The sequence below is a fragment of the Caloenas nicobarica genome, chromosome 1 (genome assembly GCF_036013445.1).
Source record: "Caloenas nicobarica isolate bCalNic1 chromosome 1, bCalNic1.hap1, whole genome shotgun sequence".
Classification (NCBI taxonomy): Eukaryota; Metazoa; Chordata; class Aves; order Columbiformes; family Columbidae; genus Caloenas; species Caloenas nicobarica.
The window spans coordinates 169774312-169845503 of NC_088245.1; the positions used below are offsets into that span (position 1 = coordinate 169774312).

A 71192-nucleotide genomic window follows, 5' to 3' on the forward strand; every position below is an offset into this window, starting at 1 on the left:
AGCACTACAGAATTAAATCTTTTCTATGCCCCTGAAGAGATGGTAACATCATCCCATAAATTTCAACTAAACCGCAGGCGCTGCTAGATCACAAATAATTTTTGAAGTGTTCGTTCACTGACTAGGCATCCAACTTCAGCAGAAATCTGCTAAACAAATAAGTTTAACCTCCTTACACAGAAAATACATTCCTTTTAGCTGCTTATTCAGAAAAAATATGCTCCTCTACAAGCCTTTTGGTTAAGAGAAAATATATTCATCCCAACAGAGCTTGTTCTCTAACAGGTCACTTCCCAGTTACATACACTTTTTGAAGCAGCTGTAGTAATACCTTTGAAAGTTTCCTGCTTTATTACAGATTCAGTTAAGAGTTTCACATATCAACTGTAAGATGCATTTCCTTGCTTTTGATTTATCTTTCATGCATTTACCCTTTCTGCTCTTTGTATTGTCTATTCACATTTTTTCAATAAAAATCAATATTAAAAAAATAAGGAAGATAAGTAACAGGGATTGACTGCATTCTTGTGCAGTTTGCTGGCTGCACAATAAGCACACTCGATGAATTTCAGGCTCCAGTGTTCTCTTTAAAGTTCAAAACCAAATAATTTTACATTTCTCTTGCAAAAAAAATCTCTGAGCACCCTCCTTTTAAAAGCAAGTCAGCCATGCCAGGACTGAAAGCATCTCCTCACAGTGGATGTCCTCTCACTCCAGCTTATTATAATTGACAGTATGTCCATTACATTGCTAATTGGTTCTTTTTTTACTTTATATTAAATTTTTTCTGAAATCTACTAAAAAGCGTTGCATTTTAACACATGAATACTCAATCTTTATCGAATGCACCTTATTCAAGCCTGTCCTTTCCCACCTAAGCATACATTATCATCAAAGCCGCTTGGCCTCATCTACGCTGGAATGTCACCATGGTTTAGTTTGCTCACTTTATTCGCAGAGACTTACCTATATCAAACTGAAATGCCTCCGTGCAACTCTGCTATGTCAGCCTGAGATACTTTCCTTGTTAATCATTGCATCCACAACTTTATGCCTGTTTGAATTAGCTGCTCAGCATTCTAAGCATTTATCACGCAGCGCAACGTTAAATCACTCAGGTCTATAATTTTCACCATGCTGTGGCACGTTTACAAGAAACTACAGGAATCCTGGGGCTGAGGTCAAGCAAGCAGACCCCTAGAAGCCTCCCGTCCTACCAGCACGGCTTCCCAGCAGCTCTCTGGCAGCCCAGAAAGTGCAGCACCAAGGCTCCACAATTTATCATAGAATCCTATCAGCTGGAAGAGACCCTCAGGATCATCGAGTCCAACCATAACCTAACCAAACTCTAGCATTAAACCATGTCCCTAAGAACCTCATTTAAATGCCTTTTAAACACCTCCAGGGATGGTGACTCCATCACTTCCCTGGGCAGCCTGTTCCAATGCCTGATAACCCTTTCCGTGAAGAATTTTTTCCTAATATCCAATCTAAACCTCCCCTGATGCAACTTGAGGCCATTTCTTCTTGTCCTATCACTCACTACTTGGGAAAAGAGACCAACACCCTCCATGCTACAACCTCCTTTCAAGTAGTTGTAGACAGCGATAAAGTCTCCCCTCAGCCTCCTTTTCTCCAGGCTAACCAGCCCCAGTTCCCTCAGCTGCTCCTCATAAGAGAGTTATCGGTGCAAGCCAGGCAGCAAACACAAATTTTCATCCATGGATTTTGCCCCCAGTTTCCAAGGATCAGGACAGATCTTCCATCAGGCATCAACAGGCAAACACCAGCACCCACAGCACTTGCAGGGCTGAGGGCCTTATCACAGTCCTCTTTTCCTTGTTGTCCTCAAAGTCACAGCTGCATGGGCTGTGAAAATGCCACCTGAGCTCACAGGTGATGCTTTGGGCCCAGAAGCAAGAGGTTTTGGCCAAGCTGCCTGCATAAGGGGAGGGCAGCATGGGGTGACGCCAGGTCTGGGCTGCTACAGCAGGATGCAAGGTGGTGGGGATGGGGGAGCACATGCCTCAGAGGTTTCCCCTGGAACCTGTTCCCATTTGCTGTAATGTATTTTGGAGTAGGAAAAAAACAGGAACATAGCAAGAAGCGCAGAAGGTGGCTCAGGGCAATGAGCAGGATTAAAACAGCTGGTTTATTTCACAGAATCACAGAATGTTAGAGATTGGAAGGGACCTCAAAAGATCATCTAGTCCAATCCTCCCGCTGGAGCAGAAACACCTAGATGAGGCTACACAGGAAGGTGTCCAGGCAGGTTTTGAATGTCTCCAGAGAAGGAGAATCCACAACCTCCCTGGGCAGCCTGTTCCAGTGTTCTGTCGCCCTCACTGAGAAGTTGTTTCTTCTCATATTTAAGTGGAACCTCTTGTGTTCCAGTTTGCACCCATTACCACTTGTCTTACCATTGGTTGTCACCGAGAAGAGCCTGGCTCCATCCTTGTGACACTCACCCTTTACATATTTATAAACATTGATGAGGTCACCCCTCAGTCTCATCTTCTCCAAGCTAAAGAGACCCAGCTCCTTCAGTCTCTCCTCATAAGGGTGATGCTCCACTCCCTTCATCATCTTTGTGGCTCTGTGCTGGACTCTCTCCAGCAGTTCCCTGTCCTTCTGGAACTGAGGGGCCCAGAACCGGACACAATATTCCAGATGAGGTCTCACCAGGGCAGAGTAGAGGGGAAGGAGAACCTCTCTCAACCTACTAACCACCCCCCTTTTAATACACCCCAGGATTTGATTGACCGCAACGAAACGTGAGGGAGAGACAGGTTTATAAGGAGAAAGGCGAGCCCTGGTAACCACGTCGGCCTCCTCCTGCAGGGGCCCTTCGCCAAGCGCTCCCCACAGCGCTGTGCCTCCCCTCAGAAAGGCCGCCCGTAGGCCAAAAACTCCGCGGCCCACTCCAGCCACCTCCTCGGGGCCGCGGCCCAGCGTGGCCTGGCCTGGCCTTGCCCCGGCGGAGCCCCCGCCTGCTCCGAGGCCGGCCCTTTTGCAGTGGGCGGCAGCGGGCAGAGCCGTGAGGGGGCCGCGGCTCCCGCCCGCCCTCCAGGGGAGCGCCGCAAAAACGCGCACCGCCTCCCCTCCGCCGGGCGGCGGCTTGGCCTCGCCGGCTTGCCGTAGCGGGGCTGGCGGGGGGCCGCCGCCGTTACCGCCTGTGGGATTTCCGCGCTGGCGGGGCCGCCGCGATGGCGCAGCACGGGCCGAGCGTCACGTTGTCCCTCACGCTGCCCATCACCTGCCACATCTGCCTGGGGAAGGTAACGGCGCCGCCGCTGCCCTTCCCCCCGTCCCCGCGGGTGGTGGGTACGGGGCGGGCGGGGGAGGCTGGGCCGCCCGGCCGGCGGCTGCTCGGGGGGCCCCGCCGTGGGCGCAACCCTGCCCCTGTCGTCTTAAAAAAGCTGCGGCTTCGAGCTGGGAAGAAAATGGGGGGGGGGGGGTGCGCGTTGTGTTTTCTCCAAGGCGGGGGTTCCCCTCGGGGTGGTGGAAGGTCGTGCCTCGGGGTGGAGGCCATGCCGTCCCCAGGGCGGCCGGTCCCGGCTGCGGGCGAGGTTTGTCGGCGGCGGTGCGATGGTGGGAGCCGTGCGCCATCGGCGGGAGCCTCCCGGGGGCTGGGGCCCCGATCCCCCAGGCACCGGTCGCCCCCGCGCCCAACCGTGGGTGTGCGGGTCCTGGGGTGAACGTTTGAGGTTTTTTTTTTTTTCTCCCGGTATCTGCAGCAGCTGGAGTGTTTTAGGTGAATGTGTGATGAATTGAGCGCGGTGCTGCGCCGTGGAGAACAAGCGAAACAAAGAGGGGATGAATAACCGAGCGTATTTAAGAAGTATTGACGAAAACTGCAGCAGTCTGGAGAAGAAAGTTTCTGTTTCTTCTTTTTGACCCTTCCTCAGTCCCTTTCTCTTCTCCCTCGGGAAACAGTCTGGTCTCTGAAAGCCCCAGAGCTAATTTCATAGCTGCCACTAATTGCTTTTCAAATTCTTTGCTCATTCCCCACTGGTCTTTTACTTTCGTTTCCTTGCTCTCCAAAACAAAACAAATCTCTTAATGCACATCAGTAATTACAAGGGAAGAAACAGCCTTTTATGTTTGTACTCTGGCATTTGCTGTCCAGTTTCTTTGTGCCTCACGTGGCCTTTATTCCAAGACCTTTTCTGCTGGAGTGATAACAAAAGAATAGGTGTGTTTGAGGTACAAAGTAGGTGTAGCGCTAGTAGTGAAAACAGTCGGGCATCTCCCTTTTCTCAGCTCTCTGACAGAGAGTGACTGGTTTAGTAACCATGTTTACTCATTTCTTCGCTTTTCTGTAAAAGATGAGCAAGATTGCATGGCTGTCGTCCCGCTACCTCTCCTTTTCTATTTATCTGTTTAATGAAAACAGACGAGAATACAAATTTACTGCATCTGTAATATGAAGTGGATACTCTTGAAAAAGAAGAGAGAGTGAAATCAAGCTGACAATGGCTTTGCTATTTGAATCTGATCCTAGTGAATTTCTAATTAAACACTTCATAGATTTGTTTGGTATTCACGGGTAGTTTGCTGTAAAGCCACTGGGTTATTTCAAGCCACTGTTCCATACTTCTTTTCTGGAGTTGATCAGGAGTTGATGTTCCTGAATTTGTACTGGAAGAGATTTCCACACTCCCTTTTTTTACTTGGTGTCTTGCACTGAGGTAATATATTAACATTATATAAGTGAATCTGGTGGTGGTGTATGTAATAAAGGTATTTGAATGTTTTCCTTTTTAGATGTATGAAGCTGTATAAATTTTGCCAAGTTGACAGCTCTGGCTGTCGTTTTTCCTAATACATATCTTTGTCTCCAGCTTGGAACTTCATTGAAAAACTTCATCATAAAAAGCTCTCCTGTTTTCAAGAGTAAGATTAGAGAAAGAAAAAGTTATTTAGTGTACATCAAGGGAAAAATCTTTCCAGTTTTGTCCTGTCTTGTTGAGGGGAGCAGAAAGTCTCCTGGAGGGTTGAAATATTCTAATACTCCTGTGGTTTGTAGCATAGGCTTCAAATTGAGCAGAAGGCCCACCCTACAGTCAGAATGTACCTCTTGATATATCTGCAAAATTTACAAAGGATTGACTGCAAAATAGAAACTATTCAGTGTGCATAATGGTAATGGGATAAAAGAGATGTTGAAGAGAAACTCATTCAATGATGTCACCCATTTGCTTTTGATGAAGCAGAAGGCTTAAGGGGAGGGGAAGGTTAGCCTGTTCTGTTACTGTGAACACTGTTGTAAAGTGTATTGGCAAGATGTGCAAATAACCACAATTGCTTGGATAAATTTCACCTTTGTTACCTGAACGTTCTTTTAGCACAGTCTGGGCCATCTTCTAACATATTCGTATTCATAATTAGTGAGCAGATTAGAAGCCATCTGCACCAGGCTGTTAGGTTTACTCATCCTAGAATCACTTGAAGGTCCCTTGTGTTGGTTTTGGTGTTGACAGTTTGCTTGTGCTTGGGCACACGATGCTGTGAATGTTGAAACCCTCCAGGATGTCTGGGGACTCGTTCACTGGTATCGGTATGCCTGCTTTTCCACACGCTTGCTCTTCTGTTAATGCTGCTTGAAAGTCCAGAAGTGCCTTCAGCTGACTGTGCTGGTTTTGGCTGGGGTAGAGTTAGTTTTCTTCAGAGTAGCTAGTATGTGCCTATATTTTGGATTTGTGCTGGGAACAGCATTGATAACACCAGGATGTTTTAGCTGTTGCTGAGTGGTGCTTGCACAGAGTCAAGGCCTTTTCTGCTGCTCACGCCACCCCACCAATAAGTAGGCTGGGGGTGCACAAAAAGTTAGAAGGGGACACAGCTGGGACAGCTGACCCCAACTGACCAAGGGGATGTTCCACTCAGTATAAAAAGCTGGGGCAAGAAGAAGGAAAGAGGGGGTGTTCAGAGCAGTGGAGTTTGTCCTCCCAAGTAACTGTTATGTGTGATGGAGCCCCACTTTTCTGGAGATGGCTGAACATCTGCCTGCCGATGGGAAGCAGTGAATGAATTCCATGTTTTGCTTTGCTTGTGTGCATGGCTTTTGCTTTACTTATTAAACTGTATTTATCTCAACCCATGAGTTTTCACACTTTTACCCTTCTGATTCTCTCCCTCATCCAACTGGGAGAGAGTGAGTGAGCGGCTGTGTGGGGGTTAGTTGTTGGCTGGGGTTAAACCATGACAGTGACATAGACGTGTACAGGATTTGATTTTGATCTGCATGGCAGTTGCATTATGTATGGGGTAAAACTAGGAAATTGCTCAAGATCACTTGGCTGATTAAGCCTTCCCACAGAAGCTGTAGTCTTTCTAGACATTATGGTCGATTAAGGAACTGAAACTGTGCTGTAATTCAAGTGAAATGGTTTTTTTTAGTAATGAGTAGCTCGCAATCGCCTACCCCCTGGGCTTGTCATAGCTGGTGGCTCAGGGGCTCAGTGGAGGGCAGCAGCACCCCCAGCCATTGTGTCACATTTCCATAGTGGCTTCTGCTGTTGTTGTGTGGATCCTGAGCCAACAAAAGTATAAACCTCAGCCCTGAAATGAAACTTGGAAAGGTGTGTAAATCAGAAGCGCTGTACCCCAGAGAGTAATCAATGTGACTTACTATTTTGCTGGAGATATGGAGTGATCATTCACTTGCAAGAAGTGCGCTTCCGTGTCAGGTTTGGGGTAACTGAGGGTCTCTTGCTCCCTGTGGAGGAGACCTACACTCCTGAAATGTCTTTCTTGTTTGGATTATTTCATGTTATTCTGCTCTATATTGCTATCCATATAACTATTCTCAGGTTGCTTCTGAGAAAGAAGTATGACCAGAGAAAGAGTTGGTTTTTTGTTTGCTTTTGGTTTGTTTTTTTTCTTCTAGCTGCTGTGGGAAAGCTAGAGAAAGCTCTTTTTGTGCTACAGAAAAGCCGTAAATAACAAGTTGTTTGTTTGTTTGTTTGTTTTAATAATTGAAATTGTCATATTTAAACATTGCCAAAGCATTGGTGTGCTAATGCATGCATTAATCACAAAAAAGACTCCTTCATTAGAGCTGAAAGTGTGCAGACAGAGAAATTGTTTAGTGTGTCTCTGTTCACACCTTCAATAATGTGAATTTGTGTATAGATAAATCCTCTGCTTCCCAGGACTGTCATATTGGAGGTTTTAAAGATACTGTGAATCCTGTAATGTGACAGAGGCATAGACAGTAAATTGGAGAAGAAGCTGACAGATCTGAGCCTTAATTCAGATTCATCTGTATTTCAGTGGTAAAACACTTGGTTTTTAGCTTGTGCAACACTGATTGTATGGGTATGTTCACTACAGGACACATCTAATCTATTTTCCAAAGTAATTTTTGGCTGTCCTTTCCAGTTGCTTGTTTCTCCCTGCCAACATTTCATTTTTCCTTTTTAGTTTGACTACTTTACTAATAAAATGAAAGAGGAAGATCTTGGGGATGATGAGGACTTCTTTTCAAGTTGAAAGTATTCTTTTAAGCTTGGGTTTTAAGTGCAACACAGTAGACTCTAAAGTAATAGATACTGCTGCTTCTATGTCTCAAAACACATTTCTTGGCCAAAGAGAGTGGTGGAGGAAAAATAAATAATTATTTCGAAGACCCCTAACATGGATAGTACTGTTAAGATTTGAGAGTGCGTATTACAGTAAGCCATAACAGAAGCTGTTGTAAGGTATAGATACAGGGGAAAGTCTTTTTCTTCCATATAATATTTGATTCCTCTATGCATATGTACTTCGAAAGAGGGCTCACAGTTAAATGACAAGAATAATGTATTGTCATGAATATTTTCTAAAAGTTTGTTTACCTAACTGTTTTGGAAGGGGAGGGAAAGCTTCTTGAAAGGATCTGTGTCTGATTGGAATATTTAATCCTTCAGTGAGCTGCCCCATTCTTGGGTAATGACTTATTTAGTAGCAATGCATATCTAGCAGGAGGCTTGAATTAGTGATTGCTGGGTCATGTTTCTGCTCTGTGGTTTTGGCTCTTATTCTTTTTAAAGCTGGTTTCCATGAAGCTGATGATGTGCAGGCTGGAGTGAATCTGTAACACTATCCATTTCAGTGACACCTCTTCCAAGGCAAAGTGTTGGTTGTTGCCAGGAGCTAATCCCCCATTCCCGCACTTTTGGAAATCAGTTAATGTGTGTCTTTTGGTCTCCTTTCACCTAGGGAGGCAAATGCATTTCACTGGAGTGGTTGGCTGCAGTTCTTAGAGGTTGTGGGGTGAAGGAAGGGTGCCTGCCACACTGTGTATTAATGAGCTCTTGGGATCAAGAACCTTAGTTTTGCAAAAATAGTTACAGCTTTAGTGCCTACAATAATGGGGAAGTTTGGTATTTTCAGTCAGGAGGACACCCTGTGAAACAGTCTCTCTTTTCTGCAGGACTAGACTTGCACTAAGAGATGGAGTGGTGTATTTTCATATTCTGTTACCTGAAAATGTTCTATTGGATTCATAGTGTCTTTCTGGGGGGGTTTTTCTCCTCTTTTTTTCTTCTAAATACTAAAAGGTCCGTCACCCGGTCATCTGTGTCAACAACCATGTCTTCTGTTCCATTTGTATTGAAGTGTGGCTGAAGAACAATAATCAGTGCCCAGCTTGCAGGATTCCCATCACACCTGAAAATCCTTGCAAGGAAATTATAGGTAAGGACAACTTTAGACTTTGAAATAACTTTCTGGTATTTACTGCTCGAGGAGATTCTTTTGAGTCCAAAGATGCCTGGATATTTTTTCTTCTGTGTTTTTTTTTACCAATGTCTAAGGAAGGTCTGCCTTTAAATCTTTCTGGAAGCATACATAATAGCTACAAGGTAAAAATTCCAAAGATGATATATCTGTTAATGGCTAGATTATTCAAAGGCAGCAAGTACCCCGGAGCTCCAGTTATTGTTTTTAAAATCCTTGTTGGATGCTGCCTTTGACTGGAAAAAATGCATCTTACTTGAAGTACTCTACCTATGCATTGCAACCTGTTGACCTAAGAGAATGGCATTTAGCTGAGAAATAATGTACTTAAATCCAGAATCTTGCATGATTATGTGGTCTTTTTTCTTGTGTTGTTTTTTGTTGTTGTTGTTTTGTTCACCATTTCCTCCCTTTTGCTTTATTTTTAAGAAAATGTCTCTTAGCACAGAAATAAGACAAAGCTAAAACACTTAAATGAGGATCTGAACGTCCCCAGAGCTAGGAAATACTGCAATCTTTATTTGACATAAATTTTAATAAAATAGGATTCTGCCAAGGAAAATATGAAGTTCAAAAATTCAAAAGTTGTCTTCCTGCTGTAAGGCAGGATTTTGACGTCTGAACATCACTAATAGATAGTCCTGTTTAACCTGTTCTGACAATCGAAGGACTTTAAATCTCCCATGGTAGCAGATTGGTCCAACATTAGCTGTATTCGTGGTTGATGATGTGAAAAGCTCTATGAGGCGGATTACTCGTGTTTAATTGACTGAAAAAGAAACAATATTAGTGTTTCTTTCATCCTGTGCTGCTTCAGGAGGAACAAGTGAAAGTGATCCTGTATTTAGTCCGACAGTCAGAAAACACCTACGTAAAACAAGGCTTGAATTGCTCCACAAAGAATATGAGGTAAGGACATGGGCAGTGTTGTGACTTTCCAGATGAACCGCAGCTGTTAAATTACTGCATACAACTGTCCTTTTGCTTTGAGTCCCATTGTTTTTTAATTTGAATAAAGGTTTATATTGGATCTACATGAAACTCAGCTGTCTTAAAATCCCACCTTCTGGCTAAGGTTATGAGACAGCATTTGCTGGTGCTTGAGGTGGTCCTGCTGAAGTCATGGTGATATTCTTTCTACGTTACAGGCAGCCAACTACAGCCAGTTCTAGAGTTTTGTGGGAATTCCACCCCCAGGTGGTATGGGAGGGTTTCCTTTATGCATATTGAGTGTTGCGGCCTTTTTGTTTTGTCTTTGATACAAATGCAAACATTTTAGTTTCCTGTTGCTCAGGGAGACTAAATTCCTTCTTAAAGAATATTGCCCACTGTAACCTTCTGGCATAGGTTAAGTTTTATCATTGTTGCTTTATTGTTTTCTGAAAGTGAGTGAATACTTAAAAGTTTCTCTCTCCTACTGGAAAAATATTCTTTTAGGAACAAGGTGAAAAGGTGTTAATAGGGAATATGCTTAGTTTGTGTTCTCAGCTGTCGTTCCCTTAGTAGCAGCAGTGTGAAGACGTCACATATTTTGCAAGGAAGCCTGTCTCAGGGAGGAGAATGAGAGAAAGGAAATAGACACGGTGTGTATCTTTAACACTGGGGAAGTAAGGGCTGTCTTTTGTGACAAGTTTGCCTGTAGTTCAGCTGCTTTCATCCTCTACAGAAGGTGGCGTCAGGAAAAGGAGGTTCCCTGCCTTTTTATTGAATCAGCTCCAAAATCACACAGATATGCATAGGGTAACATAAATCTCTTCAAAAAACTAAATGCTATATATGGGCCTCCTTTAGTAATCTGACCTTGAGCAACTCAAGTACTGAAGTTGTTGAACAGTGTAGAATACAGGTTTTCAGGATAAATTATTTCTTTTATCCCTTTAACAACAGGCTTTTGAAGGTTTTTTTGCTTCTCTGTGGCTTCAGACCGATACAGCTAAGAGCTTTGTTCTTTGCATTTTGAGTCTTTCCTAAGATGTTGCTACTTTTGTGTAGCTGGAGCAGCCTCTTCCAGGCAGTGTTCTGTCCGTTTTGAATCTTGAGACTTTCAGCATCTGAGCATGTGATGTTTCAGAAAGATACGAGAGAAACATTTTCAAATAACAGCAAATGAGTCAGCAGAGGACGACCTTAAGAACACTCTTGATACAGGAAATCCTCCCACAGAGTGCCCTAATAATAGATTCATGTTGCTGAATGCTTTGAAGCTTTTGTTCTGCCCACCAGTTTGTTCAGGGTCCTTTGTGTAGTCAAGGGATTCCCTTTACTAAAACCTTCTACTGTGCTTGAGTGTGCAAGTTGATTAAAATCCTGCCTAGAGCACAATACATAAGCATACTTAGATATATGTGTAAGTGAGGGCATGCATCTGGGCTTGCCAGAAAACCCATGTTTCTCAAGTGCTGTGGGAACTTGCCAGTATTATTTAATTAATCTCACGCATTATCTTAATCCCTGTGAATTTCTGACACCTTTAGGATGAAATAGAATCCCTGCAAAAAGAAGTGGAAGATCTGAGAGGTAAAAATCTCAGTTTGCAAACACAACTGAAGTCTCTTCTGGATCCTGCGGCATCAGCTTTGTCTTGCCAAAATGAGGAAACTAGCCAGTCAGCAGATGAAGCAGGTACCAGTGGCCCAGAAACCACAGAGGAATGGAGCAAAAAGCTGAAAGCTGCGAATGATATGTATGAAAAAGTAATGGATAATGTGGAAAAGTTAAAAGAGGTAATAAATACATGTCTTCAGCTATCTCGTAGTGTAACCATTTCGTGTTAGTTAGATGGCAGTGAGAGCTAGCATGACCTATGGGTACTTCATAGATCCAGAAGAAAGAGGAAAAAATCGAATTCCACTGACTGTTGGTGTATCATAGTATTTCCATACAGCCTTTGCGAGTGTCAAATGTTATTGCTTGTTCTAGTGAGTCTTGTATGTGACTCTTCTTCAACTCCTCTGTCACTCTATGACTGGGTAATTCGATTATAGTAGCACTTGTCACCAGTATTGATGACCAGATTTTTCAGGCTTGCAATAATCTATATAATATATCTATTTTACAACATTCAGTGGCCAAACACAGTAGAGTTGGCTGAGGCAGATTTTGCACTATTGCCCTTCCTGCTAGCCGATATTTTTGGTGCAATTTGCTGAGACAGAGTAACTTGACCCTTTGACCGAAAATAGACAAGCTTCAGCATTTTATGACCAGAAGATCCTTTACTGGAGACCTGCGGCTTTTTTATACATCTTGAATGTAATAGTAAAGAAAACCTGATACTGCAGAAGGAGGGATGCAAGAGATAGTCATGTGAAAATAGATCTAAATAAAATATCTTGTAAAATCTACCTGCGGGCACAAGGAACACTGAAGAAAAGTTAAATTGGAAGAGTAATTTGAAAGCAAGGTGGAAAGTACTGGACTTTGCATGTATTCCAAATGCTGCCTTTGTTTCTTCTATTAGCAGTCCTGGGTTGCCTCCTGCAGAACTGAAGAGTTATGTCCTTAGGACTTTTGGGTTTTTTTTCCCCTTGTAAGCATTAATAGTGTTTACGCTTTTCCTGTGCTACATACTCAGAGGTCCACATGATACCGTTCTGCCTTTCTGTTGTTGTTAATGGGACACTTCTAGATTTGCCTCTGTGTAGTCTAAAGCAAATTCTGCCCCTGAATGGACTGTGTGATAAATGCTAAAAGGTATAAACTGATTTTCCAAAATTAGCTTTTTCAGTAGCTTAGCTAGACTCAGACTTCAACTTCACAGATGGGGACACATCTTCTGCACTTTTAGTTGGCAAAAATGGATTGACAGCAAGGAGTTCTTGTCTGCCTATTTTTTTTGTATTTTTTTTTTCCATAAAGTTAAGCTATATTGCCTTTTTTTTTTTTTTTGTGGTGGCTAAGATTTTTAACTCTTTCCTTAGGTAAGTAAAAAGAAGAATATAGGACAAACTGAGGGAGGGATGTGTTTGGGTTTTGTGTCAGTATAGCTTCAGCCTTATGAAGAAAAGAGCTTTAAGTTTATGGAGTCTCTGAATTTGGTTAAGGGTTAGATATGAATAGAGGTTTAGATGGGTCGTTGAGACCAAGTATTAAACTGTGATAACAGAATCATTTAGGTTGGAAAAGACCTTTAAGATTACAGAGTCCAACGTTCTCTTCCCATCTGTTCCCTGTTCAACAGCTGCTCAATTCCAGGAGTACCTAAAGTCACTTGGCTCTTTTTTTAGACCTTGTTTCACTCAGTCTGCACAGCAAGACCTCATTCCCACAGACACTCAATCTGGAATCGGAAACCTTCTTATCCCCTACAGTACCTGACCCAGGAGCTTCAACCACCCATCACTTCCCAGTGACACAGCGTCCCTCAGAAAATGTGGTTGCCATCATTTTCTTTTTCAAACCACACTGAGTCACGAAATAGCAGACACCTTTATCATTTAATGTCCTAGAGCAGAGACTGCCAAAGTAGGCATTATTGCTTTGAGTGGAGTCATAACGAGTATGGAAGTGGTGATACAAAGCCAGTAGTAGAAATACTAGGCAAAGTACAGCCATTAATAATGAGGTTACATGAACTCCTTAGTCTAGACCTTGTGCTGCAAGTGGAAATCCCTTGCAGATTACTGGCTTGGAGAGCAGAGCACTGTCTGGAAGAAGGATACCAAAGAGGTTCAGTCCTGCCTTGCCGTGTGCCAGGTAGATGCCATACATACCAACTCTACACAACTCATGAGATTTCCTATTTGATTGTATGGCTGAGGGCCTGTGTCTCTGTAAGGAGAGAAAGGTCTCGGCCATGTCGTCCAATGGTTTGATGCTCCTTTGGAAGAGAGGTGTCCTGAGTTCTTATTCATTGCTTTTGGGGTAGTTTTTTGCGCTTTTATTTTTAAAATACCAAATTATTGACACTCAGGCGCCCAAGCCCTGGGTTCACCCTTCCCATTCCTTCTTTATCGGAAGTCTCTATTTATTCTTTCTACCCATAGGAATATTGTGGTGTTTGGTGGGAGTGGCAGGGTTTTGGGGGTTTTGAGGGGTTTTGGGTTTTTTTGTTTGTTTGGGTTTTGTTTGGTTTGGTTTTGTGTTTGTTTTGTTTTGCGGGGTTTTTCTCCCTTCTCCCTTCTCTCTATACCCCCATTGTCCTAGCCTAACCTGAAGAGGTTGCTGGGGATATTTGTTATAAGCATTTAGAGTTTTCTGCCTCTCTTCTTGAACTGTTCGATGCTTCTGAAAAAGTACATTTCACTCCTGAGCCTGGTTGCATAGCTGCTTCTTTGGATCTAACTCTAGATCATACTTACTTTATTCAGTGGAAGCATCATCTGATTGAGGTTACGAGTTACAAGTTCTGGACTGGTGGTATTGTTTTCAGCAGGAGATTGAGCAAGCTATGTAGTGCAAAGAGTATTTTCTAGTTGTTAGGACGGTGGCATTTGTTGTTCTGAAACACGGCAGCAGGAAAACTTCTCTTTATATGAAGTATCTTGTTAACAAGGGTGTCTGCTGAACTGAGAAGAAGGAATTGACCTCAATTCAAGGAGTAAGAAGGGTTGTGAATCAGGAGTCTTAATCACAACATCCTGGAAGAAAGTGAAGAAAGACTGCAAATAGCTTGTCGTAATGGATTTACATCCATACGATAACTGTGCTTTAAAAACAAGAAGCCAAAAAAACCCAAAGTAATCTTACTCTAATTTGGAATGGAGGAAGCTGTTCGACATTAGTTTTGCTGATACCTGCACATTGTAATGTTAATGTACTTAACGTATTTAGTCATGTGGAAAAAAAAAAACATGGAATTGCCATTAGTACATCTCCTTAATGACTTTCCGTACTAACTAGCATAGCTGTGTTTATTTCCCTAGATAGGACACTTGCGATGTATTTTGGGAATATAAATAAAAAATGTCTGTTCGCTATTCAGTTTTGCAATCCATTTCCCTTGGTGATTTTTAAGTGGTGTCCCTGTCTGAAGGCTATTTCTTGCCTTCACATTTCTAGTTCTGTCTCTTTAAAAGGGAGAAACAGCTTGTCCTATAAATATTAGAAGTCATTTCTGGTTTACTGTATACTTATTTTTTTTTCCTTTTCTTTTCCTTAGGCAAACAAGAAACTGAGCATGGAGAACAATAGCCTTTTAAGAGAGAATTTGCGACTAAAAGCTGAAGTTGATAGTAGATCACCACAAAAGTATGTGAATATTTTAAGAGCTACCATATTTTATTTATGGACTGTTTAACTGTTGTAGGACTTTAACCTAAAACTGTGATGGTGTACATGGTGTTGCATATGTGTCTCCAGGTAGACTTTGGAATTTTTATCCTTGTAGACTTGGGTGACAAATGCAACTTGCAGAATAGCAGCAAGTCTACAGTGAAGGAATATGACATGACTCCAAGTGCCATTCCTTGCATTATCTGGCCAGTATCGAAGGACTGGATTTATTAGTTGAATTTTACAGTTAATTTATTTTTGTTATTGGGAAACTTCTGAATCTGGTATACAGTCAAAGTAGAGCATTGGTTACTGAGTACAGAGGTTCTGGTTGGTTGTATTTGTTTTGTTCTTCCTTTTGCTGCTTTCAGGGTTTGTTCTGTGGACTTAGGCTCCCTATTCAATGAAAGTCTCTGACAGCTCTGTGACTGGGCAAGATATGTAGAATTAAGCTTCTGCAGCATAAGAACATTATTCCAAGATCTGACACCTGTGTTTAATACTCTGTTTTAACCAGTTAAAACATCAGTGACAGTGACCTCAGAAAGCAGAAACTTTGCCATACTGATTACAGCTGTGTGCTAAGGTACCTCTCCTTGGAAGTACTTTGTGAAGCAACTTGTTCATATTTTTAAAGTTGTGTTCCTTCCTTTCATCGGTTTACTACCTTTTTTCTCTCATTGGTTTAAAACTCAGAAAGCTAAGAGCAGCATTGACTGAAGCTTCATACAGTGCTTTGAGGAAGGGGGGTGAGGGATACTTGTGTAATGTGTGATGAGATCTCTCTGGATTTTGTTCTTGTTCACAACTCACTTACTGGAAGATGAAATTCATCCTTATAGAGAGCTTGCTTGCCAGACTGTTTGTGGTTCAAGACCACAGGAAAGAAGATGCATGATCCTTGTGCTATGCCATTAAATGCGTAAAAGTACATTCTGCCCTGAAGTCCCTTAATAAGGGAAATAGAGCCCTGTTTAAGGTCTTGGCAATGGAGAGCACTTTAATGGCGTGGAGTATCTTTTCCCATAACATTCAAGAGTGAGTTGGCAAGTATGGCAAACTTGAAAAGTAAATAGATGTAAATAAATGAGTCCTAGAAAAGAAGAGATGGAAAAGACAAGATCATCTTACTTGATTTTACTTTACTGATGTCAGGTAAACTCCCCCATGGAGAGAATTTCCATTTCTTCCAGCTTGCGCGCGCTTTATCATCTTGTTGGTCAGAAAAATTAGATGTCAGAGAGAGAGGTGTGTGAAGAGCTAATCTTTGTTGCGAGCTGATTGTTTTTCTCATCTTTTGCCAGTGTGGACTAAAACAACAGCCAGTCACTTTCTGCTTTAGAAGCACTGATACAGCCAAATGTTATTAGAAATAGGACAGTGTCGGGGTCTGGTTTGGAACCCAGATGCCAGTATGTTGGCCTGTCTGTGTGCCTACTATTAAATGTTGGGGTGTTTTTAGTCTCCAGAACAAACAGTCACATACTACCTGCCTGTTGGGAATGATTATTAGTCCATGCTAACTCTAGAGCTGTGCATGGGAATCAAGCACATGAATTGAATCAGACTTAAACTGGGCCAGGAATAGTTCAAACACTTCAGAGGTGCAGACAGTTGCATGCCTGTACCCTGCTTCTGCTATCTTCAGCTTTGGTTTTATTTTGAGCCCAGTGGTGCACTACAAGAATTTTAAGTATATGCAAGGGAAAATTTGTCCTGGAAGAAACCCACACCTTAGATTTAGCAATTTTGATTCACCCTACCTATACCCATTCAGTCCTAGTAATGTTTTCTAGACTGAATTTGTGCAATTCTGCTAGGTAAGTGTGACGTAAGAGAAAAAGTAAACTTCTGATTTACTTGGTTTTGCTGTACTCTCAGGGCTCTCCAATGTCTGTGGTTTTCTAAAGCAATAAGGCTTAGAACTGGGTATTAAATTCCAAATGAAGCCTCAGTAACACTAAGTAGAGCAGAAAAACTGTCTTGGGTCTTGCTACAATATCTTATATTGATATCTTGCGATACCCTTTTTGTTGCTTCCTTTTACCTGGCACTTCTAGCTTGAATGGTCAGTACCAATTCTGCTAAATAGCCACTTAGAAAGTTACCTTCCTACCTCATTTTGCATTTGTGCTGCTAATGTCCCCTTCCAAAGTGTGGGACTTCACCCATTTATTTGTTTTCTTCAGGGTGACGTTTTGATGCATGTCAAAACAATTTTGAATTCCAGTCACATCCTTCAGGGTAATAGGAAGTCTCTCCTGTCTTAGTGTTGTTAGCAGATTTTTATAAATTAACTTTCACCCTTGTAGTCATTAGTCTGGTCAATACCTAGACCGGACCTAACATCAAGACATTTTTTTAAAATGTTCTTCTAGCTCTGATGGAAAACTTTGGTAATATCTAAAAGGTCTTTCAACTAGATTTCACATACTGAACAGGGCTTGCAATACCCGTGTTCGTACCTTGCTTATGAAATCAGACTTGAAGCCATAAGCATCAGAGCCTGACAATGTCACTATAATTAAACTTTTCTATGCAGGTACACTGGTTTGCCAGTGTAGTTGTTTCAGTGTACTTTATTCAGAAGGTGATTTTTTTTTTTTTTTTTTTAAAGTTTCTGAATGGCTCTAGTGCAGTTTAAAATGGCTACTGGACTGGATCTTCATAATTTAGTGTCCCCACCATTGTTTCATTTGTCATATATTTCTGAGCCTTCAGATTGTCAGGTATGGATTCGCGCTTAAACAACTGGCTGGGTAACTAACTAAAACTTATATCAAATTATTTTAGAAAGGATTCGTCAGTATTCAGTCCCCTTATCCCAAATGTATTTGATTTTGTGCGTAATGACAATGGAGCTAAATATCACAACCTAAGTTATTTCAGTAGGCTTAGCTTTATAGCAAAGGAAGCATGATGGCAGGTGAATGATCCCTTTGTAACACAAATTCTACCTCTGACATCACAGGAAAAATATAATTAGCCTTCTTTGGTCGTCAATAAAAAAAACTTTCCTTTTATCATAGTCCTGAGTTGTTTTTTCTATGTTCATATCCATTAAAACTTGCTGAAAAATGTCATTTTGTCAATAAAATTGACATTGCAGCCATGTCAGGGATTTTTGCACCATTTTTTAATAGATGATGCTCATTGATTAGATTTTTTTTTTTTCATTAAACATTTTTGAGGATAGACCTTTACCAGAATACCATACCATCATATAGTTGGGACACAGGTCTGAAAAGCAAATAGAGGAAGATTTCTTGCTGTGGTTCTTAGCAGAGCTGTGTTAGTCTCCCATTTCTTGGGCAAATCGGACTGAGTGATTTGGTGATTGTTGCTTGCTCTTCGTTTGCTCTTTCTCCTCAGAAATGTTCAGTCACTTCCATTTTTCTGATACAGAACAGGAAAACTTCTAAAACTTAAGTTTTGCAGGATGGTAAAGCCTCTATTACTTCCAGCTCTACTTAAAATAGAAAAGTGTTAGATCTATTGGCAAGGCACAATGGATCTAAAAGCATTTTTGGCAAAGGGATGTTTGCTTTTTACCTGAAGGAAAATAACTAGCAAGTCCATCTACTCCAGGGTATCGTGTATTTTATGAATGGTTAGATTTAAATTAGCTTGAACCAGACTTCTAGGCTTCCTAGGAGTCTTCTCCCTAAATATTTAATTTCTTCTGCCAGTTAAAATCCCAGTCTGAAAACTATCTGTAACATGCAGAAAATTGTTGCGTTCTGCTGTTTCTCTGGTTTTGAGAGTTGTTTTATTGTTGTTGTTTTGGGGCTTTTTTTCCCCTCTCTCCAGTTTTACTCTTTAGATTTAGTCTAGATTTGTGGTTTTGGGGTACCTGCACACTGAAATCTAAGACTGTTGACTTTTTAGGTCATTGTGTACAACATTCACTTTTAATCTAACTCAAATATTTCCACTCATGCCAGACTGTTTAATTCAGTCTGCATTTCACTGAAGCTACAAATGGGCGTTTAGTAACCTGTGTCCGGAGTGCAGATTAGAAATGCTGTGGTCTTCCTTGATGGAAATCTGGGCTGCTGTCTCGCCTCCCCACAAACTTGTTGTCGCGTAAGAGTCACCACCTTCTAAGACCAGCTGGCTTAAAATAAGAGGAAAATGCTATTTAGTAGCCTTCAAAATAACTCTGAGTTCTTGAGTCATTGCATTAAACCCTGAGGAAACACCTGCTCTAGGCATGAAGATCTAAACCTTAAGCAGATGGGTAAGGACGTTCAGATCTCACTGCTTGGTTTTGTGGGTTTTCCAGTGTTTTTTTCATAGTAGTTCTGCAGTAATCCTTTCTGGTTTATGCTGTTCACCAACCTCAGGTATAATCTGGCTTTCCTACCTGGAGGACGAGTGCTGCTTCACTAAAAGATGTTAAAATGCTTGGAGAGGCTTTGCACATTTGTCTGAACTCACCTAATTCCCTAAGTGAAAGGAGAAGCTCTTTTCAAAGAATGTACCTTGGCTGTTCTTCTTTTCAAATCCTGCTGCTCTACCGTCATCCAACAAACAAAAAAGCTTCGCCTTACTCATGTGATGTGAAGTGGATTTTCTTGATGCTCAGGAGAGATTTCAGGAGGAAAGCCATGTGTCTTCAGATTGGTTTGTACTATGGGAACTGTGCGATGGAGGAGATTTACTGCCCAATATTTGTTTGTGTTGAAAATAACTTGTTCTTCTACAAGCTTAGAAAATCAGCAGTAGCAATCTACTACCTTCAAGGAGCCATTGTACTCTTTCTTCTGTCAGCCAGCCTGCTCTGCAGAATGGAAAGCAGTAGTAGGCTATACCCATGACTTTTTTCAATTGGAACCAAATTCCATTATTGATTTTTTTTTTTTTTTTTCTGCTTCAGATCCTAAATAGAGCAACATGCTTGAGGTATATCTCTTGACTTTTTTTCTTTTTTGCTTGCTTGCTAGGAAAAAGCCCCCGTCTGACAATAACTGTTTTTTCTTCTTAAAACGTGTCTATGCAAATATGATGCACTTCTAAGGCAATTGTATATAACCTGGGATATTGTCAAGATGTTACTGCAGATCACCTTTCATAGTTGATGTAGAGAATGATTATGGAATTCTTTCTTATCCAACTGGTATCACAGAAGGGCTGTAGAAACTAGTAAGGCTTTCAGCTGTTTTGTTCTTGGATTTCCTACCTATTCCCATCTAAGTGCAAAACCCTCATGAAAATATGAATCTAAATGACAAGACTGGGTTTGGTTGTGCACTCTGGCATTGCCTTGATCTCGAACTGTGACAAGCTCTGACTATACATTGTCATTTCCCACTTCTCAACCTTTGTCTCTTTTGGAGGATGGATCATGCTTATGTATCTGAGCCTGCTGGGCAGTCACCAGTCTGGACCTTCAGGTGATTAGAACTGGAGTGTCATCTTCCATGGCATCTTTGCAGCCCCACTCTTCTGTAAATGGTTATACAGGAAAACTGTTGCAGCTGCTTACTATCCCAATAGAGAAATGTTTGTATGAGGTTGTGTGGTTTTAAACTGCATTGATATGAGTTAAGGGCTTAACTAGACAGACCTACTACAGTTGGTGGTCACCGATGTGTGAAACTAAAACCCTGAAGTTGAATTTGCAGAACTGATAGAAAAGAGTAGAAGAAACAACTGAAGAAATTTATTGTGGATAAGAGATTATTAAACTTCCCAGACAGTTTCTAAATGGACAGCTTCAGGAGTACTTGAATGTGACTGAGGGAGTAGTTGTGGAATAATGTGAAAGAGAGTCACTCAAACGTTGTATCTATAACATTAGTTCTTCTGGCTCACTGTAGCTGAGAGCTGACTGTAGCTTTCTGATTGGTGTCAAGTTAGAATAATGGTAGGACAAGAAGAAGGACTCTGAGGAAAGATCCTGAAATATGAGGTTCAAGTGCTCATCAAGACATCTGGTGTCACCTCAGACACTATAACATACCTAGTACACCTGCCTGGGGCTGGCAGCTGTGATACAGGACCTAGAGGAGACCTGTATCCTTCCAGAGTGACAGCTGGAGGCCAGCAGTCATGTAAAAGACCATAGGCCCTCGAAAATGTCACTTGAGAAATCCAAATCCCACCTGAAATGGCTTTCTGTTCACTTTGAGTGACCACTTGTTTCTCTGGGCTTTCAGTTTTCTTGAAACAAATGCAGTGAGATACAAACTCAAAATTTAAGTGATACAACTAAAGAACAAGACCCCGACACTGAAAAGACTTTGTCCATGCATAAGGGTACGAAAAATGCTCTTTACCACATGTATACTGAATACCTTAACTTCTACTAAAGAATGTATCCATTTGTTACCGAGTTGGTTCAATGGTTCAAATACGTCAGGAAAAATAATTTATCTAGAGTGTCGGGCCAAACTTTATTTTCATGTAACTGTACTGCATTCTATTATTATTATCAAACCATATTTTTTTACTGTGGCACAACTCACTGTACATCTGAAGGGAAAAGTAGAGGAGGTCTCTTAAGAGTCTGGTTTGGTTGGGGGAGATGGGGAGTGCTGTGGCTTCTTTAACCAAAATATGCATGTCTTTTAAACTGCCTACTGACTTGCCAGATCAGCCACTAAAACACCTATGTCATGGTCTGGTCTGGAGTAATTGGTTGCAATATGGACATTGTAATATGGCTGTCTTAAAAATCCATATCCTTGAAAATTTGGGAAATAAAGTCTCAAAGCAGGAACAAAAAGCAACTGCAGTTGTGGTGTTTAACTGCAGACATAACTGTTTGTAGGCAGCATGTCAGATGCCCCATTTCTAAAAGCCAAAATTCCCAAGCACATCCCTCTACAACAATTAACATATTAGTGATGCTGTTTGGCTTTGAACAACATACTGTATTTTTTTTTTTAACCTGAGGACACTTGTTATAAAAGTTGCACTTGAGAATATAGTGCTTCCTCCTCATAAGCAAATCTCAGGCTGTCACTAATGCTATTTGCATTAAATAAACATATTACACCATTCTTCCATTAAAAAGGAATTGCCAGGTATGCATATAAATGTAAACATGTTTAATTTTTATGTCAAAATGTCTGTTACAGCAGACCCCAGAAAATCTTGCTTATTTTACATAATAATTTTTTCCCATCTCTCACTTGGCTGTTAAGCTAAATTGTATTTTTTGCATCAGTTTTATATCCTTTATTAAGCAGTGTGGGGTTTGCTCTTGTAAGGCTGTGTGAACAGGTCTGTTAGAGAAAGGCACAATAAATACTTTTGGATCACCCTGGGGAGCAGGAAGGGTCTTGTTTGGGCCCTGCTGTGCTACAGTGGCTCCTTCTGTATCTTAAGCCAAAATATGAGTTCCTTTTACTGAAGGAAAGAATAAGCCAAAATGTGTTGTATGCAAGGATGCTTATTTCATTGTAACCTTCTTCACCTGAAAATGTAACTGAAACACTCCTGAGCTGTCTGTGATTCTGCTTTTATCTAGTTTCATAGGGAAGGAAGGGGGGAAGAAGTCTTGTGCACCTTTTCTCTCATTTCCCTCTTGTGTGCAACCAGAAATGGTGAAACTGCTATAAACAATTGAGAACTTGTTACCCATAGATTAAGCAAATGAAAAATGGTCTGTCTTATGAAGACAAAGATAATTGAGTAGAGGTGAGGTGGGGGTGGTCCTTGCCTCAATAGAATTCCAATCCAGCCAGCTCCTTTTAGGGGAAAAAAATCTTAGTAAGTGAACACTCCTAAATATAAAATTACAACCTTGCCATTTTCTGTCTAAAACACAGTGAATGGCACACACCAAAACTGTGTGGAGCTTAGGCTGATCTGATTTTAAAAGCGGTCTAGTAGCAGTTCTGTGAAAGAAATTATCTAGACTATTGTCTGAATCTTCCCCACCACTGAACTATCTACGCCAAAATGTTCAAAGACCTTTAAATACGCAAAGCAGTTGAACATTGAAATACATCAGATCTGGTTGTTTGAGGATTGTGATACTGCTTATTCCTTTCCCTGACTACTCACTTAACTGTATTGCAGTTGTCAGCACAGAGCAGTTTTCTGTTGCTTTGGGCTCAGGAATAGAAGAAACGAAATACAGTTTAGTTCTTTGCTGGCAATATATGCGTAGATTCATGGATATTTTGCCAGCATAGTCACAGATACACCACCTTCAGACCTCACTGGTCTAAGGGTTGCAGTGGGAGCATTTTGCAAAGGGGTGAGGGAGTGGAATGGGGAAAATGGAATGGGAATTCCCTGAGACTCTGAAAGATGCTCAAGGACGGACAGACAGACAGAAAAACAGGGTGGAAATTCCAGGCAGTGTTTGTGCTGGAAGAGTAGATATAAACTTGGTCTGTAACATGGAGCTGCGAGATGGAAAGCAGAGGTTAGCGTGAGCCCACGTACAAAATTGTAATTTCTTTGTGATATAAACCCTGATGTGTCAGAGTTGTAGGGTGGCTGCAGGTCCTTCCCTCCTTCCCAATAATACCGGAACTTTAGTTGTTTTTTTCTTTCAGTAAATTGAAAGCCTCGGATGGAGCAGGGAATTCCCAGGTGCCCGCCTGTCAGTGACAGGGTAGAATTAGTCAGGGCATATAGCTGAAACCTTCACCTGCCCTCTGGGGAAGGTCAGTCTTGAAAGCTGGTGGAGGATGGGGGGAATGCAAGTCTGTATCTTGGCAGTTGAAAATGTGCTCAAGCTGGAAGCCCTGCGAACACACAACTCTCACAAACCACAAGTGGCAGATTTTTTGTATTGGAGTCGAAGAAGAAATTAGATTGTTCTGGTTGTAAAGCTCAAAAAAGAATTAAAAAAATCAAACAAGCAGCTCTGAAATAAGTGGAAGTACCATCCTCGCAATGGCTGAGAAAAAGCTGTATATCTAATGGGAATGTAATTGAAATGGTCTGTATAAGTATTTAAACCACCTCAAAGGACTATTGCAATTTCTGAATTTCGTATTGGCATTTTATATTTGACAAGGTGACATTGTGTAAGAAATGTATTGTAAAACACTGCTGTACTGTAGGAAAATGATTGAATGTAAATATTTCAAGATGTGGACCACTGTTCAAATGTTATCATAAATCTTTGCCATTGGTTTAGGGGATAATTCTTCATGCATATTTGAGTTGAATTGATAGAACCAGCCTCTGGAAGGCTAATCTGCTTGTTTTTGCCATACTACCACTAATAGTTTAATTTTGGCTTTTCAGGTATTCACCTCCACCTTTACCTTATATATGATGTCTTTTTTTTTTTTCATAACTAGCAGAGTAAAGTTTTGACTTTTGTTTTAAAATTAACACAATGTTTAATAGCTTTGTTCTTTCATGAAATGAGCTTGCAAACCACAGGAATGTCTTTTTCCAGCTTAATATTGTCGTCTTTACTTCTTGCAGGTTTGCTCGGTTTACAGTAGCTGCACTTCAGTCCAAAGTAGAACAAAGCGAACGGGAAATGAACCGTCTGAAAAAGGCACTGGAAAGAAGTGATAAATACATAGAAGAAATGGAATGTCAGCTTTTACAGCTGAAAAATGCAGGCGAAGGAACCCAGACAGTGAATGCTGTTAGTGAGAGAGCGCTTTCTGCAGATGCTAAGGGAGCTGAGAGCAGTGAAGATACAACATGTTTGAAAATCCAAGTTGAGGAGAAAAAAGCCTTGACCACCAGTCAAAGTCCTGACAGTCTTGAACAGCTGACAAGTCGGGGAACTTGTTTAAGCTCTTCTAGTCAAGATGCTTCAAATGGCTCAAATACCCAGTGTGCCCCAAAGAAAGAACTATTTCCAGGCTGTCAGGGGGTTCTCCTGGATGAAAATACTACAAATATGGATGCCTGCTTGGAAGAGCAGTGGAATAAAATTGAAGAATGTACCTCTTATAAGGATGAAGAACTTTATGATCTTCCACCACCATGCACTCCTTTTCTGTCTCTCAGTCGTCTTCAGTTGAACACTCCCGATGGAAAAGAAAATGCAAGGAAACCATCAGCCTTCCTGAGAAAACTGAAGTTCGAAGAGTTTTGTGACACTTCAGATGATGGCAGCAAAGATTCTGCAGAGCACAGCACAAGCAGCTGTAGTAGTGAAAAGAAGCTAACCTGTTTTACTACAGGAAAATCAGGTTTTTGGGGCACCTGCCCAACAAATTTTGCCGAGAACTTAGATTTTGATGAATCAGAGCAAAATTCAGTAGCTGGACAGTCAGACGAGACGTCAGCAAAGTCCAGTGATAAAACAAGTTCTTGCTTACCTAAGAGGTTGCATACCCTCTGCTCTTCCGAAATGAATCGCACACGAACCTCCAGTGAGGCATCTATGGATGCTGCCTACCTCGATAAAATTTCTGAATTGGACTCAATGATGTCCGAATCAGATAACAGCAAGAGTCCGTGCTATAATTTCAAGTCCTCCGATCTTGATAATTCTTCAAAGTCAACAGAGTGCTCTAAGCTGCTGAATGAAACAGAAAAGAAACAGGAAGGGATGAATGAGGAACCAAGTATGAAGTGCCCAGAGACAGCAGTTGACAGAACTGGCTGGAAACCCGCTACGTTTTCCATCCTCTCCCCATCTGAGCTAGATACAGATGACCACTTTCCGCTGTTTACAGGCCAAAATGTAGTGGCTAGTGATATCAAACCTCCAAACTGTTTATTTCATAGAGACTTTTCCCAGAGTTTACTATTCGGTAACTCGCAAAGGTCGTTTGAGGAACAAAAGTTCGGTTCCTGCTTTTTGAAGATGTCATCTGACCTGCACAATCAGCTTAATCCTCCTTGGATGTCTTCCTTTATAGCTGAAAGGAAAACTAAAAATGTCAGTCAGTCAACCAAGAGGAAAATTCAAAGCAGCCTTTCCAGTGCTAGTCCATCGAAAACCACCAAGAACTGACTCTGCTTGGAAATCAAACGTAACTCTTAAGTCGTCAACCTGCGAATGTTTAATATTTACAGGTGAACTTAATTTTTAATGACTTCCATGCAATCTGATCCTGTCTTTTTCGACTATGTGAAAACTGAACGTTCCCTTGCCCATCACAAGCTCTTTCCTAGGGAAGAACCATTCCAGATTCTTTTCTTTGGCTGGGCATTTTGTTTACTTGGTGGTCTTGGGGGTTTGAGTGTTTTCTTTAAGTTTTCAGGTTGCATGATCTTCCAGTTTTGAGCACAGCTAATGGCTCCCTTGAACAGGACACTTTTAAATGGCCTTGTCAAATCAATCATTTATCTAAGAATTTGTTTTAAAGGTTATGTTTCCCATTCCTGAAGATTACATTTTGTGCACGTAAGGCAGCTACTGGCTATATATCCTATGGATTCATGAAACTGCTATAAAACACTGTCAGTTTTGCCATAAAACTTGCCTCCCAGAGGAAATGTTGCTGCTTGGACTGTCTCATAGCACTGTACTGTACTGAAACTCTTGTTTTAGGTGGGTGTAAGGTAGCAGACTCTTTCTTTTCAGGACTATAGCGCTTCAGTTGGAAAACATCTCTTCTGCAAACATGGCTTGTATTTTTTGAAGTTAAGCACAATTTTTAATTTAGTTCCCAAAAAGCATTGTTATTCTAAGTGTGTTCAGTATGCCTGTGTAGACCATAAAAATGGGTTTGTATGCTAATGACTTGTTTACCTAATGTGCACTGAACATTTTACATTAATACTGTACCATTTTACATTAATACTGCATGCTTTTCTATGTGAATTGAATAAAACATGTTATAAGCACTGTAATCCTTGATGTTGCCCAAATATTGAATTAACAAAAAGATAATGGGGAAACTTTTTTTTCGTAATTTGGAAAATATCTAAGTTTTGTTAAACATAAATGTGAGCTTATTCACTAAAAAAAAAATCAAGACTCCCTTCCTCCTCCTTGTTAGACATATTACCATTCTAGCGTCAGCATCGATACAGTTGATGGAAATGGCTTTCAGCCTCTCTGGAGGTGACTCTTCCATAAAGTATTGCATAGGTCAACATAATGTGATGGCCTACTACAGGCAAGAGACCTAATTAAGCAGCAGAGCAAAATTGGTTTCTTTGCATTATTGTGTTTAAAGGGGTTTTTTTAAGGGCATATTTAATTGTAAGATGCAGGTTTTTCTTTCCATATAGGTCTCTGATGGCATTTCTTACAAACAGACATCCTTGCTTCATCAGTACCTATGATATGAAAAATCCATATGCTGCCTTTCATTCCTTTGAAAAGAGGGAAAGCCACTTGGAAAATTTCAATAGACTGTCTCATCTTTTTGTAAAGTTAAGCCCTGTAAGTGGTTTGAACAAGAACTACACTTCACATTGTAATGTGTGCATGCATTCATGCCGTCGGTATGTCCATTCTTTTTTTTTTTTTTTTTAGAAAGAGCTTTACCAAGAAGTCATTATTCAAGCCATATAATGTAAGGACCATTTCCTGGGGACAGGCAGGATGGCATTGTTCTTTTGTATACTGCTTTCGGTATACTGCCTGAATTTTAATCTTCACAGAAGAATCTAGTAATTCAATTTTAACATATTTTTCAGAATTAGGGAGCCAGCAAAACCATCTGGACATGAGCTGCTACTTGATTTGACTAGCTTTACTAATAAGTCAAAAAATGCTGCCTTGATATAACCCTTTAGGAGAAGAGGCAAGGGCTTCTCAAATATGACTCTAATTAATTTTCTTCAAACATCCTTTTATTGCAAAGCAGTCACAAATATGCAGTAAATAAGTGTTAAGGTCATTGTTGTGTTTCATCATGGGTTTAGGGGAAGGTGTGATTATGGGCTTCATTTTATACTGCATTATACTTCAGATACACAAGTGATTTTCAGTGATGGAAACAAAACTGTTATCATACCTGAAATCAAACTAGAATAAAGGAAAATGTTGGGGTTTTTTTCATGCTACTTTCTAGTCTGTTGGACAGGAACACGTCTTATAGGCTTCCTCTTCAGTATGGATATTTTGATTTTACATGTCAAGCAACTTGAAGAGATAAAAAGAGCTGAGCCTAAGATTAAAAAAAAGGCTGAAGGTCAAAGTCACAGACTTCGTACCTTATTCTCAAGCGAGGACAGAGAGTGAGGCATTTCAGGCCAAGCACTGGCTGTTCACTTGGAACGGTCATGGGAGCTCATAGGTCATCGCCTCCCAGCTCTGGGCTGGTAACTTCCTACGTTATGCAAGAAAGTTTTCATAATTATCCACAGTTACTTGATTTCCAACCTGCCTCATACCCTCAGATCTCAACTGCAGATACAATGAGCAGATTGCAATTGCATCCAGTGCTATAAGAAGGAGCATTTTTTGTTTCACAAATTGTAAAGCTGAAACAGATCTGAAGTATTGTATCTTAGCCTTGGGGTTTTTTTGCTAGGGTTTGTTTTGTTTTAGTTGTTGGGTTTTGTTTTGTTTTATTAAGTGCCTTTAAAACAACTACTGCACTCTAGATTCTGCACTTGATTAATGTAGATTGTATTCTTGTTGGCTTAAAGTTTGACAGAGCGGTTGGTGCAATATCAACTTAAAAAATGTAAGCTCCATGTAACAAATGGGCTTTCTTCAGTTATAAATTTGTTGGCCCTACATGGGGTATCAGTTCTCCAGGCTGCATTCTGTCAATGCTGTGCTTGCTCAGTCTCTTGCTGCACTTACCATGCTCTCTGAATAAAAGGCCCTAAATGAGAGTTCGTCACTGTTAATTTTTTATGATAGTTACCTAGTTATGTAGTAATGTAGAATTGGAATATACAAGATCTAAAACTAACTGTTACAATTTTTATTAAGGCAATAGATGTTTCAAAGTGATGTAGAGATGAGATCTGTGATGTCTAATGATATTTAATAGCTCATAAAAATTTTACTTCATCTAATAATACTTACTGCACTAAATATGAGACAACTTGCAGGTTGTAACACAGGAGAACACTTTCCAGGAGTATTGGTAAGATGGGAAAGTGAGATTGCTACCAGCCTCAGTTCATTGCCAGTGAAGTCTGTTGGGTTACACCTGGAAACAAGAACACCAGGGTGAGGTTTTCACTTTGTTGTAAACAATTTTACCTACTCACAGTCTGGCAGATGACCTGGTTCTCCGTGATTCCTTGAAGGCCTTGTGAGAGGCCAGTTCTGCTTGCTGTTGGTTCCTCAGATGAAAGGCTGCTGGAACAGCTCTACCTACCAGCACCAGATAGTGACTTTGGTTTAGAATGTGCTTTATTGTTTCTTTTTAAAATATATTTTAAAAGGGGGCAGCAAGAAGGACAATGCACAGCTTGTATATACAATACAAAGCATGCTGATTTGTGTCTTCCTTCCCCATTCTTCATTGCACAACTGTTGCCCTCTCCAAAGAGTGCCGTTTAGAGGTAGCTTAAGCCAGCTAAGTCTGATCCTAATTCTTGCACAGCATCAAAGCCCTGCCTCTGACTTCCATCAGCCATAGGCTTGAAAAACAGTCTGTACACACCTCTTCCGTGCTGTGGTAATGGTAAATGTTTCGCAAAGTGAGCAGGTGCCACTCCTGCTTTGCTGCTTTTGGCATAGGGCCATCCCATGAGAACAGACCAAGTCTTTGCCATTCTCCCCTCTCAGGTTTGGATGAGAGGAAAAGCAGCTCTGAGGTAACTCGGTGTGGGGGTTCACGGTTGTTCCAAGGGTTGCCTGCAGAAGTGATAAGCAATCCCCTCTGGCTACTAATCCAGGTCTGGCCCTTCCTGTGCCGTAGTCCCTTATAGCAGCCCTGTGGTGAGCCACCAGCTTGTCAGGCCGGGCCTAAAGAGGTGGTCTGTCTGTCCTGCCTTGGTGACCTAACATCGAGCTAGTGCCTCGGTGTCCCTTAGCTCTGACTGGAAAAGCTGCCAGCATCAGCTGAAGAACAGTGGGAGAAGCACAGCGCCTGACTGCGCTTGGCAGTCCTGAGTGCAGTGGGAGATAGCAAGGGAGGGTGAGACCGGGCTGAAAAACAAATGAAGTTTAGTATTCCTGATTTTTTTCAGATTTCTCAGTAGAAAGCACTGTTTCACAGAATCACAGAATGTTAGGGATTGGAAGGGACCTCGAAAGATCATCTAGTCCAATCTCCCTGCCAGAGCAGGCACACCTAGATGAGGTTACACAGGAAGGCGTCCAGGCGGGTTTTGAATGTCTCCAGAGAAGGAGACTCCACAACCTCCCTGGGCAGCTGTTCTGTTTCCTCTCTAGTGCTCTTACACGCTGTGTGGGTGCTGTCTGCTGTTTTTTTAAAGAAGCCAGATAGACGATGTCAAAATCCATCAGGCAGCTACTACACGCACCTGATGCTCATAAACCAGGTTCTGGGGTGCCGGTTTCAAGCCGGCGCGATGTGCCGGAAAAACCCGGGGACTGGGCAGGGATGAGAGGGGTCCCTGCCCCTTTCCCGGGTCGCTCTCCCCTTGAAACACGTCTGAGGGCCGGAGTCGCGGCCGGAGCAGCGGGGACCGGCCGTAGAGCTGGGTGGTTGCAGCTCCGCGGCGGCTTCGTGGCGATCCGGACCTCCCAGAAAAAAAAAAACGGTGTCAGTGACGGTTTTTCTCCCCGTCTGACTTAGACCTGCCTCCAAGTTTGGGGAAGAGAAATGTTCGCGCTGGCTCCCAGCCGCTGGCAGGGCGGCGGCGCTGAGTCCTTATCCCCTGCGCGGAGGGTGGCGAGGGGATGCGCCGGCCATCATCACCCGCCTCCCGGGGCTCCTCGGTACCCGCCTCCACCTGCTCTGCTAGGATTAAGTTAATTAACCAGCCCGGGCACCACCGTCGGCCCGCCCGACCCCAGCTACGAAAAAAAAGCCCGGAGAGGCCGAGGTTTCCCTCCCCCATCGGCTGCGGACTCGCTCCTCCCGCCGGCGCTGCCCTTCCCCGGGCTCCCACGCAAACCCTCGTCGCGGTTTTTTTCCTTCTTTTTTTTTTTTTTCCCCCTCCTCACTGTTAACAAAACCTGGTGATTAAGACGCGAAACTAACAAAGAGTTTTTCTTCCACCTTAACCTTGCACACAATCCTTTAACAAATTAATTAATCCTAATGAATTAACACTTCATTTATTTAAACGCGCTACAGTTCATGAATTAAATTTTCATGCAGTGATTAAAGGCTGTTAAAATATGCATGATTTAGTTAAAATTTTATAATAAATCAGGGCAATGTGTTACATGACAAGGCAACTACTTCCCAGCCCCTCGGAAGGTGCTTTGATTCACGCGGGGGGGGGCGGGAGCAGCCGAGCGCACCGCTCCCGGTTTTGGCAGCCGAGCGCATCCCGGAGCACGGTGAGACTCGACTGACGACCGGACCGACCCCATGTCCTCTCCGAGCCCCTCTTTGGGTCATTCTGAGGGAGCAAGCCAGCGTTTTTCGGTTACCCCATCGAAACGTGACGCCCTGGGAGCGGGAGCGACCGTGGGCGCGGGTGAAAGGCGGCAACCGGTTTGCCCACGGACCCGGCGTGGAAAGCGAGTGTGTCTGGGAGGTGTTTTGCTGGAGGGGCTTCTCGGTGAGCTTTTTAATTCCTCCGCATCACTTAAGAAGGAGAAACTTTACTAGCAACAGGACCTACAGCGTTTTTCACCGGACCTCTGCCTGGCTCCTCCGGTCTCCTTAACTTTCCCGAAAGGGGACGTTGTGAACTACCTTGGGACTTAAATCACCATCAAGCGTTTCAATTTTTAATATGACAACATTCTACACTTTGGCTGCAAAAGCAATTATTGCGGCTTGTACATCAGTAATTAGCAGGTCTTTGCTGATGTAAGGAAAGTCCTCATTAGGACATGGAAATACTTTTTGTGCATTCACCCAAGAGGTTGGTTGGGTGGGGTTTTTTTCTTCTGAAGGTTGATTTTTATCATCTAAAGGGAAAATTGCTTTTACACTAAGTGGGATATTGACTTTCTGTGAACTTCACCAAATAACACACGTACTGTAGGTTTTCTCTCAGTGCTCTTACTGACACTCAGGGTAGGACAAATACCGCGACTAAAAAATGTAAAGCTAACGTTTGGTGAAATAAAAATTTCCAGAACGTTTAGAGTGAGAGGTTCTATAAGCTTCACATTACCTTATTTCTTTTTTTTTAGGTCGGGTTATATGATAAACTATGATCAGGAGTTAATACTTAATATCTCAAGCTTTATTATATTCATCTTTTGGGAATCTTAAAAAGAGAAATCAAATACAATGGGTTACAGTAATTAATTTATAAATCGTTTCACTGCGGGAATAAGGGGTTACTTTATTACTTTCTCGAGATAGGCAGTTCAGTCAATTAAGGAAATCTGCCTATTTCTTGCATTCAAAGCTGGAGAAAACTACGGGAGACAAGTAAATGTATTGTGTATATATATTTGCCTCCATCACTTTATTGAGCATCTTGGGCCATAAAAGTAGGGCTACAGCATGGTCGTATCTCCAATGAACTCGCCCCTCAAAGCCTGTGAGTTTATTGCCATCAGTATTCATGAGATTGGATGTACCCACGAGGAATAGAAATAACAGCGAACATTAAAATGAAATCTATTACCAGGCCCGTCCGATGCTAAACCTAGCTCAAGCCGCGTTCCAGGGGAGACAGCTGCGTGTAGCAGGGAGACGGGGGGGCCGCCGGGGGCCGGTGACAAGGGGGGCTGGTCCCCGGAGAGCCGTGGGGACCCCCCGGGCAGCAGCCCCCGCGCTCGGTGGGGCAGGGGGAGCAGAGGAAGCTGCGCCGCGGACACCGGCTGCAGCACCGCAGCGGGCGTTACGGTCGGGGCAGCATCAGGAGGGGCTGTAATGTAAAGCGTTGCTTTAAAGGTTAGCGCTTCCTCTCTTTCAAAAAAACCCCAACAAAGTGTCCCAAGGACTTCGAAGGAAAGTTTGATAAGCGACAGACCAAACGATGCCTGAAAAAAAAAATCTTCTCTTCTCCCTGGTCTCTACCGTCTACTCCTCGCACCTCTGAGAGATCAGAGGGAAAAGTTGGCTGCGATTTCCTACCGCTGGTTCTGCCTCCGGGGGCAGCAGGAGGGACCAGGCGGGAGCCAGCAGCCCCGCGCCTCCCCGGGACTCGAATGTTGGTGCCCCTGAACCGCACACTGTCACCCCCGGCCCTGGGGCTGCTGCGGTCACCGCGCCCCGGGAGCTTTCAATGAAGGAAGGAGGAGCACCTGGCACGGGGGGTCTCTCCAGCTGGCGGGGCTACTTCACCCCCAACTTGCCAAACGACATCTCAAACGACAGAGACAACGTGCCAACCCACATCCCTGCCTCCAGAAGACACCAGGGAGATGGGACAAAGATGCTTAGAACATCTAGAGGTCTTCGCCTGCTCAACCTACTGCTGGCGCTTGGGGCGGAGGTGGGAGAGTGGCCGAATTTTCTGCGTTTCTGGCTGAAAAAAAAAAAAAAAAGCACGTCAACAGAAGGGGTCGTTTTAAAAGTACTGGAGGAGTCTGATGTTCCTCCGGCCAAGGAGAAGGGTCTCACCCACCGGCGCCTGCCCGAGCCCCTGTCCCAGCTCCCGCCGGCGCGGTGGGGCCGGGGCTGCCGCGCTGCCCGTTCTGCTGCTGCGGGCAGGGCCGGGGGCCGGGCTGCCCGGCCCCGTGTAGCCCCCTTCCCCTGCCAGCCCAGCGCCGAGGAGGTTAGACACCGCGGCCGCAGAGGCAAATCAAACCCGGTAGCATGTGGGGAGGAAGGCAGGTCATCGCTTAACCTATAAATCCACCCCGTCCCCGGTAGCCTTTGTCGCTGCTTGGGCGATTTTCCCTTGCTGTCAGCGTTTCCCTTACGGAAACCTGATGAACTTGGCCTGAAGGCGTCTTGGGGAGCCGGGGCCGCACAGAGACATGCAGACAAGCACCCACGCATCCCAGGCGGAGCAGCCAGAGCCGCCGTCCCACGCCTTCCTCCACTGGGCGTGGAATTGAGCCCGGCTTTCTGCCTCCTTCCCCCGCCGGGATAGGCCAAGGAGCCCCGCGGTGCCTGCTGCTGGCTGGCTTGTCGCTGCTGGCAGGGAAAGGCAGACTCCTTGGGCCTTCCTCCTGCAGCTGGCCGCTCAGCAACTTGGCAAAAAGTGGTTGTGTCTCTCACTTTCCTTTTCCTCTCCATCCCTTCCCCAGGAGGCTTTCTCTTTACAAGGCACGGTAGCTTAGAAATAGCTAGACTAAGTCTCGTGGCTTAAAAAAAATCCATATAAAGTATGATTTGCCTATTCTGATGCAATGATTTCGATAAACAAGGAGAGTTCAACCCAGCTTCTGACCGGTGTCTTTCAAGTTCGCCCCCCTCAGAGATGAAGTTGCATTCCGCCACCCCAGGGGACGCGGTAATGGATGGAGACCTGGCTCCCTTTCACACAAGTAATTGGCAGTATTCCCTCCTTCCTCCCGAACGGGATGAGGAGCTGGGGAAAGGCTTATGAAGACAAATGTGGACTTTACCTGGGGTTGTGGTTTGTGCTGTGTGCGTGTGCCTGCATGTCCTTTCGGCTGTGTTTATGCGCATAAATAAGAGGCATTCAGGAGAAAAAGGGTAATTCCGATGCACTCCGAGGCTGTCACATCTCTAATTCGAACACCCCACTGCCTCTCTCTGCTGCCTGCCTGCCGGCAGCGCTCCTGAAACACACCCGCTAGCAGCTGGTCGGTGACCGAGGGATGGGTCCAGCGTGCCCCAGGGGACAGGATTCACCGCGGGCAGTTCCCTGGGGACTCACACTAATCCCACAGGCACAGTAGCAGATTCACTCCTCGGCAGTTTTTCCTCCAACTTCATAAGCAGCTTAAAGAAAACAAATCTGCTCTAAAACGGGACAGTAACCCCGAATCACTCCTAAAAACGACCATGTGTTATTAACCCTAGTCACTCCTTAACCATTTCATTCAAGTGCAAAACTGTTCAAATGATAAACCACAGAAAAGAGAGAGAAAGAAAAAGGAAGGAAGGAAGGAAGGAAGGAAGGCAGGAAGGAAGGAAGGCAGGAAGGAAGGAAGGAAGGAAGGAAGGAAGGCAGGAAGGAAGGAAGGCAGGAAGGCAGGAAGGAAGGAAGGAAGGAAGGAAGGAAGGAAGGAAGGAAGGAAGGAAGGAAGGAAGGAAGGAAGGAAAAGACAGGAAGGAAGGAAGACAGGAAGACAGGAAGGAAGGAAGGAAGGAAGGAAGGAGAGAAAGAAAGAAAGAAAGAAAGAGAGAGAGAGAGAAAGAAAGAGAGAGAGAAAGAAAGAGAGAGAGAAAGAGAGAAAGAGAGAAAGAGAGAAAGAGAGAAAGAGAGAAAGAGAGAAAGAGAGAAAGAAAGAGAGAAAGAAAGAAAGAGAGAAAGAAAGAAAGAAAGAAAGAAAGAAAGAAAGAAAGAAAGAAAGAAAGAAAGAAAGAAAGAAAGAAAGAAAGAAAGAAAGAAAGAAAGAAAGAAAGAAAGAAAGAAAGAAAGAAAGAAAGAAAGAAAGAAAGAAAGAAAGAAAGAAAGAAAGAAAGAAAGAAAGAAAGAAAGAAAGAAAGAAAGAAAGAAGAAAGGAAGTTCTTAATGTGATGGTTTTCTGCTTCAGACCACGCCAGTGAAACTTGATTTTTCCCACGGGGAGGGAGCGGGGACTGGCTGAGAATCCAGGAGGAAACGCGCAATTTCATCTCGGCACGCGCTCCTCGTGGGGGAAGCGGCTGCCACCAGCGGTGCCTCACACAATAATATTTGCAACAGAACTACATGGGGTGGTGGGGACTGGAATTATGTGGAAATCAGTAGCCTCTGGGCGCTTCAAACAAATGTGGTTCTTCTCAAGGAACCGGCGTATGGTTCTGGAAAGTAGCGGGGTGCGGCCAGAGGATGCCCCTCAACGCGGGGTCCTCAACGCGGCCTCGCCTCTCCCCTCGGCTGCGGCAGGGGCAACGCACCTCTGTATTTCGGTGCCGAGGGCCGGGCAGCGGCGCCCGCCCGCACCCCGCCGGCCCCGCCCCGGGGGCTCCCACGGCCTCCGCGCCCCGCCGCCCATCCCCGCCCCGTCGGGGCGCCTCGGGCCGCGCTGGTGGCCGCGCAGCGCGCACGTGTGGCAGCCACAGGTGCCGCAGCCGCCCGGTGCTCGGCGTCTCTCGCTATAAGAGCGGCCCCGCCGCCGCCGCCCCGGCGAGACGGGCGAGGGCTGCGGGAGATGCAACAAGGCGCGGGGAGGCAGGGACCGGGGGCGGCGGGAGGAAAAGGAGGAGGAGGAGAAAAAGGAGGAGGAGGAAGGGGGGGAGACAGCTGATGCCTGTCAAAGCCGGAGCCGCCGCGCTCTCGCGAGAGCCCGCCCGGCGGTAGCCACGGGATGCGGGGCTCAGGTGCGGGCAGAGCGCAGCGCAGCGCGCCCGGCGCCGGGCAGCGGCAGGCAGCCGAGTGAGACGGCGGGGGCCGGAGGGAGCCTCGCCGCCCGCTCACCCGCCCACCTCAGCCCCGGCCACCGCGGCAGCGGCGGCGGCGGGGGCAGGGTCCGCTGCGGCACCGCCGCCACCGGCTCCGCCACCCGCCGCCGTCCGCGGCTTCCCCCGGCGGGAGGAGAGCGCCCGGAGAGCACTTTTCCCCCGACTTTAGGAGTGTTTGTGGATTTACATGCCAAGCCTTCAAGATGATGTCCATGAACAGCAAACAGCCGCATTTTGCCATGCATCCCACCCTACCTGAGCACAAATACCCCTCTCTACACTCCAGCTCGGAAGCAATAAGAAGAGCATGTCTACCAACTCCACCGGTAAGGGAGAGGCAGCTGCAGCTTTCCTCTTTCTTTCTTTCTCTCTCTCTCTTACACGCACACACTCTTTCTTTCTCTCTCTCTCTCTTTTCTGTATACTGCATGTATGTGTATGTGCATTAATAAAAAAACCGCTGCGAGGCACATTTTGACAAGCGGCGCTTAATGTTTTTTTCATGTCTTCCTCTGCAATCATCTGAGCGCCTGTGATCTTTTTTGAAAGCGGTGTTCACACGAGTCTCCGACTTCATCCACTTTCTGTATTAATTTTTATGACTCGGCCTCTGAAAAGGAATGCGCTTTATGTGCTCTTGTGTTTGACATAATTCCCCAGCTGAGAGTTACAGATCCATTTCTTCTTCTCTTCCCCCTTCTCCTCCTTTCTCTTCTTCTTTCTTTCCTTATTCTTGTTTTATTTTTAATTTGTATCTATTCATTTGTTCCCTTCACGCCCTCGTCCTTTCTTTATTTTTTTTTTTCGGATTCACCCCCGACTGCTTGCCCTTTCTACTCTTCGCTCCTTCTTTTCCTCTTTCACTTCCCCTCCTCGGTTTCTCCCCTATTATTCCACCGAAACCCCTATTTCCCCTCCCATCCCCGTGCTGTCTCCTGCTATACACCGCTTCCCCCATTCACTTGGCTCTCCTCCACCCCGTACCCTTTCATACGCACGTACTGCTTGCCGGCTCCCCCCCACACGGTCACTCCAACTTTGCCCACCTCTCTCTCCCCTCCTGGGCTCCCCTCCTTCGACTTTCCCCCCTTCCCTCCTCACGGCACACCTCATCCTCCTGCAACCCCACGATTCCCCCCACCGTCCCCTTCCCTCTCTGCTCTTTGATTCCTCTCTTTCCCCCTACCCGGCGCCCACCTGCCCTCCTCTCCCCGCACCCCGCTCTGTTTTGTGTCCCTTGCAGCTGCAGAGCAATATCTTCGCCAGCCTGGATGAGACCCTGCTGGCGCGGGCCGAGGCTCTGGCCGCTGTCGACATCGCCGTCTCGCAGGGCAAGAGCCACCCGTTCAAGCCGGATGCCACCTACCACACCATGAACAGCGTGCCCTGCACCTCCACCTCCACCGTGCCCCTGGCGCACCACCACCACCATCACCACCACCACCACCAGGCTCTGGAGCCCGGCGACCTTCTCGACCACATCACCTCCCCCTCCCTGGCGCTCATGCCCGGCGGAGGCGGCGGAGGCGCCGGCGGCGGCGGCCACGACGGGGCGGGCGGCGGCGGCGGCGGGGCCGGCGGCGGCGGGGGCGGCGGCGGCGGCGGCGGGGGCGGCGGCGGCCTCATCTCCACCTCGGCCCACCCGCACTCGCACATGCACGGCCTGGGCCACCTTTCGCACCCGGCCGCCATGAACATGCCGTCGGGGCTGCCGCACCCGGGGCTGGTGGCCGCGCACCACGGGGCCGCGGGGCAGGTGGCCTCGGCGGCGGCGGTGGTGGGGGCGGCCGGCTTGGCCTCCATCTGCGACTCGGACACGGACCCGCGGGAGCTGGAGGCCTTCGCCGAGCGCTTCAAGCAGCGCCGTATCAAGCTGGGGGTGACCCAGGCCGACGTGGGCTCGGCGTTGGCCAACCTGAAGATCCCGGGGGTGGGCTCCCTCAGCCAGAGCACCATTTGCCGCTTCGAGTCCCTCACCCTCTCCCACAACAACATGATCGCCCTCAAACCCATCCTGCAGGCCTGGCTGGAGGAGGCCGAGGGCGCCCAGCGGGAAAAAATGAACAAGCCCGAGCTCTTCAACGGGGGCGAGAAGAAGCGCAAGCGGACTTCCATCGCCGCCCCGGAGAAGCGCTCACTTGAGGCTTACTTTGCCGTCCAGCCCCGGCCCTCGTCCGAGAAGATCGCCGCCATCGCCGAGAAATTGGACCTCAAAAAGAACGTGGTGAGGGTTTGGTTTTGCAACCAGAGACAGAAGCAGAAACGGATGAAATTTTCCGCCACCTACTAGGGGTGGGCGGGAGGGGCGGCCCTGGCACTGGGGGCACCGTGGGCGCAAGGGGGGGCCGGGTCGGGGCCGTGTGGGACGCCCACCCACCACCGCCGTCGCCCGAGACGCCGTGGGAAGCTCCTGGGGACCAAGGGACGATGTAGAAATTAAACGTGAAGTACTCGGGGCGGGGGGGGGGGGCGTGCGGGAGGTGTGCGCTATCAATTATTAAAACAAAAAGACACTGGGACATCAACGAGAAGAAGGAAGAGAGAGGAGGTAAAAACGCTCTAGAACCCCGTGGGGATTGTTTCTGCGGCCCCATCCCGCCCTCTGCCCCCCCACTCCCCGACAGAAAGCGGGAGAAAAAGCAACTTAAAGCGTAAACACACACAGACACACACCAATAAATACCGTGACAGCAACAACCACAAACCGAGAAACCTAAGTCACAACTTTCCGAAGGAAAGCAAAATCGACCAACAAACCCGGAAGGCGAAACTGTCGGTGATGATGCTACGTTTGGTTTGGGTCTCTTTTCATTACTTTCTGGTTTTCTTTCTTTTCCCTGGCTTGGTAATGAATGAGGACGGCGGTGGTTTGGTGTGGGGGGTCTTTTTCTCTGGTTGGCTTGGGTTTGGATTTTTTTTTTTTTTAATTTTTGGTTGCTGTTGTTTGGGGTTTTGTTTTGGTTTTGTTTTGTTTTGTTCTGTTTTTCCTCGAATGCAGTTCTTCGCGAGGCTTTGACGATGGGTCTTGTCTGTGCCGGGAGAGCGGTACGAGTGGGGCCGGGGCCGGTGGCCGCAGCCAGGCGGGGCAGCTGGACCTCCCGAGGCTCGGGAGCGGTCCCTTTCCCCTCCACTGTTGCCTCAATAATCCTAGCTAGCTCAAGGAAAACAAACGAACAAAAAGTTACTCCACAGTCCCTTTCTTTCTCTTCCCTCGCCTGCGTGGTTTGCGTTTCCATCTATGTCTAAAGACAGGTCCCTGTCTCTGCAGAGATGTGTCTGGAGATAGATGCCAAACCTGCCCGAGCAGGGATGCTCTTCGAAAGAGAATGTTCAGATTCATTAAGGTTCGTGGTTAACTATGTCCTCTCCCCTCCCTCTCCTCCCCCCCGCTCCCCACCCCGTGCCTCCCGGCATCCCTGCCAAATCTGCTGGATTTAGGTTAGCAACGGGCTGCGGTGGGGAAAAAGGTCCTGCCTTGGTTTCCCCCGAGGGCTGGGGGTTATTGCACCCAAAAGGCAAAAGAAATCACCAGTGCAGGGTTTGAAATGGCATTTGTTTCTGAGGGGTCTGCATGTTGGGAACAAACACGCAACAAAACCCCATTTGGGCTTAAAAGTCGTTTATTGTCAATAATAAATATTAGGTAGAGGATGACTATTGGGGGTGTGTGGAGGGGTTCGATTTGCACTATCACGGTCTCCCGGATTGGAAGCGATGATGTTATTCCGTAGTAGCGATGCTGGTACTACTACTAATAATCAAGGTGCATTATATATCTCGCGGATTGAAAAAAAAAAAAATCAGAGCTTGTTAGGTAAAAAACGCCAGCTACGTGCAGAAGCCATTGCTGGCTCTGGCTGTTGGCGAAGGACTATTAAGGCTTTCAAGTAATAAGGAATTTCTGAAAAGAAAATACCCTCCCGTTTAAACCAAAACAGACAATAGTCTGAAATTATGCATGACCTAAAAAAAATAATAAAAGAAAAGAAAAGAAGGCATAGAAAGATCCATTATAAAGTCTCGATATTATTTATTTATTTATTTATTTATTTAACTATTTATATTATTACTATTATTATTAATTTATGTATCATTGTTTGCAGCGCAAACATTCTATGCATTTTGAAACTGAGCACTAAATAGACTAGCTTCTGGTAGAATCTTTTGTGGATGGTGTAATTTCACAGTTTAACTGCCTGTTTTCACCGAAAACACAAACATTCTTGTCACGTTCTTGTATTTAGATTTAAAAGAGGAAAAAAAAAAGAAAAAAAAAAGATAAGAAAGACAATTGTAAATATTTTCTTTAATGCACAAAAACAAAAGGTTAAAAACTGCAACCACGCGTGGATCCTGAAATGTCTCACTGAATAATCTACCTGTCCATGTATGTTTGCTGAGCTTTCTCCTTGGTTGTGTCTTTATTACTTTTATTTCTATCAGAAATATTTCTGTACGCCAAAATACAACAGGGAGATGCGTCCCAGCATACTTACAGATAAAACTAATGTGAAAACAGAATAGTTAATATTATTATTATTATTATTGGGTGCATTTAAAAAAATATTTCCAAGACACGGCTGGTAAATTCAAAGTATGGCCGCTAGACGATAAGACTAACTCAACCAAAAAGAAAAAAAATAGTGAGAGATGTATTTTTCTGCTAAATCCAGAAATCATTACTTTGAGATAGGTCTTATGTGAAAATCGGTGCTCTGAATAAAATTAACTATATATTAGCTGCGTCTGTTTCTTGAAGTTTATTCTATAACTGCAGAATATAAATCAAAGTAAAAATTTAAGAAGGACTTCTGAAGTATTTCTTTTCAGTTTGCTGGAAAGGATTATGCACCTACAAAATATGTATAAAGAAGAAAAGCTTGGGTGGTTTCAGGTTTATATGTTGTTCTGACTGGCCTAATTGCACTTAATTATGTAACAAGATACTTTATTTTTATTTTGGGTTAATAAATATGAAAATCGTAAACTGATCTCTCCTGATGTTGTAAATGCAATTGTTCATTAGGAACGTATAGGATGCCACCTACTGCTTCAAGTGATCAAAGAACCTCTTTCTGTCTTCTGATGACCTGTGACTAGATCAGATGCCAAATGTAAAAAGTTACTTAATAGCTGGGATTATTTCTTCTGTAGACATATTTTAGCCAAATCTTTTTAATTTCGCCGGTAAATCTGTGAATCAAGGAAGCGTGATGTTCAGAAAAGAATAATACGTTCAAAAAGCTGTGATTTTAAACAACTGTTGATGTTAAGAAAAAAGCACTAAAGGTATTTTTTAAAAAACCCATAGAACTCGTCCACCAGAAATTGACTTGTTTCTGTTGTTATTAACTTGAAATGTCATCAGAATTTTTAATAAATGCATTTGTAAAAATATTATTTTATAGAAAAGTATTACCGCATATCATTTTTGGAGAGTCAGGAATGAACAAATAAAAACAATAACAAATGTCGGGTTTTTTTCTTCATCTGCCCCAAACGATTAAAATGTTACAAGCGATACCACACTTGTATTATACAGTAATGACCGATGTATGTATTGAAAAGTTAAGGAGTTTGTTTTGTAATAAGTACAATCCTTATCGAGTACAAAGCAAAAATAATATGTTAATAAAACAGATCGTGAAAATAAAAGCTTTGCAGAGTTTCCTATTTTTCATGGTAGGAAACTGTGCAAAACCGGAATGTCCTGCTTTCCGTCGGATGAGATCTGAGTAGTTCATAAAAACACGAAATACTAATGCGACTTTATTAATAAATGCCTCACTAAAAGAAAGAAAGAAAGAAAGAAAGAAAGAGGGTTCATATTCGTGTTTATAAGGTCTAACCTAAAGACTGCTAAAACTTTTGCATCCGAGAAAAAAAGTAAGAGAGAAAAGTCGAAGAGGCAGAACACATATTTGCATTTATTCCCCAACAATATGCAACCTCCTGCATACATGAGTGCAATTCGTGACCATAAAAATAGACATTTTCCGCTCCCGCTTGTGACTCGGGCCGAGGCCGCTGCAGGTGCCACCTCCGATGGCTCCTGCCCTTCAGGCCGTTCAGCATCTGTGACCCTTGCCGAGGACATTTCGGTGCTGCCGTCCCTTCGATGGCGTTTTCTCCACACCTGAGGTATCTCGTCGCTTTCCTGGTGTGTTTTTTCCAGTCCTAAGTCCGCAAGACCCGGGCTGGCTCCTGGAATTTCTGCTTAACAGTTGCTCACCGCTTGCTTTCAACTTAGATTAGGCGATCATAAGTGAATAACAGACACCCACTGCCACGATCGTATTGATTTTTACTCTCCTGTGATATTAAGACTAATTCGGCCCCGCTTCAACAAGTCAAAAAGGCTCCCCAGAAGGGAAATGAAGTGTCCTACAGCACAGACTTTATGGTTTATGTGCCTCCTTTCCCGCCTCCCTGTGTCCACCCTTTCCTCCGAAGAGAGATAGATTTGTAGAAAGATAATTATTTTAACTCTGACGGACTTGAGCGCATAAACCTTGATACCGCCGCTGTTGCCCTGTGTTATTCTGGAATTTCCCAAACGATTTTAGATCCCTTCAGTTATTTATATCTCGCTTTTCAGCCGGCACTATTTTTTTTTTTTTTTAAAAAAAAGCTTTATTATATTTACCTGCTGATTCCAAAGCGGAGAAAAGCTTAATTGATTTTTAAAAGATCGGCAGCAGAATTCCAACCCGCTTGGGAGCCTGTTTCCACCTGCCAGACGAGCGTCTGATTATCGGTAATTACGTTATTTAAAGGTTGATAAAACATCGGAGCCGGCTGCTGCCTGGGCCCCTTCCCCAGCGCGGGCGCGAAGGGGACCCACGCGGGGCGAGTCGCGGCCGCCATCACGTGCGCCGCCGCAAACACAATTACGGAGCCGCCGTTAATAATTCATGGGCTGAGATTTGGAAAATTAATAAAATGAATTATAACAAGAGGCTAATTAAAAACTTTAGTAATTGTTGTCAAGACAGCTTGATGGGAGGCATGCTGCACGAACCTCCGCTCCCCCGCCCCGTTTCCCTTTCCGCTTTTGGAAAGCGTTTTGGTTTTGTTTTGTTTTTTTTTTTTTTCCTCCTTCACAACCCCTTCGCACCTGAAGGAGGCTCGGTTTGGGAGAAAAGCAGTAGATGAATATATAGGTCAGCTGAATATATAGGTCCCAGAGATGGGACCGAGGTGGTAAAACTACAAACAAGTCTCTTTCGCATCACGGCAAGACAGATAGGTAGGCGGGCGGGTGGGTGGCTGCATGGGTGGATGAACGAAACCCTGGGCCCAAAAGTTAATTTAAAATAGGATGTCACACATAAATCTTTGAAGAAACAGCAGTAGAAAGTGTCTCCTGCACCGGCGGGCCCCAGCGGCGGCTGGGGGCAGGCAGGGGCAGGCACAGCCCCGCGGGCAGAGCCGCGCACTTTCCGCTTTTGCTTTCGCACTGCCGACAGCAGCGCCAGTCAGTGGGGGGCCCCCACAGCGCCTCCTGCGCGGGGGCTGCCTCCCCGGGGGGATGCAGAGGGCCGCGGGATGCTCACCGTCCTCATTCCCCCTCACCCCCGGCTTTTCTCTTCCTGGTTTAAGACGCAACTTTAAGGGGGACTCAGCGCGGTGTTTCCGCGGGCGGACGGGGCCGAAGAGCCCGGTCTGCTGTACCCGTGCGGGTTTATTTACAGCCATGTCACCAGCCAAACCCTGCCCGGGAGCGATGGCTGATCGTCCAGGGGCAGCTGCGCATGCAAAATCTGCTTCCCAAATTGGTCTCTGGACTTACGCGGGGTCACAGCCCCTCTGGGAAAGCAGGAGTCCTCTTTTGAACTGCATTTTAACTCCTTCAGCCTGCTCACCTAAGTGTGCCAAAGCATTTCTAATTCTGGGAGGGAAAGTTTTTAAGCACCTCTTTAAAAAACAAACAATCAAACAAAAAAACCCAAACATATCGGGAAGCAAGGGGGTGAATTACTTTAAAAAATCTGATGTCATAAGACGTTAATCACTCTAAGGACTGAAGTGTTTGAAAGGTTTCGTATCAAAATTAAATACCAGAAAAAGACACGCTGCGCTGCTGCGTTGAAGATAAATTGTAACTTGGCACCGATTTTCACAGGCAAGTGATAAAAGTCTCGAAAGAGTCTCCTTCGGCGGGAACGCCGAGCGACCCCCCGGCTCGCCCAGGGTGCAGCATGAAGCGGTTCCCGGTGCGGGGACAAACCGCCCCCAGCCCGGGTCCAGCAGCGGGAGCCTGGACAGACGCCGCGCCGCAGACACACGGCTCATGCTGCGACCGCCGAGGTGCGGGGAGGGATAGAGGCATATGCGCATCCCTCGCTCGGGTGAAAGAGAACAAGTTAAAAGTATAAGCCAAAGCTAAAGCATGTAAAAGCCGTGGGTTTGGGTTATTTATTTATTTATTTATTTTTAATAAATATGTTCCTTGGCAAGAGGATAGCGTGTCAAGATGAATATGTCTCTTTTACAGGCTGCGTGGAAAGAAGACAAGGCGCCGATATACATAGCTTAGTCCTTGATTATGGTCATTATGTAAACCGAATTACTAACAAAAGTTTGTTTGGTAACTAATTATAGATCACTAAATCTCTGCCTCTCTTCACTTCAGCATAATGTATACAAACTTTTGTACACGCGGATCAGAATAAAACAAAGTGTTGACAGCATCCAGCAGTGGAAATTCACTTACACAAGACTTTTTTTTCACTGAAGTGTTGACAATAAACATTTAATGAAGGCAGAGACTTGGATGTCTCCAGACAGTGTCAGAATACTTTAAACAGACCATTAGCATGGCTTCTTCTACTTCAAACAGAGCACACTATACCATAACATTATAAAAATACAAAGTATGAAACAAATAATCTGTTTATACAGATATTTTAAGCTGTTTTCACCAGCTCTGACATCCTCTGTATTTAGTAACAGAAACTTACTCATTTCAGATTACTCGCGCCTAAAAAATGTTAAATACAGTTAATGCAATATTAATCGCCCTTTGGTGATATAAAATGCAATATTTTCAGGCAGCTATCGAGCTTTTCTAGAGGAAGAGCTGATGAAAACAGTCACAGCTGAATAGTGGAGAGAAAAAAGCTCTGTATTTATTGCTTTTGTTTGGCTTTTGGCTACAGAGACAGGAACATTCTAATGGGGTAAGGACATTTATTTTATCTGCAATCTATTGCTGCTAGAGCAGGAGTGGCAGATGGGGTTTGGTGTTATATTCACAGAGTAATTTAGAGCAAATCCTAATAACTAATAATGATTTATGTTAATTTCAATCACTTATGTGACTTTATTAAAGCACTGCTGTAAGAGGACTAGAAAGGGGGGGTGAAGTGGGGGGGTGCAAGAGGAGAGACCGGAGAGAGGCAAGCTGTGTCTGTCTGAAACTGAACCGCATGCTTGGGAGGTTGCTGTGGTCGGCTCCAGCGAAATTCCTGACCTGAGGACCAGCTACCGCGCACGGCTCGCTTTTGAGACTCTGTATCGCCGACGCTAATCTCTTAAAAGAAAAGCCCCGTGTAGAAACCCCGTCCACCTACGAGAGACAAACTAAAACAGAGAAAGAGAGCGCGAGAGAGCGTTCGAGAGAGACTCGTGTTATGCAAAATGTATTGATTGTGTGTGAGGAATCTGCGATGCTGATGTGTTGGGCTCCCGAAAGAGCAGTAGGAGGCTACTGGCAGAATAACTAGAAAGACCCCAAACGTACAGTATGCGAAACTTTTATTCTGGGTTGCTTCAGCGTAGTGGAGGTCTACAGTTCTCTACTCAAGCTGAATCTGCTTTAGTCCTCACCGCAAATCTCTAAGATTCTTTTCCCCATGGGATTTTATATTCTTATTAAGAAAAAAAAAGAAAATGAAAGAAACAAAACCCCCCAAACAAACCACAGCAATTGCGATGAACCTTTCGCATTTCCCCCTATAATCTTCAGTTTCATTAACAACTGATAATTCTTGAGCGCACACATGTAAACACAGGCACACACGTCGTCGTGTGTGCGTTGAAATGAGAGATGTTTGCAAAAGCCAGGAAATCTCATACCAACCAGTGCTGCTCTGCATAGGATCGGTTTGATGTAGGAGAGAGGAGTACTTACAGGATTTTGAAAGGGAGGGTGCTCTTCGCTTCTGGCAATTTACTTTCCCAGCTACCTTTATGCGTTTTTCTGCCTTAAGGCATACAGTCTGAAAATAAAACAACATCAAAGCTCCTTATTAACACTATTTTCCTGAAATCAGAAGGTGAAGCTATCTGAAACGTTTAATCTAGTGTTAGCATTTATTTCCTAACAAAACAGTCAGAACAAAGTTCAAAAGAGCTAGGGCAGTTATCTACAGGAGACTAAAAGGCAAAGTGCAGAGAGTGATTTATGTTTCTGTCAGAAACCTTAAAATGGATTAAATAAACCTTAGATTTTGATGCATTCTCAGCCACTGTATTGTGTACTATAATTCCCGTTTCCAAATAACAGGGCTGGGACTAACACCTCTCCCCCACTGCCAGGTGCTATAGATGCGCGTTTCCTAACTTTTGGGTTATTTGCAGGAAGCTACCGTTTCTGCAAGCTGGTACTGCATTTTAAATGCAGCCGGTTTCCACACAAGGCAATTTTTGTGTTCTCTGTAGTACAGGTTTTATACATAGCAACTACTTTTTTCCTCAGATGAAAAGAAAGGAGAGAGCGAAATCCCTATTTTAGGGACTAGGAGTGGTGTTGCTGTCGCTTGAAAGCAGCTCAGGACTTTTTCAGATCGGTGCGTGCGTGTGTGCCCGCCTGCTTTTTGAACTCCTTTATTTATCACGGCGGGCTTGCGCGCAGGCGGAGCGGCGGGCGGCCGTGGCGCCGCTTCAGCACCACGGAGAGCTCCGGCGGGGCCGGGGCGGGCGGCGCGGAGCGCGGTGCGGGGAGCGGTGCCGGGAGCGATGCGGAGCGCGGTGCGGGGTGCGGAGCGCAGTGTGGGGTGCGGAGCGCGGTGCTGAGCGCGGTGCGGGGCGGGAGGCGGTCGGCGCGGGTGAGGGCTGGCTGTCTGGCTGCACAGAAGCCTGTAATATGTTAATGGCCGTAGGGGATGCCTGAGGTAGCATCTCAAGCTGCTTCGCACACCATATGTCAGGCCGTTAGCCACATGGATCTATTAATCAAAGGGGGAGCTAGGGAAGAGAAGAGAGGCGGAGGAGAGGGTAGGGGGGGGAAAGGAGGCTTTTAATACCCCACCCTGTTTTGCTGTGTACTTTCTCCTTTCATTTCTCTCAGATATAAAGACCCGGAGTACCTCGAACACACAACTGTAATTCTTTTTTGATCCGCTCTTTTATACCCTCGTGTAACCAGCTCAGGTCAGGCGATAGCGAGATTTGAGGGAGGAGAGTGGGAAACGTGTCACTTTTCCCCTGGCAAAGGGTTTGGTTTTAAAGTGCTGCTCAACTTCTGTGACCTAGGCGATCTCTGTCCGCCCTCTCAGCTTTCTTGAGAAGGGTGTCTCTGAGGGCAAGGCTTTTTCTAGCGACCCAGGGACCACTTTCCCTAAATGCAGCCAGACCTCTGACCGTTCATACCGCTTTTACATGTGCCGTTACCTATTGCAGCAACTCATTTCTTCACGGGAGGTTTGTCTCACAGTACCTAAATCCATGGGATCCACAAAATTATCGGGAACAGAGGAAGAAGGAGTCTGTGTAGGAGAGTGGTGTAAAAGCCCTTGTGTACGTGAATTTTTCATGCAGCCCTCAAAACGGGACCGGCGGGCCCATCCAAACCTCTGCTGTTCAGGCAAATAAAGATGTCCTGATGTAGATAACGCCAAGACTTATCGCCCGAGAAGAAGCACAGGCTTTCGAGTCTGGTTTCTGCTCTTTGCTTGTAAGATGGGGTATTTTTGGGGACTTTCTCTTCAGAGTTAGAATGAACATGCTCACAGGGGTTTCTCCTGGACCCTGTTTGCCGGTCGGTAGATGACACGTCAGGGCACAGCCCGGGCAATCAACAGTCCTCTCCTAATTCCGAGACTGCTAGGTTTCTTCCCTTTCTTTTCTTTAATGATGAATGAAGGGAACATTAAAGAAACTGACCTTTGACTGAGGCACATGCCTCATAAAGTTTTGAAATTCTAGATTATTATAAAGTGTTACAGCGGCTCAGAAAAGTTTTTGAGTGGTGGAGAAGGGGGAGGAGAGGAGCACTTCGGTGTGCCAGGACCCTCCAGCAGGGTCCCCTCGTTGGGAGCGTGATAGTGGATCGGACAGATCCCCTACCCCTGATCTCCAGGCCAAGCGGCACCCACGTGTGTGATGGAAATGGTTGAAAAACACCCGGAGAAAGAGAAAGGACATGAGCTAGAATAGGGACACAGAAAAGACAGAGAAACTCTGCTTTTCAGAGGTTTAAATAAAAAGCACAAGATTCTCTAGCCGGACGAAATTCCCTCTGTTGGTACAGAGCATCACAGAGAGGCAAGTTAGAGGGAGGAAGCACTTGAAACAATTTCTACAATTCCAAACACGGGATAGTAACCGTATTTGTTGTGTTGAATATGGCATAGTTTATATAGAAGTCAGTTTTTAAGACAGACCTATTTTCTGACCTTTTTTCCCTTTCGGTGGCTGGAAAAATAATGAGTGCGTTTGTACTTGGACCTAGAGCTGGCACCCATTTTCCAGAACCTTTGCTTTAATACAGATTACATTTAACCTGCAAAAAAGCATGGAAGCCTTTCTAAGCAATACTTTACATCTAGATAGAAGTAAATGCACGGGCTGAGTGTCAGTTGATTCTGCATTTCCACCTAGATAGTGAAAGGCTCTTATTACCTTTAAATTTTGGTGCACACACCACCCATAATTTCCTTCTTCTATTTAAAAGGTAACCCATATATCTGTCGTTTTAGGTTTCCAAAGACTCGTAACTTAATTCCTTCAGGCTATTCATCAGCACAGTAATTAAACTAGCAAATGGATGTAAATAAAGTGAAATTGGTTTCATGACAGATGAGCCGAAGAGGCCTCTGACATGAAACAAGCCAGGACAATAATTATTTCTGCACCGGGCTATATGAGGAACTCCATCTGGATTTATTAGGTGCTGCAAGTTATTTGCTGGGAGCAGGCAAGACAGGAGGACTCACTTTAATTTGACAGGATTTTTTTTTCTTTTTGCATCCTAAGTAGGTTACAGAAATATAAATCTGGAATTAACTTTGCCAACACTCGGAGAAGCCTCTACCCAATGTACAAACTCGGCAGTGAAAATAGGTAGTAGGAGAAAGGCTTGTTAATTCATTCCCAAATGCTAAATAGGAGAAAATCTATGTTAAAGTCCTGCTTTCGAGCTATCCTCTATTAAAAAATAATCTAAATCACCCTGGCAGCCAGTGTATGCTTCTCTTTTCTACAAATATGCATGCGATACAGTGGAGGCAATAGAAAGAAGGCAAATTTGGAGAGCTTGGGAATTCTGAAGAGCTTATCTTTAAAAAAAAAAAAATATATATATATAGTCTCAACTAAATAGTGTCTAGTAAGATTCCCCCGCTCCCTCTTCTCTGTCAGGGAAAAGTTTATACCTGCGGAGAAGAAGGGAGCAGAGAAAGGGGCTGTGAAAGGGAGGGTATGGATTCCGCAAGGCTCAACTGTAATTGGAGCCATCAGGTCCAGCTTGGAGGGGAAGTAATATACAGAATAAATAAAAAAAAGGGCTCTCACAGCAGGTGCAGATTAGTCCCTTTTCCCCTGAAAAGATTAGAAACTGAGTGCTTTATGCTTAAACGTACTCTCAATTATTTAAGCGCCCCTTCGTGATTAGCAAGTAAAAGTAACGCTCCAAAGCGCTGAAGAGATGAAGCAAGAATAACATCGCTTTCCCACAGCTCACGTCGGCTTTGCAGCACATGCCCAGCTCCCCGCCGGCCAGCACCGCTCAGACAAGGGAGTGCTCTCGGATACATACACCTGTGGGGTGGGTGGGGGTTGAAAGGAGAGAAGGAGGGGAGAAAGAGGGAGGGGGCAGGCTCAGCGCTAAAAAATTCCGCTGTCGAGTCTGCGCAGGCTGCAGCCCGAACTTGTTTGACAGGGAACTGGGATGCGTGGAAAGATTTGTCCCAGGAATGCTGGACCCTCAACATTCATTCCACTGGGAGGGGGCGGCGGGGAATCTCACACCAAAATCCCCCCAAAACCCCCCAAACAACCCCCAAACCATCCTCTTTGAATGGGCTGGAAATGAGCCGAGGACGCCTGTGTTTGCATACGGTAGCTTGATCAGGGTTCATATCTTTCCGCAATCAAGTCAGGGGCATTTTGCACCCTTACCCACGGAAGGAGCTGTGATATCTGCAAAGCTAGGGAGAGATCCTAAAGGGACTGAAATCCCCTTATGTCTGAAGCTTTCCCTTTTAACACACACCAGACTAATTATTTAAAAGTTCTTGTAAAATTAGAAGACATAGCCCAGTCCTTTAATTAGAATACACCGTGAATAGGGATAGCAGATGGAGGGGAATGTCAAGAAGAGGGTGCCAGGGGCAGATCCTAGGAAATCTGTATTCATTTCTGCCTCCTATTTGTTCAGTAATCTCTACCATCATAACTAAATCTTGGAGCACTGATGTAGTTCGAGTTGTTGTTGACTCAACGTCAAAATTCAATCACTGGGGGTTTTGCATCAGCCGGACTACTTATTTGTCTAATAAATCCGTCATTTTGTAAGAAAAATATTTGAGCAGCCGTACTTGACCTCTTGGTATCCACAAGCCACATTTATTTCTACCAGTTTACAAATGCAAAATGGAGATGATCATCTTAATGCCTCGAGGTACTGTGTTGATTTCTGATTGGATTTTAGATGGAAATGTCTATTTTAAATACCCCGTGATTAAATCGTACATATAATAGAATTCATGCCTCTCAAATCAAATCGTGATTTGCAAAACCCGATTTTATTTTAAAAGAAATATTATTTAAGCATAAATTGTTTTCTTAAATGATTTGTTAACCCCAGGCTGTAAGATTTTATTATTGCCGGGCATCTTCCTCACTGCAAAAACTTATTTTGACCCTGGACCATGCGTTTCTGATTGAAAGGTGTCAGACAAGGGTGGGATGGATGTACACCCGTTTGAGAGCGCTGTCTAGTCCGTGACATCCCGAGCTGGGGGATTGATTGCTTTTATTTTTATGCATAATTCTTTCGAAAAGAGGGGGGCACGCTGCACAGGTTTAATTGGAGTGGGGCGAAATAACTTCCCCGAGAGCTTTTTGGTTGGGGGGTGGTGGTGGATGGGGTGGAGGATGGGACGCAGGATGGGAAGCAATAAGGTCACTGTCAGGAGAGGAGAGATTTGGGAGACTTCGGGCGGGCGAGAGACCAACTTCAGCCACCAACACAAACCCCAGGGAGCCGAGGCCGGGGGTCCCCACATACTGTGCCCGATCGGGCCCCCCGCGCCCCCGCCGAGCAGCGGGGGTTCCCGCCGGCCCCGGCCCTGCCTGGGGAAGCACCATAGCCCTGGGGCCCTGCGTGGCGGCCACCCTGGGGGAGCGGGGAGCTCCGCCCTGAGCTGCTTCTTTTTTGGACTTGTTTCCTTCAGTAAACACCCCCACTCCCCCTTTTTTTTTTTTGACTCCCATCCCTTGAGTTTTCCCCTCGGGCGGCTGCCGGGGTCTTTCTGTCTCCATGGAAATATAAAAGGTCGCTGTCAGCCCGGGCAGCGGTCATTATTCCCCCATTAAATTCAGCGATCGATCCGTTCCCCTAGCACCCACTCGCGTCGGAACCACGAAGGGCCACGTCTGCCGAGCCGGAGCCCACCGGCTCCGGGGGTTCTTTTCAGGAAGCGTCCCCTTGGCAGCCCATCCCCTGTGAACTCCTTAATGAAGTGCCCGACTCAAGGAAGGGGGAAAAAAGTGAAATGTTTCAGCGTATTGAAAATATTAATGTTGGCTTGTAGGAATTAATGTAATGGGCTATAGTTATTAACAACTTATAAAGGCTTAAATCAATATAAATTAATTTAATTATGATTTCTAATTGCATTATGCATGATCAATTTGAAACACTACATTAAAGATAATTAGAGCAGGGTCCTAGTCACTAATCACTTCCCTAACAGCTTAATGAAAAGGAATGTCATGTATTACCTATGGGTTGGATCCATGAAATAACATAAATGCTTATTTTCCAGTAGAAAATAATCGTACCTTTTAATAGATGTTTTAATTAATTTATTGTAACACGAAATGGATTTGGATGTTTTGTGTGGCCCTGCTTAAATTTTACTGGTGTTGACTGAAGCGCTGATGTATTATGGGTCCGTGTACTGATGACCCAAAGGAAGACTAACTTTTATGTAAAAGTATCATGCTGTCCTTAGAAGCTAGTGCCAAGAGGTCACAGTAGATGGAGGTCCTAGCTTAGCATAATGGGTTTAACATTTCCATGACATCATCAGGGAAACTGAAAAAGAGTCTAAGGATAATCAGAGTGGTCATTCAGAAGCAGAGTAAATATTTTATGAGGATATATAGAAGACAGGAAAGAAGGTGGTCAGAAAGGTGAATCTCTACTTCTTCATGCTCTGTGAAGAAGGTTTTTCACTTGGTACCAATTTTGATTGAAAACTTGTGTATAGTTAATACAAAAAAAGGCAGAGCATGACCCTTGGAGGCGTGAATCTCAATTTGTTTTTAGCAGCGGTCTAAATATATTTATATTCATTGTTGCCCTTATGAGTTACAGCTTTCTCTCTTACTTTGCAGATATAAATACGTCCTTACTTGATTCTTGATTCGCTCTGTCACTTACTCAGGGATCTGTTCCTACTTTAATAAGAAAAGTTAATTTACTGTTAAAATGAAAATAAACCAGCGTAATTGAAGCTTTTCAAATGGATGGTGTGAGGCATATTAATTGAAAATGCTTTCCTTGTTATTATTTTTATATCTTTGCCTAATAACTGAAGCAGTACTTGCAGCATGCATCTTGGTTAGACTCATTAGATAATTCATAGTTTTCAGAGAAGTAGTGTGTACTTGGGGAAACTGAGATTTGAGGAGAACAGTAAAGAACATTAGCATATAATTCCCACATTTGTCACAGCAAGACCTGTTTGAAGAATTATCCTTCTATTAAGGCCCAGTTGAGAACAAAAAGCTTTGGGACTCCTGAAGGTAATACTATCTGAATAAAAGGCAGGAGTGAAAGATAGAGCCTAAATGTCACTCAAGGAGTAAGCCCTTTAAGTCTAAGTTGTTAGAAACATACTGATTTTAGTATTGAACTATGAGAATAGATAAGTCTGTGGATGGAATGATTCCAGGGATACGCAGCTGTTCTATTTTAAAAGACTCCTGTTTAAAAGTGCACAGTAGAATAGTTGTTTTTTTTTCTCCCCATGTCCTGCAGAGGGAAGGTAGAAGCAGAAATAAGCTTACTTTGCATAACAATTTCTAAGTATTCCAGTGAAGTGGGACAAATTGCAGGATGAGCCTGGTCATTCCCTCTGTTGTTCACAGTTTGAAACAATGTGGCCTCATACTGTCAAGATCCCATGATAAGATTTTAAAGCAATCCATGGAAAGGTTTTAAAATGTGCAGATACTCCAACCTTGAACTTGCTATTTTTCTTCAGAAAAATCATCCACAGAAGCCCTCAGTTTCTGCAAGGAAAGTTCTGATATGTTGGAATAGCAATAATTATATTTGGAATTTAACACCTTGAACTAAGGATGGGACATCAACATGGCTTAAAATATCCAGGTGACAAATGCCTTATAAATATCTGTGAAGACAAACTCTCGTGGGTCCTGTGTCACTTCAGCTAAGGTAGCTATTCTAGCTGCTGTGACTTTCCTGATATGTCAGTCCATTATTGCATCCTGACCTCTGCCCTAAAAGAAAGGATTTCTATGACTATTGTTCAGTCTCTTGTCAGGAGTGAGGATTCCTCCAGCATGACTTTTCTTTACCCAAAGAGCTCACAAGGAGAAAAATAGTCCACTGGATTTCATAGATCGGCTCAAGGACTGAAGCCTGTATGTAATCTCATCTTTTAAAATTTCTTAATTTTCTTTGCCATGAATAAATATTGTACCAGCCTGCATGACTCATCCTGTACCAGAGCTAGGGAAGTCTTATCTATAAAAAGGTGAAAGTGGGGTATTAGCTAATACAACTGCTTTTAGAGAATGCTGTTGGGGTTTTTTTTTTGTTTTTTATTTGTAAGTACAAGCACAAAGAAAATCCTGGGTTGTGCAGAGGACCCTTGGTTATTAAAGCCTCACCTATACTGTGTTTGAGTGGTTAGCTTAAGAACCACATGGAGTCTACACTTTATGATGTTCTTTCATATAGCAATTGATTTTAGATAGCACTGTGAACCAATGATGGAGCACGAGCACTGTTTACATACCAGGGAAAGGAATGAAATTAGTAATGTGAGATACAGTGACAACAGAAGCCTATAGCTTTGTAGCTATGGAACTATCCCATGCTCCTCTCTCTAAACTAAACAAAGTAGCTAATAAAACAAACACCTTTGTGGTTCAAAACCATCTTTCCATCCTTTTGGGGACCCTCCAAATGATTGGCACATGTACAATCATGGCAATTCACCAGAGCCTTAGGATCCATTTTTGTAAATTTTTGCCCAAGTTTTTTGTTGAATATAAGATTGTTTTTTCTCCTCACCTAAAATCAAGTGGAAGGAATATGTTAAGTAATTTAAATATTTTATTTTAAGAAAATTACGTTTGCTGCCTGATATGTCACGACTTCCCTTTTTCTGATTGACTGATGTTTGCACAATCCACTGACAGCTTGCAGGCAAATACGTTAGCAGAAGCTTTAATAGAGACTTTTGTTTTTAAAGCTTCAAAACTAAACCTGGCAGCTTTGGTTTTCAGTAATAGAACTAAGCACATTTTGATTAGTGACTATTTCAGTGCTATGCAGGTAGGATAATTGTGTCTGACCAGTTTGTCATTGTGGTGTTGGTAGTGAGCTGCCATTTTCGTATGAATATGTTGGGTTACAATGTTATATTTTTTAAAAATTTAAACTGTTCAAAACCTATGCCACAATACCAGCTAATTGGACATTTGGTATCATGATTTTTTGAAAATGCACAGGGTCGTGCTAGAGCAGTTTTTAAGTAATATGAAGCAAGGGAAGGTCTCTTCAGCATCCATGGGAGACTGAACAGGATGATGCTCTTAGCATGTAATTAAATATTAATAATGGGGAGTTGGACTTATTTTTATTCTCTAGAACATTGTTAATAGGCCTCAGTCTGGCATTGAAAACATTAGGCATGTTGCTCTGTGTCTCACCTTTTTAACCCTGTTTGCATGTTTAAGTAAACACATCTTAAGGTCTTTTGTGCTCATGATTGGTGACAAAAACAATCTGTGTGTTAAATCAGTGCCGGGCTCAGGAGAGGAGCATATTTTCGTTCAAATTCACCCCATCACAAACTGAGTAAATCATGATAGCTATCAACCATTCTGCCTGTGTTTGAACTGCATATGGTTTGGTTGTCCAAAACAAAGGATAAGAATGTGGATCTTATACTTATCCACAGAAAAATGTAGAAACATTAAAAAAAATTGGATTAGGAAACAGATGAATATCATGACCTTCCTTACTCTCAATCAAATGCTGCCAGCTAAGTGTTTGAGTCTGAAAAATTGCACTAATGAAGCTATTTGAAGGCTTTTGTGGACAACTGCTTCCTCTTTGAAGATTAAATGAATGATGTTGATGTGATTAATCTTAGTACAGGGAGTGATGCAGCAGCCAGAAAATACCTTGGTGATTTTCATAATTAAACTGAATCAACATTTCAAAGAAATGCCAGTGTTATCACTTGTATATTAGAATTACATTCATTAGACAGAAGAAACAAATAATTTGAGCAAACAAGATTTTCCTTTTGGTGTACTGAGACTTCTATCATGTCTCAGAGTATCTTACTATAAATCATCATTAGTGTTTAATTTTATCCTTGCTTTTTTCAGTTACTTGTTTTCTATTTATTTTTTCTTAACCATCCTAGTGATTCATGGTTACTTGCTTCCTAATTACTTATTTCAGTATTAGATAACCTCTCCCAGTTTTCCACATAAAATTGCTTGCCCAGCATAGGATTTCAAATCATTGCCACTGAAAAATTATCTGAATAGTTGCTGGTTTACATGGATAACTGAGTCAGGCATTCCAACGATCTCTAGCTTTGTAAGGGCTCATCTATAAAGGATAGGATAAGCCACGGAATGCATGAGAGATAGGAATGATAACACCCTCTGCATAAGACTGAGAACACAAATAGTAGTTCACAGCAATCTGTGGAAATAACCGTTCGGACCAGATTCTGCTTGTTTAACTCATTCCCTGAGAGTTACAGATTTCGGTAGGACTGCCCAAAGTTAGAGTCCTTAGCAGCCGCTGAAGTGGCAGAATCTGGATTCAAATAATTAGGCAACTCTAAGTGGTCTTTAACAGTGCGTATTTAAAATATTTGAATAATACATGCCCACCATTTTGTAACATAAGTAACTTGAAGTATTAAATATGTTTCCCAACATACATGCTTAAACACATAGATGGACAGGTGTATTCACATGTATACTCACAGACAGTACACTTGCCAATCTGCCAAACAGTTTCAGTAGGGTAAAACAAATGAAAATCACAAAAATACAGTCAGTTGCTTCTTTAATGCAAATGAAAGTGAAGGTGTGGGGTTAATGATTGTTGCATCAATACTAATTCACTGTATTACTCTTTCTATCACCACCTCAGATTATTTGAAAGGTTTCTATGTGACTTTTGGTAACCCTAATATTTACAGTGTACTTCTAGTCATTGCACAATCTTTCCTTTCACAGTTGCTTAATAGAAAAGAAAAAAAAAGGACTTGTTTAGCGTAGTGAATAAAAAAAAAGAGCTTTTCACCTTGAGGACCTCAATTTTAGTTCATTCCATAATCTGAAATGAAATGAGCTTGATGGTCTCCACAATCTCTAATGGGCAATAATCAACACCACCAAGCTGAAGTTTTCCTCCTTATTCGGTTTAAAAGCAGCACATGGACTTGGAATGCCCACTGATCCCAAGGAAAAAGTTTCTGTGATACCATCTAGATATGATATTAAAAAACCACCCCCCCCTCACCCTGTCTGGTGTTCAGTTCCTTCAGTAAACCTTATCTTTCCATGTAGCTTACTCCATTTACTTCAGATCATCCTTCCTATCCCATCTCTTGCTTCTTTATTGAGGAAACATTGTATTTGCTGTCGTCCCATATTCCTTTTGTCTTTATCTTCTACTGTTCTTCTTTATTCCATGTTGTGTCCCCTAAGTTGGGCACTACTCTCCACAGTGCTTTGTAAATGACTCAGTGTTCCTTACTGTCAGAATAAATATGATTACCACCACTACCAAGGCATCTGCAGGTGGGAGACCCCAAGGTACGTGCTGTAATTAATGGCCCAAATATGAATCCAAAGGAATTCATGTGTTGACTGATTTCATACACACATCTGTCATGCTGGATGGCAGCTCTATATTTATCAGTCAGCACAGAGTGAACCTTGTGACCAGAGAAAATGGTCAATGAGATATATGCTCGTTGCACCTACCTTTAACTGTAAAAGAAACAAGTTGCCCGTTCTAAGCAAACGGTTAGACTGCTCCTGTTGTTCATTAATACAGGGGTAGGCATTTCTGAATGGAGATGTATTTAATCTGAAGACAGCTGACTGTGATAGCCAAGCTGAAAAGCTCTCTGGAGGTGCCGACACTTTCCACTGGCTTTAGCACAGACAGAAAGCCTCAGGTAGTTAACCAGCCTTGGACATCATCCTCACCTCATCCTTTGTGGTCCAGGCGTACATGGCTTTGAAGTATATCTCAAAAGAATTTGGGAAAATAGTGAGTCTGTTCATTCAGGAATTTGTTTTTGTTGTGGACGTGTGAACATGGGAATTCATAAATGGCTTCATAATCATTAATGTGAAAGGAGCAATGGCATACTGGTGGACTGGGCTTGATATGTTAGAAGTTTTCATTGCCTTTTCAGAGATCCAGCCTGGTTTCTTTGCTTGGAGCGGGTGGAGAATAAGGAGGGGAGAGAGAGAAAAGGTGGATAAAAGGGGAAGTGTCCTGTCCCCCCCTGCAGCCACCAGCAAAATGCATTTTGTAAGAGTATTTCTTTAGCTGCTTTTTAATTTTAGCTACCTATGTCTTCTCTTAAAAATTACTCCAATGGGCATTCCTCATGTTATTTCAAGTATTTTAAACACAGTCTGCCTTCCCTTCCTCTCTCCCTTCTCACTCCAGAACTTGACTGAAAGCTACATGAACCTTGTAAAAATGACTAGGTAAGATCCAGTGCCAAGTGCTATGTAGTGCATGCACTGCCAAAGTGAGGACACAGGTCCTAGTCAGGATGGTGCTGTACCTTTGGGCCTGAGAGTTAGAGGTGATTTCCTGGCATGGATTGATTTAGGAAAGTAAAACTAGCTCAGATAGACAGCCATGATAGGTAGCTCTCACAAAGAGGTAATGAAGAAGCAACAACAGACGGTGTGAGGGCAATATTACTCCCCAAAGTTAGACTACACTAGCTACAGGGATATTATACATTTCTTTTGTGTGGATACAGTTATACCAATATTTTTCTTTGAGCCAGAACAATTCATTTGGGTGGGATTCCCTTCAGTTGCCTTTAGACATTCAGAAAGTATGCATTGAAACTGAGCTGGTTCTTAAGGGTCTATTTGGAGTCAAGATAAAGAGATAAACATCTCATGGGAATTCAGTCCACCCCTGCACAAGCATCTCATGTAGGATGGATGAATCACTACTTGGAGGTGCCTATTTCTCTTCATTTTTAAAGGGCAGAGCCAGGGAGAACTAATCCCTTCACTCTTGTAAAATATTTATGTGATTTCAATAGTCATCTGACCATAAAAAATACAGGCAGAAGTGTATTTTACAACACATGTTATACTCTATGCATACACAAATATACATACGTGTGCATTCATATGGGTCCAAGAGCCAGTAGCAGCAGAGGGGCTTGAATAGGTTTATTTGGGAGAGGAATAATATCAAAACAGCTTCAGTGGAGAAAGTTTAAAAGCAAAACTTGTTTCCTCAGTTGGAAAAGATTTCCAGTCCAGTAGCCTTGTTGAAAGTTGGGAAGTCTATGTTTTCAGACTCTTGAGTGACAGATAGATTGGAGAGAGTGGAAGTTACAGGTGAGCATTTATTAACTCCCAACAAACTGCTGTTGTAAGCAAGAATTATAATGACTATTGGTTGAACTGTACTATTAATTAAAAAATATTTGGTATGTATGGATAGAAAGGACATTGAGAGTTTTAACAACAAAGACAATGACAGTAACTTTAGAAACAAACACTTCAAAAAAGAATTCAAAACAAGAACGTGTTCCTACTCATCACAGTATTTATAAACACTAGGCTCTTAAAAACAAGGAAAGGAGGAAAAAGTGGTATCATTTATCTTACTTTGCCCTTATAGTGAACTAACATTCATATTAAACAAGAAACATACAACATATAAACCTTTGAGCCATTAATTTCTAAAGTTCCTTTTAATGTCATTTTTATGTATAATATACATTTTTGTTTCTACCTCTTTTAAAGATATGAGAAAATATTATACCTAGAAGAGACACTATTTTATAACCAGTTTGCAGTAAAATATTTATAGTAGTTGTTTATCCGTAATAATGTTGTATATTTAACACAAAAATGAAAAAAGTACAACATTGTTGGCTTAAGGTAGAACTATGTGTTTATGTGGTTTACATTTCAATATTAATACTTAATGAGTATACTGATGATTTTGTTTCCCTTTTAAAAGAGCTTTCTAGGATACTTATATTTCAAAATGACTAAAGAGCTATATTTTAATTGCTTAGCTGTAAAATGGCTTGTGATGAAATACAGGTGGCTTTATTTTTTATAAGAATGGTCCTTTGCCAGTCACACAAGGTGGTACCTTCAAATGTCTTTCACGAGTAGTAATGTAGAAGTCTTGGACAGAATATTGACAGGTGATTCCAAGTGCAATTGGAGAGGTGGTAGGGTAACCAAGATATCTATATTGTCTGTTGGGCTAGCAGATACAAAACAGGACCTATATCCCTGATTTCCTAAATTACAGATGAGGCTAGGTACGATATCTTGTGGTATCTGGAATGGCACTAGACACTATATTTAGGAAAAAGGAGTCCCTAGCTGACCTGCTTTAGGCATTCATTTTATGGAGACATGACTTGCACCCTTGAAGTTGCCTTCATCAATGATAAATATAGAGTGAAATATAGAGTGACTGGCATAGTCATGAACATTTAAGCTGTAGAACTAATGTTAGGTGAGCTGAATTTTACCTTTGAGACTCAAGTCCAAAACCTAATGCTCTAACCTTCTGCTCAGCTGCTAGTTCATCCTAGAAGGCTCACGGAATATTTAAGATCCTAACTTCTATGCATCCTCTGAATTTCATTGGGAAGCTGGGTAACTAAATTAGGATTTAGGATCATAAATTGATAGGTCTCCAGCTCCAAAGTTAACAGCATATTGATGTCATGCTATCTAAACAAGGGGTTTACAGATGTCAAGTATGCTCATTAAAACACAGAGTTGATCCTCCTGTTTTCTCTAAGGATGTCTCATCATTAGGATGCTTATTCAATGTTTGGGTTTAGGACCTTCTGCAGTTTGAGATAACTTGAACTTCATCTACTGCATCCCCAGGAATATCCTGTTTATTACACTGTCAGGTCAGCAGGGATTAAATGCTTTGTGTTCTTTCCCATTAGAGATGAACAACTGTGTAACGCTCATTAGTCATTGGTCACTGGGAGTGCACAGAAATGCTAGCAAAGGTGAGTTACTATTTAGGAATTCTTCAGAGCCTGGTCTCTTCTTTTGATATTGTTTAAGAATTTTACTTAGTAATTCTTTAAAATAAAACAGACACCTCTTCTCCTAAAAATATTGGCCAATTCCCTCCCTTCCTCCCTTCCTTCCTTCCTCCCTTCCTCCCTTCCTCCCTTCCTCCCTTCCTCCCTTCCTTCCTTCCACCACGTTTCAGTCACAGTTCCTTAGGTCTGCCTTCCCTCTGGTCCCCCAAATCTTCTGTGGTGAGATGTTACTCCATTGCAACTGACAGCTTTAGTTGCCTATGTATAGGCAACTGGAATAAGCTCCTAATGTCAGTTCTAAACTTCAGAGGGAGACAGTGATACTGCTGTATTCTGTGGCTAATGTTTTATAAAAGCTATCTTTAAGTGAGTCTGCTCCCAGCAGGTAAACTCTCTGGACTGCTCTTTAGCACCTAGCTCGCTCTCTACTAATCAATTAGGAAGCCTAAGCACCCAATTTAGGCAGTCTGTGACTGCCTGATTAATGTTCTTAATTTTCCTAACTCCTAAAAAGGAATTAGGAGATGATCTACTTCCTTGAATCTGTGCCCAAGCAGGCAGTGTTTCATTAAAATTATCCAAGTGTCGAAAACCTGCTTCTGGACAATCTGATAATTGTCTAAATCCTGATCGCTAGATGTGTAGCACATGCCTATGCAATTTTTTAAATTTCAAGTTATTTTATCCAACACATTTCTTATATATACAATATGATATGAATTGGCTTAACTCCTGATGTACCTTGCAGAGTTTTGTGGCCCTGTAGGTGAATGAGGGATGCCAAGTCCTTCAGAGTTTGTTGCATAAAAGTAGAATAGAGCATACGCTTTAAGTTACATCTGAACTTGTTTTCATTTAAGGGAGCAAATTCTGATTCAATTAATTCTGTTTTGCTAGGGATTTGAAACTGCATCTCTCACCAAAATGTTCTAAGCATCAGGCTAGTAGATTTTCTGGGGTTGGCTGCTCATAGCCTCTCCTTGCAAGATGTGATGTTCCACTTCACAGAGAGTGATTAAATATTCATTAAGCTAGTGAAAGAACAAGCTTCTCAGAAGACAGAAAGAGTCTGGTACTTAAGGCAGTCACCTGGGAAAAAGGGAGATCTGGATTCCAGTCACTGCTGTAATGATTACTTAGTATTAAATACACTGGTTTACCAACTGGAACCCAGCTTCTTTCTCGTGGGGAGGGGTTTGACTATCAAGTACTTCTCACTTTCTGTCTGTTGCAGTGATTACTTAATTATCCAGGAAAGCTCTGACTGGGGAGAACAAGCACTCCTCTGGGAGGTGGGAGATTGTAGTTCCATGTGGCAAAGAAAACCAGATGTGCATTTCTCAGGCCTTTTATTATCCAAAAGCTAGAAAAGCAAACCCCTTTCATTAGAGAGTAAAATCTTGTAACTTAGGGCTCAAGAACCATGAATCCCAAGTGGAAGAAGGCAGTTCCTCTAATCCAAAAATAAGCTTCCGAGTAAGGAGAAGATTTAAGGCATGTGCTTAATCTCAACATTTCCTGAAGTACTTCCTTGCTCAGCATGCCTTTGTGGATCCCACCTTTCCTGTACGATTTGTAAGGACACAGACATCTAACTCCTGACTGCAGATTCTACTACAAAAGTAGACCTTCTGGATAGATGCTATGACATTTAACTGAAATCCCTTGCAGATCTGTCCTTTCAGGTAAAATTCTCAGAGACATTTTAAATTACTTTGATAACTCCTCTTGAAGCCTGGTTAGATTTTAACATGCATTTAAGGAGGAGCAGAACTATACCAGCAGAGATGTCTTTCATATCCCACTTTTCCCTTGTGGTTTCAAAAGGAGATATATTAGTGTCTATATTCTCTTAAATAAATCTCTTCAGGATCCTTTGCATTCTTGATACGAAGCTGGTAGATGGTTTTTTTACTATGTATGTTTGAAAGCTGACAAATACAAAATGATGTACATCGATGCAAATAATTTGAAATTCTGGTATGCCTTATGGAGATGTATGGCTCTGATTTAGTAGCAGGTGACCTAGGGAGTTTCAGGGTTTTGTTGCATGGTGTGAATCTGATCATATGCATAAAGTCTATGAATTTACTGACTCAGGACCTGAATTATCCATATTTGCTCAAGAAAAGACCTGTTGGATGTTGAAAACCTCTGGCATTAGGCAGTGAAAGGAAAGCAAAATGAATGTTGACTTGCTTATAGAACACATTGAAAAATAATTTTAAAAGAGCACGCCCCCTTATTAATTTTTTGTAATTTCTCCTTTCTTTCTCTCTCTTTTCTTCCTACTATTACTCCCTCACTGTTTCCTTTTCTCTTTGATTCCTTTCCTTTCTTCCTTCTTCTCTCTTTCCTTCCTTCCTTTAGTCTTTTCTCTCTATCTAACCACAGCCATTCTAGAGTCACTTGCACAAAATGATCATCAAAATCATCCCTAAATGAGAGATTTGGCTGCAAACTCACAGCTACTTCTTCTGTCCCAATAGTACAAAAAATTTATCCAGAAAGCCATGATAGGAAAGCCAGGATTCTCTGTCTCTGAAAACACAGTCTTTGAACTTTTCAGCCAGAGGAAGTTTTCTGTTGGCTATCACTTATGAAAAATGTGTTGGCTTTGTTCATTTTTGTTCTTATTCAATAAAGTTCAACAACCTAAAATAAATATTTAGGCCTTGATCCTTGAATCTACCGAAAGCACAAAGGAGAAAGAGAGGGAACTAGAAAGGAAAACTATTATGCCACAGTGAGATAGTGTGTGCTTTTCTAGGCTGAAAAAGAGCAAGATTAAGGACAAGATATGGATAGGATGGGGCAAGAGATACAGAAATTCTCCCTAAAGCCTCTGTACTTCGCTGCTGCTAATGACCTTTTTATCTCCAACACGCCAGCAGCTTTCTGCACTACCCACTTTTCTGAAAAATAAAAGTATAGAAGACATTTTAAATAATTCCAAATTTAGCCATGTTAAGAAAAGAGAGAAGAAGTGAAGAAATGAGAAACCAGCAAGCAAGCTTGGTTCTTGGTGTGGGTCAGAAGCGCTGAAGCAGACAGCTCACTGAGGGGGGCAGCTGGCACTTTTTTGGCTGGTGTTCCACTCTTGCTCTGACATCTGAGATTCATGTTCCAATTAACCCCTAAACTGGGATGTACTCAGGGTTGCTGCTAGGTCACATTTTAATTAGAATTCAAAAGATTCTTGGAACACATGGGGAAGCTCATAAAAGAATTTTACCTGTAACTATTTTACTATTGGCCTTATTCTTCTTTCCTCCATAAACTTTCTTCCTCTAACTGAGCAATCAAAGACAGCTCTCCTGCCTGGTCCCCACCACATGACAGATGGCTGTTCGTTTTAAAGGAGTGACTCTAAAGTAATTTATGAATGCCAGACTGTTCCTGTATGTGTGCAGCCAAAGCAATAGTATGGAAGAAAAATCCATCAGGAGCTTTAAAACACCAGAGATACTGCTTCTTTTCCTACCTTTCTGTTTCAGCTTCTGGCAGTCAGTCTACCTGAGATGTTCTTTCCAGGTTTGAAAGGTGTGACACCAAATGAAGAGCCACTGATCCTCTGCAGTGTCACTAGGACAGACAGTCAATACAGATACTTGAGCGTCAGCAGGCTGGGTAAGGTGTTCTGCTCTGGCATGGAGACTGGCCAAAGAAAGATAATTAGACCCTTATTTAGGGTTTCATGAGAGACTGCATGATGATTTCTGTGACATCAATGGCAACCAGGAGGAAAGGGCAACAAGGGGAAAATATACATCTGAACTGCTTTATCTTCAGTACTTATATATCAGGACTTCAATTAGTGATGAAACTGGGTGTTTAGAGCTTTTATTGAAGAAGAACAGGTATTCCACAGCCCTCTCAGTCTGAGGGTATGAATTTATAGGTATTCATGTCCTAAATGTACCCTTCAGACCAGCTTCAGAAGGCAAGGTGTGAACATACACACTGAATATACACCTATGGAGTGGAGGATCTTCTCAGGGTGATGCTTCAGGCTGAGGTGCACCTAGATCCTGGCTGCTCCATCCCTGGCTGGGTACTTTAAGACCAGAATCTTTGTACAACCTGGTTAAATGTTTTAAACACTAGACTGGTGTGTAATAATTGGGAGTCATAGCAGTATCATAATCAGCAGAGTCCAAATGAATAAAGGACAGTCTGAACAGTTCTAGCAGATCAGGTTCTTCTGGGTACTTCTCTCTCTTATTAGCATTCTGAAGTGCTGATAGACACAAAGCTGAATCATAAAAAGTTGTCCCAGCTTAAAAAAAAAAAGAAGAAAAAAAAGAATGTGACTTAGTACACTTAGCAGCTGTACCTTAAGAAAAATTGCTTTCTGCATCTTTCGTTTCTGTGACTAACTTTGCCTGCAAACTGTTCAAAACTGTTGTAGTCAAGGGAGAAGCTGAGCATCATAAAGTACACTGGCATCAAAATATTACAGTGACACAAAGAGGAGGAGTGATTGCTAAATTACAGAAGAGACGGAGTTTCAGTAACAACCTCCATGGTCCTTAGCCCTGTAGCAAAAGGCAGCAGAAATCAGGATGTAACAATTTGGAAGCAGTGAGCAAAAATGATAATAGGTCAATCAGAACATGGAGCTGAGATTGCAGGAGAGCTTTTGGTAGATGAAATATATGTACTCAAGTTAGAATACAATCAGGATCACACTGCAACATTTAAATACTATATATTTATGTACATATTTGATATATACAAGTTGCCTTTTATACTATCTAAGTATCTTAACAAAACCAAAAAAGACACCATTTACCATTTGCTGTTAAATCTAAACAATAGTAAGTGAAGTCCAAGAACAGTCCATCTTGGGGACTTCATGGGATTTACTTTTTTTTCTGGTAATTTGCTTAATAGCATTTTCAGGCATTAGTCACTATAGCTTAGTCAGAGCTCCTGATACTCTGGAGACACTCCTGAAAGACTGAAAAACTCCAAACAGGTTTTATGCCAAAAACCAATTCTTATATAAGGGAGGAGGTATAGATAACTGTAGTTTGAAAGGGAATTTTTAATGAATTTTCCAATACACAAATTTTTTACATGCTTCTGCCAGCCAGTCACTGCTTTAGATACATTTAAAGTCACTAGTTCAGAGAAAAGAGGAACATTTTCTAAAAAGCCATACCATACCCATACCCTCCACCAACTCAGAATATTTTCAGAATTCACCCTGCCAAGTACTACTCAGAATTAATGAAAAATAGCAGTGAAATTAACAGTAAATAACTTAATTTCTAAGATGTGAGAAGAATAATAACCTACATTAATGAAGCTCTTAGATTTGAGAGTCAAACCCAAGCCCTGTAGTTCAACATCACTGAGAAAATGAAACTATAAATGGTATGAAAGCAGCCAGGCAGTAGAATTTGAGAAGTATTAGGTTGTGTACTGTCACAGAACTGTCTAGTCTGGCATAGTATCCTGTCTTTACAGAATCACAGAATGTTAGGGATTGGAAGGGACCTCGAAGGATCACCTAGTCCAATCCCCCCTGCTGTATTCTATTTATAAGTGAAAGGGGGAAAAGCAAATTCAGGGTAGAATAAAAAGAGGTACGGTTTCAATATACACTTGCTATTTATGTGCACACTTCTATGATTAGCTGCATTGACCATCTAAATACTGTAAGGAAAAATGGAGCTAGAGGGCAAAATTAGGGGCTACTGCTGTTTTCCACAGTCTTAAGAAAATATAAACCTGCTGATGTGGATCTTCAGGACTTTTCTCTCTCTCTTTTTTTTCTTTTTATTTTCTTCACACAAATGCATTTGCACTGAACTTCAAGATTCAGCATATCTGTCTGCTACTTTCATTTGCAAGGATCCTCCAGAGCCCTTTCTCTGCTTCTCATTTGTTATCAACCACAACAGAAGCCATGTGCAAGTTTAGCTCTATCACAGATTCTCCCAGTGTCAACAACAGCTTTCCTTAACTCATTACCACCATCTTCTTGGCATAGCTGGTACTGAGTCCACGTCCTCTGGGTTCAATGTCAGAGAGATTGTTGTCCTGACAACTAACAGGAGGATCAATGTGACATGTTTTAACAAACCAATGTGTAAAGCTATGTTTTAATTGCAAGTTTCTGAGAAGACGACACTGCCTTGCTTTCATTTCCTGTAATGGGTTTAAGCCCAAAAGAAAACACACCAGTTTATACAAAGATTGTAGACACATAATGGGCAAAATATATTAATGTTGGGTTGGGTTGCATCTAACGCAGCTCATTCCTGTTAAATTATTTTGGGAACGATGATGGCCAAGGTAAATGGAAACATATCTTTAGTGAGTTAGGGTGGGATTAGCATCACACGCTTCTATTAAAGCTCATTGCCTAGACTCCTTTTACAGGCAACAAACAATAACAAAAGAATGCTTCTGGGGAGTGGTTCTCCTCTTCTGAAAGTAGATGTCTGAATATGTCCGATGAATTGAGCTCTACAAATGTCTAGTGCTCTCCATCACCTAAATATCTAGGCTACTAATTTGTGTATAAATGTGGGCAGGTAAAACATCTCTGGCTGGACGAGAGGAATGTTGCCCATATTGGCTTCCTTCAGGTACAGATTCAGGAAAGCATCTGTTCTAGAAAATCACTCAAATACACATCTTAGAGGTATGAAGGTACTTCAGCATTCTCATCAGTTGAACTTGCTTGTATAAACTTCACACATTCAGCTTTGTTAACTTTACACATCCATTGCTGAGACGCTCTGAAACAAATTCCTTTTTGAAGGAGATGGTTGGAGTGGTCCAAAACGAAGTAGGGGAGTGAGTTAGTGGTTAAGTGGCATGGATGGTCAGGTGCACCCTGTTCGACCCATCCTTCTGCTACAGTGATGCATGGCACAGTAGCTATACAACACTGTGACTTAGGTGTTCGCTTTGTGTGGAAAGAAAAAAAAAGAGGAAACGATATGAAATTTTTAAAATTAACACATTTGTATTTGAACAGTAAATAAATACTTTTTGGAAGAAACACTTCTAGGAGAAACTTATTTTTCTTATGGTCCTTTTAATTTTAATGCATTATTTTATGGGTATTTTGAGATTACTTTTAATTCAGTGCGTACTTTACTTATATTAGGCAATAGAAAACAAAGTTTTCAAGAAAATACTCAAATTAGAAAGAAAATGAATGCAACCAATTCTGTTTATTTCCCCTGGTTTCACACATGTAGTACCTTCAAAAATACTGAAGTACTGATGTATCTCTCATTACTCTATCCTCATAGCTCGGGAAGTTGAATTTACTTAAAGGGACCCATCTTTGCTTGCTCATTGCATTGTCATCTTGATTTTGTTTGTCACCTTCTTATTTTTTCCATTCTCCTCTGACTAACTGGAAATTGATTTCTTTCTGAGTAGGATGGTTATTTCTGTGCTGTTTAGCTAAGTATTTCATTTGATCTTTGATTTTTGAAAAAATTTCCTTCTGTTGTTGGTTTGCCTTTACTGTGTAGTGCTTTAATGATTCTTGGTAGGCTTCCTATGCATTGATTAATTCAAATAAATAAAATTTCAGTATTTATGGTAAAAAGGAATTCACATACATATATTTCCTGTATATTAGTAATCTGACTCTTTTGTTCTCTTTCTCCATTTAAATGCAATTACATCACAAAATTGATTTTGCTACTTTTCAATGCAGAGCTATAGTGAAACTGAAAAAATCTACAATTAATGGGAATTCTAATTACTTCTTACAGGTGAGAAACAGCTTATTTTTAACATTTGAAAGGGAAAATTAATTTTTTCAGTCTGCAGCACAAATGTTATGCATCACAAATGTCATAAGATAACTGTTCTTGTCACATGTAATCCAACAAAATAAAGATTTGAGACAGTCTGCAAAAATGTTCAAAACCATTATTTAGAGGGAAATCTGAGAAAATATTTTCTCATTTCATTTGGGAGAAACTCTATTTTGCTACTCTGAGTATAAAATAGATATATGCAATAAAGACCAGCCAGACACAATATCTCATCAACTGAAGTGAAAAATCTCATTTATCTAATCACACACTCCTATTATATTTTAATTATACCAAAGTGCATCAGTTCATCTGATGTAAGACAGGGGGAAGGGATATAAAAGTAGGTGATGAAAAAAGAAAAGTAATTCATTTAATTCCCTTGCCAGGCAAGGTTTCAAGATGCTATCATGTCCTGTGAGAATGGCAAGACTGCAGAACCAGCTATAGGAGGGGTAGAAGTGGATATCTTTATCTCTATGATGAGTTATCTCCTGAGGACACTACACAAGCTACTGCCTCATCCAGAATGCATTTTCTGGAAGACTGCATGTTAGGTCATAATCAAAACCAAAGAGGCTTCTCAAATGACTGATTAGTTGTTATCTTTGCAGACTCCTACATCAGGACACGATACTTCCTTTGCAGGTATTTACATCATTATTGGCAATTCAGACCAATTTGTGACTATTTAGAGACTTCTGTGTTGGGACCTGCCAGCAGCTGTCCTCAGTCTTCCAAAATAAATAGCAATAGCTGTGACTGCAAGCAGTGCTCTCCTTTTCTGCTGCCTTCCCTTAGGGTTCTCTGCTGTTAAATATCCAGGAGCACTTGGTAGTGTTGACTTGACCTGCCAAGATACCTTTTTTCCTTGAGCTAATATTTTCTGCTTTAACATATAGTTTGTCAAATAGCTGCATAAGTCAGAGCGGTGAAGAAAAGGTGTGGAAAGAAGCGGGTAAGAAAATAGGAACAAATGTTTATGAGAAAATCACAGTTGATAAGTATTTGGAATCAGACATCAGAAGTTCACAGGAAAAATACAACTTCAGTATTAAAAAAAGTCAATTAGTAGAACTGGTTGGGAAATAAAGTTTCCATTTCACAGTAGTTTTTGCATTTCATAATGTGCTTGTCTTTAAAATACGTGAAATGCCAAAAACTCAAATTATTTCCTGTCATAGAAAACCTGAAACATTTTTTATTCAGTAACTTCAAATAATCCTATTACAAATAATTACTTTGATAAAGCCAAAATGTTTTATTTATAAAAAGCATATTATTATCATCTGAAATAGGTATAACAATATTCAAAACTCCATTTTGGTTTTGATCTATTTAGAATCTTCTCGTGGATCACGAAAGAAATTTTCTAATGAAATAACTCAGAATAGTTCCCTTAAAAATGTTTAGATCATCTCTTAAATGACACAGTATGTACAGCTATTGAATGAGGAAAGAGTGCTACCTAGATACAATAGCATGCATCCACAGCTTCAATTATGAATTGCATGTTTCAGATATCCCTCCATGGCAGTACTCACAATCCAGCAGAGCTAGCAATATAAATCACAGGGCATAATGTAACAGAAAGGCAACTTGATAGAAAAACATCCTGCAATTTTAGCAAACAGCATGTGCACAGCTTTGGTTTACGGCATAGAGGGTGTTCGGTAAGTGCTGATTAGCTTCTACACAAGCTGCAGAAGCCTACTGAGTTTGACATGACATTTCCCCATACCCGCAAGTGCTGTTTCAGAGGACTTTGGTGACAAGCAATAGCCAACCTTAGCTCTCGTAATATGTAGTGGTATGGACTGGGCCAATTTACCATTTGGCTAATGAGAACTTCTTACATTTGGCTTAAATTGGTGAATCTCTTTGGATGGTCCCTGAAAAAAGCCATAGGAGGGTTCTCCCAAAGACCATTATCCCCAAACCAGGTGGACAGATGATGGCAAAGCAGTGGATGTGGTCTATCTTGATTTCAGTAAAGCATTTGACACCGTCTCCCACAGCATCCTCGCTGCTAAACTGAAGAAGTGTGGACTGGACGATCGGGTAGTGAGGTGGACCGCAAACTGGCTGAAGGAAAGAAG

The 71192-nt window shown here is 42.8% G+C and overlaps 2 protein-coding genes across 5 annotated transcripts; both read left to right on the top strand.

Moving 5' to 3' along the window:
- The first annotated feature begins 3142 nt into the window (after positions 1-3142).
- On the top strand, positions 3143-28576 carry OBI1 (ORC ubiquitin ligase 1). 2 transcript variants are annotated; one of them, XR_010606891.1, is made up of 7 exons: positions 3143-3278; positions 8547-8682; positions 9542-9633; positions 11199-11447; positions 14825-14913; positions 24340-25896; positions 27061-28576. XR_010606891.1 is itself a non-coding variant. In XM_065643514.1 (6 exons), exons 1-6 carry the CDS (start codon positions 3207-3209, stop codon positions 25832-25834), a joined length of 2133 nt encoding a protein of 710 aa, XP_065499586.1. In that variant the 5' UTR covers positions 3143-3206; the 3' UTR covers positions 25835-26715. The 2 variants fall into 2 exon arrangements, 1 of the variants encoding a protein (XP_065499586.1); XM_065643514.1 differs by lacking the exon at positions 27061-28576 and having other exon boundaries at positions 24340-26715.
- Positions 28577-36511: 7935 nt separating this feature from the next.
- Positions 36512-38598, top strand: POU4F1 (POU class 4 homeobox 1). Of its 3 annotated transcripts, none has more exons than XM_065653441.1 (3): positions 36512-36634; positions 37552-37847; positions 37935-38598. In XM_065653441.1, the coding sequence occupies exons 1-3, from the start codon at positions 36512-36514 to the stop codon at positions 38596-38598; spliced, it is 1083 nt and encodes a 360-aa protein (XP_065509513.1). The 3 variants fall into 3 exon arrangements, with proteins under 3 accessions (XP_065509513.1, XP_065509520.1, XP_065509506.1); XM_065653448.1 differs by having other exon boundaries at positions 37552-37813; positions 37904-38598; XM_065653434.1 differs by having other exon boundaries at positions 37552-38598.
- Positions 38599-71192: the final 32594 nt, after the last annotated feature.

Excerpts from the sequence above, each read along its gene's own strand:
- OBI1 (XM_065643514.1), top strand. The coding sequence starts at position 3,207 with ATGGCGCAGCACGGGCCGAGCGTCACGTTGTCCCTCACGCTGCCCATC. Across the intron at positions 11,448-14,824 it reads ATGTGGAAAAGTTAAAAGAG|GCAAACAAGAAACTGAGCAT; the intron begins GTAATAAATACA and ends TCTTTTCCTTAG. Across the intron at positions 14,914-24,339 it reads GATAGTAGATCACCACAAAA|GTTTGCTCGGTTTACAGTAG; the intron begins GTATGTGAATAT and ends TACTTCTTGCAG.
- POU4F1 (XM_065653434.1), top strand. The coding sequence starts at position 36,512 with ATGATGTCCATGAACAGCAAACAGCCGCATTTTGCCATGCATCCCACC. Across the intron at positions 36,635-37,551 it reads CATGTCTACCAACTCCACCG|CTGCAGAGCAATATCTTCGC; the intron begins GTAAGGGAGAGG and ends TGTCCCTTGCAG.